We start from the raw sequence: 60,948 nt of genomic DNA, 5'->3' as shown, positions 1-60,948 counted from the left end.
GAAAATGTAGGAATTTTTGCTGACCGGACATTCAAAGAATAATTATTAGGTTTATTATATTTTGTCCAGAGACAACCTTCATATAGGAAAACTAATGAATTCCAGTGCCCGGGTTATACTGTTTTTAGGATACAAAAAATATTTTCATGATCTCTTCTTTTAAGCCACAATTAGAGATGAGCGAATTATTAAAAAATTCGATTCGGCTGATTCGCCGAATTCGCAGAATAAATTCGATTCGAGGCGAATATATTCGCTGCGAATTTAACTTATAAAAAGGGTGTTTCTAGGCTTCAGAGAGCCTTTATATTAGTGCAAAACACTGTACCTTTAATTTAAATGCCCTTGGAGTCTGCTGGGGAAGAGAAATAATACTGTCAGTCAGTATGACATGCAGATGAGTGCCGTCGATCTTAGAATCACCGCACACTTCACTCATTTGGGCAGTCACGGGGCCAAAACCAGAGTGTGGAGCCACAGTGTGGCGGTGGAGGCAGCAGCAATGGGAGGCCATACAGCACCCTATGACAAAATGGAACCCACCAGCAGTGTGAGGAGACCTGAAAGTGGCACATGGCAGAGTGTGGCGATGGAGACAGCAGCAATGGACCTGGCAGCAGCATGAGGAGGCGGTACAGGGGCCCATGACAGATTACGGGCCTGGCAGCAGCATGAGGAGTCGGTACGGGGGCCCATGGCAGATTACGGGCCTGGCAGCAGCATGAGGAGGCGGTACAGGGGCCCATGGCAGAGTGGCGGAGCGTAAGCAGCTAAAATTGAAGGCCATACAGAGGCCTAGGTTAAAAAGTCCCCCCAGCAGTAGCGTGGGGAGACGACTATCAAGAGTCCAATGGCAGAGTGGCGGAGCAGAAGCAGCTTCAATTGAAGGCCATACACAGGCCTAGGTTAAAAAGCGGAAGCCGTCAGCAGCGCGAGCAGACGACAGAGGCACATGGCGCAGGGTGGCGGTGGATGCAGCAGTATTCGGAAGCCAAACACAGGCCTCGGTTAAAAAGCGGAAGCCGTCAGCAGCGTGAGCAGACGACAGAGGCATATGGCGCAGGATGGCGGTGGAGGCAGCAGCAATGGAAGGCCATACAGCACCCTATCACAAAATGGAACCCACCAACAGTGTAAGGAGACCTGAAAGTGGCACATGGCGCAGGGTGGCGGTGGAGGCAGCAGTATTCGGAAGACATACACAGGACTAGTTTAAAGAGTGGAAGCCGTCAGCAGCGTGAGCAGACGACAGAGGCACATGGCGCAGGGTGGCGGTGGAGGCAGCAGTATTCGGAAGCCATACACAGGCCTAGGTTTAAAACTGGAACCCAGCAGCGTGAGCAGACGACAAAGACGCACATGGCAGAGGATGGATCTGGCAGCAGTATGAGAAGGCGGTACAGGGGCCCGTGGCACAGTGTGGTGATGGGGGCTACAGCAACTGGATGCCAGAAAGTGGCCGATAGGGCTATATACTGCATGGAATTATAAAGTTGTAAAGACAGCGGCCTATTTGTCCCTAATAACATGTTTGGGGCATGATTCATGGCGGATTTAGTCAGTTGTGTCAGGAACTGGTGGTTTGAAATCCAGACTAATCCACGCCTGATTCATTTTCACAAACGTGAGTCTCTCCACACTTTGGGTGGACAGTCGTGTCCTCCGCGGAGTTACAATACCTCCTGCCGCACTAAACACGCGCTCCGATGCCACGCTACTGGCCGGGCATGACAGCCTTTCAAGGGCAAATTCAGCTAGTTGGGGCCAAAGGTCAAGTTTTGTTGCCCAGTAGTCAAGGGGATTGTCTACCTCGGTTGGCAGGGTGCTGTCCAAGTAGGCCCATGCTTGTTGTTTGAGGTCCTGCTCCAGGTCCACCTGATGCTGCTGCTGCGGCTGGTTAGTAGTTTCCTCACTGCGCTGGTGAAGAAAGCTACTCATCATCGACTGCAGACTGAGGCAGCCGCTGCTGGTGGAGCTGCCACTGCTCCTACCACCCCACCCCTCCCCTGCTGCCATGGCAGCGGAACGCGAGCGCACAGGGCCCACAGTGTCTGAGGATGGACGTTGGCGCACAAAGGCAGAGACCAACTGACTACATAGGTGGTTTTTATAGTACTTTATTTTGGCCTCCCTCTCAGCAGGTGTGAAAAAGGCCACCATTTTTGAACGGTAGCGAGGGTCCAACAAGGTGGACAGTCAAAAGTCATCCCTCTGTCTGATGGTTATTATTCGGCTGTCGCTACGCAAGCAACCGAGCATGCTATGGGCCATTTGTGCCAAGGAATGCGAGGGACTCCCTGCCTCCATCTCCACAGCATACTGCCACGGTGCGTCTGGGTCCTCTGTCTCCTCCTCCTCCTCTACCAGATGCTCCTGCTCCTCCACTCCTGTCCGCTGAGTGGAAAAACCACCCATTTCACTCAATAATTCCTGAGCACCAATGTCCTCCTCTACCTCCTCCTCTTCTTCCTGTCCTGCCCCCACAGGGGTCATGTGGCGTTGAGATCTGTGCGCCACGTCTACCGCACCCTGACCAGCCATTGTTAACAGCATTTGTTCCAGGACGTGCAACAGAGGAATGACGTCGTTCATCCCATAGTCCTGCCGACTCACGAATAGCGTGGCCTCCTCAAAGGGCCTGAGCAAGCGGCAGGTGTCATGCATGAGCTGCCAATGGCTGACATCTAAGTTACACAGGGGAGTACCTTTATCCGCTTGTAACATCAGGAAATCGGTGATGGCCTTTCGCTGTTCGTAAAGGCGGTCTAACATATGTAGGGTTGAATTCCACCTTGTTGCAACGTCGCAGATCAGGCGATGCTGTGGAATTCCGTTCTGCCGCTGCAGCTCAAGGAGGGTGTGCTTTGCGGTGTAGGAATGGCTGAAATGCATGCAAAGTTTACGTGACATTTTAAGGATGTCTTGCAGTGGGATGGTGGATTTTAGGAACTTGACAACCAGATTGAACACGTGAGCCATGCATGGCGCATGGCACAACCTTCCTTGACGCAGAGCAGACACCATGTTCTTTCCGTTGTCGGTCAACATGGTTCCGATTTTCAGTTTGCGCGGAGACAGCCATCTGTCGATTTCTCTGTTACACTCAGAAGTTCCTCCCCTGTGTGACTACGTTCGCCAAGGCATACCAGGTGCAGCACAGCGTGACACCGTTGCGCCCTGCACATGTGATATGCCGGTCGGGTAATGGGACTTGGCACGGGGGTGGCGGCTGAGGACACGGCGGAAGAAGAGGTGGTAGAGGCGGACATCTTTGCTGGACCAAGGACGTGCAAACGTGGAGGCAAAAGCGGCGTGACCTGTCCAAGTTGCTGGTGCGGCTGTGCCGGCACCACGTTCACCCAGTGGGCCGTAAATGACATGTACTGTCCCTGACCGTAGTTACAGCTCCACATGTCGGCGCTGCCGTGCACTTTGGCAGAGACCGACATGCTCAAAGACTGGCCCACCATCTCTTCTACATGTGAATGCAGGGCTGGCACTACCTTTTTGGCGAAGAAATGCCGGCTTGGCACTCTCCACCGCGGCTCGGCACAAGCCATCATTTCTCGGAAAGGTGCTGAGTCCACCACTTGGAAAGGGAGGGACTGCAGCACCAGCATCTTGGACAGGAGGACGTTCAGCTTCTGCACCGTCGGGTGCGTGCTCGCAAACTGTTGTCTCTTGGAAACGGATTCCAAGAAAGACTGCTGCCGGAATCCGTGAAGAGGAGTAGCAGGAGAAGGAGCATCTGAACGAGCGGAAGATGCCAACGAGCGACAACTCCCCTCAGCAGAGGTGTTGGAGCCTTGACTGGCTGATAGAGGGCGATTGACGTCGGGTGACGGAGCAAGTAACGAAGCGGGTGATGGAGCGGGGGCTGGGGCAGGCAGAACCGCCGTATCTTTATCACGGTTTTCCCAGGCCACCGAATGGCGACGCTGCATATGCTGACACAACGCTGTAGTCCCAACATGGGCCCCCTGGCCACGCTTGACTTTCTGGCCACATAGTCGACATACGGCTACATTTACTTCCTCGGGCGGCTTGACGAAAAATTGCCACACCGCCGAGTAGGAAACTTTGCCCCCGCTACTCCTCACTGGCTGACTGCTACTTCCTCCGTGCACACCGGCACCACTACTGGCCGTGGTGGTAGGCTGCAGTGAAGCTGGTGCTCTACTCCGTGGCCGTTTGCCTCCACTGACACTGCTGCGACCCTGCTGCCTCCTGGGCAACCCACCGACTGTTTTGCTCGCTGGCAAGCTGGCACCCTCTTCTCCTGATGATGCGGAAGCAATAGCCTGATGACGACGAGGCTGCAAAGTGCGATCAGCCTCATCATCATCAATTAGGGTCTCCGCGTCACTACTAGCCCCCTCGGCTGCGTGTGGGTCAGGAGACAGACCTGTTTCTAGACCGGCTACCGAGCCACTCTCCTCGCCACTACTTCTTCGCCTGGCTGCTGAAGAGGCGGATGTCTCCCCCCGTTCCTGACCGCCCTCTGTTAGCTCTTCCTCACTGTACAGTGGGGCTGAGCCCACAGCATGCGATACTTCGCTTGGTGAGGGAACACCAAAGGACAGGGGCAGGTAGAGGACACGTGATTTCAGTGGGCTTGCTCCCGGGCCATGCCAACTAACGGTTGTGTCTGACGTACCCACCGACCGTTGGCTGTAGGTGTCAGAGGTGACCTGGGAAGAGGAAGACGACTGAGTCAACCAATCGATGACGGCAGGGTTGTCGGTGGAGACACGACCGCTGGATGACACCGGGAGCACTGGCCTCTGGCTGCGACTAGTGCTGCCTCGACCCCTTCCTCTGCTGCCACGTCTGCTCGCTCCTGAAACATTGCCTCCTCTGCCACTCCTCTGTGTGTTGTCTGACATACTCTTTAATTCAATAGTGGTTGTGAAGCAGAAAGTAACGATTCTGTGTCCCTGAGTAACAATTCTGTGTCCCTGAGTAACGATTCTGTGTCCCTGAGTAACGATTCTGTGTCCCTGAGTAACGATTCTGTGTCCCCGAGTAACAATTCTGTGTCCCTGAGTAACGATTCTGTGTCCCTCAGTAACAATTCTGTGTCCCCGAGTAACAATTCTGTGTCCCCGAGTAACGATTCTGTGTCCCTCAGTAACGATTCTGTGTCCCTGAGTAACGATTCTGTGTCCCTGAGTAACAATTCTGTGTCCCTGAGTAACAATTCTGTGTCCCTGAGTAACGATTCTGTGTCCCTGAGTAACGATTCTGTGTCCCTCAGTAACGATTCTGTGTCCCTGAGTAACAATTCTGTGTCCCTGAGTAACAATTATGTGTCTGTCCCTGAGTAACGATTCTGTGTCCCTGAGTAACAATTCTGTGTCCCTGAGTAACGATTCTGTGTCCCTGAGTAACAATTCTGTGTCCCTCAGTAACGATTCTGTGTCCCTCAGTAATGATTCTGTGTCCCTGAGTAACAATTCTGTGTCCCTGAGTAACAATTCTGTGTCCCTGAGTAATGATTCTGTGTCCCTGAGTAACGATTCTGTGTCCCTGAGTAACAATTCTGTGTCCCTGAGTAACAATTCTGTGTCCCTGAGTAACAATTCTGTGTCTGTCCCTGAGTAATGATTCTGTGTCCCTGAGTAACAATTCTGTGTCCCTGAGTAACGATTCTGTGTCCCTCAGTAACAATTCTGTGTCCCTGAGTAACAATTCTGTGTCCCTGAGTAACAATTCTGTTTCTTTCCCTGAGTAACAATTCTGTGTCCCTCAGTAACAATTCTGTGTCCCTGAGTAACGATACTGTGTCCCTCAGTAACGATTCTGTGTCCCTGAGTAACAATTCTGTGTCCCTGAGTAACAATTCTGTGTCCCTCAGTAACGATTCTGTGTCCCTGAGTAACAATTCTGTGTCCCTGTTATGATCCGCCAGGTGGTGCCTCAGGCTGCCAACTGACAGACCTACTCAGAGCGTGGGGTCTAAGCCCGGGCTGTGCTTTCACCAGAGCCCCTGATGGTGGGGATGGACTTGAAACAGTCCCGGGCCAGGTCACGACCTCCGAGCAGGCCTGCCAGTGGCTGAGGAGACCTTTGGGGACAGGTACCGGGAGAGCCAGATATGAAGAGGATGGCGGCCCCAGCAGGGTAGTAACGGATCGTGGGCCCGTGAGGGTAAGCGGGGTACAGAATCGGTAGGCGAGAGTAGTCGGGTCACACGCAGGGTCAGCAGGGAAGTCAATCCGTAGAATGGTCAGGGCAATCCGGGTCAAACGCAGGAGCAGGCAGAATAGTCAGGACAATCCGGGTCAAACGCAGGAGCAGGCAGAGTAGTCAGGACAATCCGGGTCAAACGCAGGAGCAGGCAGAATAGTCAGGGTCAATCAGGGTCACAAGATAGGTGCAGGAACTCAGGATCACAGGAAGACCTTGCGGCAATCTGTGACAGTGCAGGGCATCTTTAAATAGTGCGCCCTGCACTGTCATTGGCCGGCTAGGATGCGCCCCCAGCTGTCATTGGACGCCTGAGGCGCGCCCGCGGCTCCTACTGCGTATGCGCGGCGTCCTGTCAGCCGCGGGACCTAGTGCCTGTGTCCCGGCGTGAACCGCCGACACTGCGCATGCGCGAGGGACGGAGCCGCGATCGCGGACCATGGAGCCGCGGTCCCTGACAGTCCCTGAGTAACTATTCTGTGTCTGTCCCTGAGTAACGATTCTGTGTCCCTGAGTAACAATTCTGTGTCCCTGAGTAACGATTCTGTGTCCCTGAGTAACAATTCTGTGTCCCTGAGTAACGATTCTGTGTACCTCAGTAACAATTCTGTGTCCCTGAGTAACAATTCTGTGTCCCTGAGTAACGATTCTGTGTCCCTGAGTAATGATTCTGTGTCCCTCAGTAACGATTCTGTGTCCCTGAGTAACAATTCTGTGTCCCTGAGTAACAATTCTGTGTCCCTGAGTAACGATTCTGTGTCTGTCCCTGAGTAACGATTCTGTGTCCCTGAGTAACAATTCTGTGTCCCTGAGTAACGATTCTGTGTCCCTCAGTAACGATTCTGTGTCCCTGAGTAACGATTCTGTGTCCCTGAGTAACAATTCTGTGTCCCTCAGTAACGATTCTGTGTCCCTCAGTAACAATTCTGTGTCCCTCAGTAACGATTCTGTGTCCCTCAGTAACGATTCTGTGTCCCTGAGTAACGATTCTGTGTCCCTGAGTAACGATTCTGTGTCCCTGAGTAACGATTCTGTGTCCCTGAGTAACGATTCTGTGTCTGTCCCTGAGTAACGATTCTGTGTCCCTGAGTAACAATTCTGTGTCCCTCAGTAACAATTCTGTGTCCCTGAGTAATGATTCTGTGTCCCTGAGTAACGATTCTGTGTCCCTGAGTAACGATTCTGTGTCCCTGAGTAACAATTCTGTGTCCCTGAGTAACAATTCTGTGTCCCTGAGTAACGATTCTGTGTCCCTCAGTAACAATTCTGTGTCCCTCAGTAACGATTCTGTGTCCCTCAGTAACGATTCTGTGTCCCTGAGTAACAATTCTTTGTCCCTGAGTAACAATTCTGTGTCCCTGAGTAACGATTCTGTGTCCCTGAGTAACGATTCTGTGGCCCTAACTCTGTCCCTAAAACAGACAGGTCTGTCTCTCTTGAATGACCGGAGGCTAATGGAGAATTCTAAGATGGCCGCGATTTATAGCTCCACCATTACACAGTGCTGGCTGGCTGGCTGGCTGCTGATTGGCTAATGCGATCACATGTCATGAATGAATGCATTATGGGTCAGCGCGCCTTGTCTGCGCGCCTTCCCAGAGATCCCCGCTCCGTCGCCACACATGTCGCCGCCATTTTTGGGAAAATTTGATTCGTGCATCCGAAGTTTGCTAATTTTCGGATTCGGCGCGAATCGAATTTTTCCTAATCTTCTAAACGAATTCCACTTCGTCATGTTCGATTCGCTCATCTCTAGCCACAATACACAGATATGAACTAAAAAGAAAACAAATATTTAGACAAAGTACAAAGTGTGCTTTTCCAACGTGACCGCAAATACTCTGACATTTCAAGAGTACTGAACTTTCTTTCAATAGTACACTTAGCATGCCTGTAGCTTGCAGCCTAGAATAAGGGATACATGTAAAATCTAACGTATGCTACATAATATAACCGGACAAGACAAATAAATATGATGCATAATAATATTAGTGACTGCATAAATATTTTCTGCAATACAAATGATTACTCTAAGTTAGAAATGAGCTCATTGTTCGAATGTATATTCAGGTTCAGGATTCAGTTTAGCATCCAAACATTTTTGTTTGAACCCTGCTCAAACTGAACTCAGGGGAGTTCAGCTCATTGCTACTCTAAGTAACTGTAGAGATATTCTAAAAGTAATTAGATCTGTTACACGACGTTGCACAAAGTGTTTGTATTCTCTGAATGATGTACACTATCTCACAGAAGTAAGTACACCCCTCACATTTTTGTAAATATTTTATTCTATCTTTTCATGTGACAACACTGAAGAAATGACACTTTGCTAAAATGTACAGTAGTGAATGTACAGATTGTATAACAGTGCAAATTTGCTGTCCCCTCAAAATAACTCAACACACAGCCATTAATGTCTAAACCGCTGGCAATAAAAGTGAGTACACCCTAAGTGAAAATGTCCAAATTGAGCTCAATTAGCCATTTTCCCTCCTCGGGGTCATGTGACATGTTAGTGTTACAAGGTCTCAGGTGTTAATGGGAAGCAGGTGTGTTAAATTTGGTGTTATCGCTCTCACTCTCTCATACTGGTCACTGGAAGCTCAGCATGGCACCTCATAGCAAAGAACTCTCTGAGGATCTGGAAAAAAAGAATTGTTGCTCTACATAAAGATGGCCTAGGGGTGAGGGGTGTACTCACTTCTGTGAGATACTGTATGTATAACAGATAAAATGTATAACATGTAAAACTTACAAATTAAAACCATCATATACAGTATTTTCCATCAACATGGCTGGGTAATACCAAACATTACTGAAAACCATTATTAGAAAAGCACCACTTTTAAATGTTTTTGTAATAAAGAGGAACTGAACTCTGGAGGCTGTGCCCACAAAAGGCAGGACTAGTCACAGGTAATGTCTGTGGTCTCCCTTCAGCTGATCATTTCCCCATTACTGACTTACCATACCTTGTTTTACACTGTGTCTCTTTGTGGAGGGGGCCATCTTGGTAATAGAAGGGCTTTGATTCCTTATGTCTAAGCCTCCTATATAGCCAAGGGAGCTACCTTCATAGCCTCTGTGATATGCAGTTGCCATGTGATCAGTGATGACACCAGCAATTTGATAGCTTGACAGTTTGGTTAAGCGCAAGCAATAGTAACAATCATCATTCATGGCATGCTTTGAATTTGGCTGCTTTGGGAAACAGTTAACTAGCTGCCGACCGCAGATAGCCAAATGACGGCTGCACTGCGGCCGGCCAGTTCTGGGTGGATGTCATATGACGTCCTCCCAGAACGCACTCGGCGCGCACCCGGCGATCTCCGTGATCGCTGTGTCCTACAGACACAGCTGATCACGTGATGTGGTAAAAGGCCAATCACAGCGGCCTTTTACCACGTGATCAGCGGTGTCCAATGACACGCTGATCAGAGGGAAATGCAAGTGCCGGTTCTCGGCTGCACTTTCCTCACGCTGTCAGATCGTGAGGAAAGTACTGCCGAGAACCGGCAGTTGTCAGTGCGGGGATCGGCACCGATCATCAGGGCACTGATGATCAGTGCCCTGATGATCGGTGCCCAGCAGTGCCACCCGCAAGTTCCGCCCACCTGTGCCCAGCAGTGCGCCCACTAGCTCCGCCCACCTGTGCCCAGCAGATCACCCACCTGTGCCCAGCAGTGCACCCACCTGTGCCCAGCAGTGCACCCACCTGTGCCACTCTGCAGTGCCACCTACCTGGGCCCAGAAGTGCCACCCACCTGTGCCCAGCAGTGCCACCCACCTGTGCCCACCCACCTGTGCCCACCAGTGCCACCCACCTGTGCCCACCCACCAGTGATGCCCACCAGTGCCAACCACCAGTGCAGCCCAGCAGTGCTGCCAGTCAGGGCCCAGGGGTTGTGCCAGTCAGTGCCGCCAGTCAGTGCCCAGTAGTGATGCCAGTCAGTGCCGTCTATCAGTACCCATCATCAGTGTCACCTATCAGTGCCGCCTATCAGTGCTGCATATTAGTGCCGCCTATCCGTGACACCTCATTAGTGCTGTCTATCAGTGCCGCCTATCCGTGCCACCTCATTAGTGCTGCCTATCAGTGCCCTTTAGTGCTGCCTATCAGTGCCCATCAGTGCCGCCTATCAGTGCCCATAAGTGCTGCCTCATCAACGCACATCAGTGAAGGAGAAAAATTACCTGTTTGAAAAATTTTATAATAGAAACAAAGAAACTTTTTTTTTTTCAAATTTTTTGCATTTTTTTATTTATAGCGCAAAAAGTAAAGCACCCAGTGGCGATTCAATACCACCAAAAGAAATCTCTATTTGTGAGAAAAAAATGATCAAAATGTCATATGGGTACAATGTTGCATGACCGCGCAATTGTCAATCAAAGTGCGGCAGCGCTGAAAGCTGAAAATTGGCCTGGTAAATAAGGGGGTATAAGTGCCTGGTAGGCAAGTGGTTAAATCAGTTGGTATTCATTTCCCTTCATTCATATTGCCCTACATTTTTTTGGTTGTTTTTAAACATTTTATAAAACAAAGTTAAGTGATCATTCTTGAAGCTTTATTTCATCATGGTTGGTATTATGAGGGTGTGGCAGGGGTGTTTCCTTCTGCCTAAATATTTTGTGATAAGACATGTATCTCTGCACCCTTTTCAGGTACATGAACTATTCTGACAAAACATACCAAAAACAGGATATGATTCATAGACATTTTTCTTATTATTACAGGATGTCTTTTGGTCTATTAATTTGAGTAGGGATATATGAATGTATAATTGCCACCTAGCCTTATTATATTGTATCCACATTTTTTATTAGCTGTACAAAAACTACAATCCGGGATATGTCTGTACGAAGGATAGGCTCAACTTGTAGTGGTATTAATAAGCCATACAATAGATAGGGACATCCAGGAATAGCTCAAGCAAATATGTCCTGCACTCATATTCAACAAGGCAGTAAACAGCTCATTGCAGGAGGGATTTGTACAGCAAGTCCATGTCACAGAACAAAACTAAACACCTGCTCATCTAAGCAAATTACTAAACTTATAACAGTTCCTAAATAGCTCAGGACCTAGGGATGGAAGCTGTATTACACCCAAAACTCTACAAAACCTCCAGGCTCCAGGACCCAGACAGGAGCTTATTAAGATCTGGAAAAACAAAGATTTATTTTCTTCATAACATCTGTTATACATCTGTAGATACAAATGTATCTACAAATCCTGGAGCCCTTTCTCTGTATGTGAGAAACCTAGGAGCCATAGATATACCATTCACAATCCTGCCAGCCAGTACCTCGCAGTGTTTATTTCAAGAGATATAAGCATTGACCTATTTCAAGGTACAAAGTTCAAAACTATGTAGAATAATCGATATTCATGCAAATAAAATGAACAGCCACATCACACAGCTTTATAGAGCGGCTTTACTTCAGGACCACTTTGGTTAGGAGAAGATGCGGGTAAATTGAAAGCCAAGCTACTATAAATAATAATCAGGCAATTAAAATTCATGTAACATTTACATGTCCAGGAGTACAGTATTACAAGGAATTAAAGGTTTCTTACAGTAAGTACATATTTTGCTTTATATTTACAACATTTACCTGAGAGTAGTTTTGATGTGATGTTTTATCTTATAATTTTATTTGGTTGACATTCCAGACTTTGATTATTGTATCTTTTATGCACAAATGAATAGAAACTACTTTTAAAAGACATTTGTCTATTTCTTATTTCCAGTTGAGATTAACTCAGCCTTTGCCTATTGGTTCCAATCTGCTCAGGCTATTGACATACAGTAATGGTGCAGTACTGCTAAGCAGGAAAAACATCCCCCTCTACGTGACCAATGTACATTGCATGGATGTTAACAAACTTTGTTAGATTCCTACTTGTTTCTACTTTGAAGAAATGCTCTGTTTCACCAAGTTTTTTGGCTACGGATATGAAAGAATGATGACTGAATGAAAGTGACTAATTGATTTTAATTAGCTGGTGCACTTGGAGTGCTCTGATGTGAAAAGCTGCAGTGTCTGCACCTCTTTAAATGTGACAAAACCCATACGACGTATCTCACCAAAAAAAGACATTTGTTTTGCAGAGGATGGCTGAATCCTGACTTGTATCTTAGTGCAGAGTTCTTCACACAAGCAGAAAATGACATTTCTGGGGGTGTTCTGTGCACCTCTAGGAGCCGTGTTAAATTGAAATGATAGAAAATTACAGCAGCTGCATTTAAAAAAAGGATAAGTAATTTTTAATTACCTTTATTAAATTACAGTATGGTTTAAGTAGAAATTGTACTGTATATGCTATGCTATATTTATTTTTTACTCTCTATATTTTTCTCCATGAAAGGAGAGTTACTGAAATGTGTAAATAAATATGGATCACTTCAAGTAAGTTTTAAGCAATTACATTTATAGGACATCTTTATCTCATATTGTATATATGTGTGTGTATACCCTCACTGGCCACTTAAGTACACCTTGCTAGTGCCAAGAAAATATCCCCCACACCATTACACCACCACCTCCAGCCTGAACCATTGATACAAGGCAGGATGCATTTATCCTTTCATGTTGTTTACACCAAATTCTGACCCTACCATCTAAATGTTACAGCAACCAGTCTGCCCATTCTACTCTGACCACTGACATCAACAAGGCATTTTTTTGCACACATCTGCTATTAACTGGATATTTTATTTTTTTGGACCATTCTCTGTAAACCCTAGAAATGGTTGTGCGTGAAAATCCCAGTAGATCAGCAGTTTGTAAATACTCAGACCAGCCCATCTGGAACCATCAACCAAGCCGTGTTCAAAGTCACTTAAATCCCCTTTCTTCCCCAATCTGATGCTTGGGTTGAACTTTAGCAAGTCATCTTCACCAAGTTTAGATGCCTAAATGCATTGAGTTGCTGCCATGTGATTGGTTGATTCAATTTGTGTTGCCAAGCAATTGAACAGGTGAACCTAATACAGTGGCCATTGAGTGTGTGTGTGTGTGTGTGTGTGTGTATATGTATATAGGGATCAAAATTTAAAGTCCTGAACTATTAGCCAGGACTTAAGAGTTACTTGCCACCAGTTTCCCCCACCCAACCTCTACACTGCCCCGCCCCTAATTCCTCCCCTAAACACACACTCAAAAATTATCTCATGTAATGGCACTGTTAAACGTTTTATGCAGAATGAAGGAAAGAAAGGGAAGGGAAGAATGAAAATGGATGGAAGGGAGAAAGGGAGGGAGGGGTGGAAGGAAGGGAGAAAGGGAGGGGGGGGGGGATGAAAGTAAGAAAAGGGAGGGAGGGAGGGAGGGAGGGAGGGGTGGAAGGGACAAAGGAAGGCAGGGGTGGATGGAAGAAACAGAGGAAGGGAGGGGTGAAAGGAAGGGAGGAAGGGAGAAAGGGAGGGAAGGAAAGGAACAGTAGAAGGAAGGAATGAAGGGGTGGAAGGAAGGGGGGGGGTGGAAGGAAGGAATAGATGGGTGGAAGGAAGGAAGGAGGGGAGGGGTGGAATGAAGGGGTGAAAAGAAGGGAGGGAAAGAGCAGTAGAAGGAAGGAATGAAGGGGTGGAAGGAGGGGAGCGTAGGAAGGAATAGATGGGTGAAAGGAAGGAAGGAAGGAGGGGAGGGGTGGAATGAAGGGGTGAAAAGAAGGGAGGGAAAGAGGAATGGGAGGAAGGGGTGGAAGGAAGGGTAGAAGGAAGGGTGGGAAGGGAGGGAGAGTGGGGTGAAAGGAAGGGTGGGAGGGATGGAAGGAAGGGAGGGAGTGGTGGAAGGGAGGGAGAGAGTGGTGGAAGGAAGGAAGGAAGGAAGGAAGGAAGGAAGGAAGGAAGAAGGGGTGGAAGGAAGGGAGGGAGGGGTACAAGGAAGGGATGAAAAGAAGGAAAGGAGGGAAAGAGGGGTGTAAGGAAGAGTGGGAAGGGAGGGAGAGTGGGGTAGAAGGAAGGGTGGGAAGGAAGGGAGGGAGGAGTGGAAGGAAGGGAGGGAGGGAGGAGTGGAAGGAAGGGAGGGAGGGAGTGGTGGAAGGAAGGAAGGGAGGGGTGGAATGAAGGAAGGGAGAAGGGGTGGAAGGAAGGGAGGGGTGGAAGGGATGGTGGAAGAGGAGAGGGAGGGGAGAAAGGGAGGGCAGAATGGAAGGGTGGAAGGGAGGGGTGGAAGGAAGGGAGGGGTGGATGGGTGGAAAGAAGGAAGGTATGGGTGGAAGGAACAAAGGGAGGGGTGGAAGGAAGGGAGGGGTTAGTGGAAGGAAGGGGTGGGGTGGGCTGGAAGGAAGGAGTGTAGTGATGGGTGGAAGGAAGGTTGGGGTGGATGGAAGGAAGAGAGGGGTGGATGGAATGAAGGGGTGGGTGGAAGGAAGGGGTGGAAGGAAGGGAGGGGTGGGTGGGTGGAAGGAAAGAAGGGAGGAAGGAAGGGAGGGGTGGGTGAGTGCAAGGAAGGAAGGGAGGGATGGGTGGAAGGAAGGGAGGGGTGGGTGGGTGGAAGGAAGGGAGGTCAGACTCAGTCAGAAGCATCAAAGCTGTTGGCTGCTCTGTGTTCAATTTCCTGCCCACACATCCCCTGAAGCTGCAGGAACTGGAGTGTGGGCAGGCACAGGGTAGGGAGGATCGGGGAAGGGGCTGGGCACTGAAGAGCACAAAGTGGGTGGGGGGAGCATAAGGAAACAAATTGGCAATGATTGGTGCAGCGGAGGGGCAGTTATAAGGACTAATCTCCTGTATGTCTCTCAATGAAGCAGCTGGCATCCAATTCTCCTCCGCTCCTTCCTGCGGCTTTCAGTTGCTTCATTGAAAGCCATACAAGAGATCAGTCCTTGTAAATGCCCCCCACCGCTGCCCCTCCCACACACCCCTAGTCCTGGTGCTGCTCACCCCCACCTTAGTTCTACTCACCCAATGTAAGCGGGTGAGTGGAAATTTTAAGGGCTATATACAGTATCTCAAAGAAGTGAGTACACCCCTCACATTTTTGTAAATATTTTATTATATCTTTTCATGTGACAACACTGAAGAAATTACACTTTTCTACAATGTAAAGTAGTGAGTGCACAGCTTGTATAACAGTGTAAATTTGCTGCCCCCTCAAAATAACTCAACACACAGCCATTAATGTCTAAACCACTGGCAACAATAGTGAGTACACCCCCTAAGTAAAAATATCCAAATTGGGCCCAATTAATCATTTTCCCTCCCTGGTGTCATGTGACTTGTTAGTGTTACAAGGTCTCAGGTGTAAATGGGGGAGCAGGTGTGTTAAATTTGGTGTTATCGCTCTCATTCTGTCATACTAGTCACTAGAAGTTCAACATGGCACCACATGGCAAAGAACTCTCTGAGGATCTGAAAAAAAAGAACTGTTGCTCTACATAAATATGGCCTAGGCTATAAGAAGATTGCCAAGACCCTGAAACTGAGCTGCAGCACAGTGGCCAAGACCATACAACAGTTTAACAGGACAGGTTCCACTCAGAACAGACCTCTCCATGGTCGACCAAATAAGCTGAGTGTACGTACTCAGCGTTATATCCAGAGGTTGTCTTTGGGAAATAGACGTATGAGTGCTGCCAGCATTGCTGCAGAGGTTGAAGGGGTGGGGGGTCAGTCTGTCAGTGCTCAGACCATACGCCGCACACTGCATGAAATTGGTCTGCATGGCTGTCATTCCAGAAGGAAGCCTCTTCTAAAGATGATGGACAAGAAAGCCTGCAAACAGTTTGATGAAGACAAGCAGACTAAGGACATGGATTACTGGAACCATGTCCTGTGGTCTGATGAGACCAAGATAAACGGACTTCGTGAGATGGTGTCACGCGTGTGTGGCGGCAACCAGGTGAGGAGTACAAAGACAAGTGTGTCTTGCTTACAGTCAAGCATGGTGGTAAGAGTGTCATAGTCTGGGGCTGCATGAATGCTGCAGGCACTGGGGAGCTACAGTTCATTGAGGGAACCATGAATGCCAACATGTACTGTGACATAGTAAAGCAGAGCATGATCCCTTCCCTCCAGAGACTGGGCCGCAGGGCAGTATTCCAACTTGATAATGACCCCAAACACACCTCCAAGATGACCATTGTCTTGCTAAAGAAGCTGAGGGTAAAGGTGATGGACTGGCCAAGCATGTCTCCAGACCTAAATGCTATTGAGCAGCTGTGGGGCATCCTCAAATGGAATGAGGAAAGAACAAACAGAGGGTGCACAGGCCTAGTGCATTACCATAAAAAATGTTTAATACGTAAAGTAGGTGTGTACTCACAAACGACAATAAAGTCAAGGCACGTCATAAAAGAACAGCTGGGTCAACACCGCACTGAGTAACAGTCCGCAATAGGGAGTGTAGACATCCAATAGGCTGATGTGTTTCGAGGACTTGCCTCTGGCTCTGAGGAAGAGGCAAGTCCTCAAAACGCATCAGCCTATTGGATGTCTACACTCCCTATCACTGGCTCTGAGGAAGAAACAAGTCCTCGAAACACGTCAGCCTATTGGATGTCTACACTCCCTATTGCGGACTGTTACTCAGCACGGTGTTGACCAAGCTGTTCTTTTATGACGTGCCTTGACTTTATTGTCGTTTGTGAGTACACACCTACTTTATTTCTTATTAAACATTTTTTATGGTAATGCACTAGTCCTGTGCGCCTTCGGTTTGTTCTTTCCTCATTCAGTATATTTAGATTCCCCCAGTCTATTTGAGGGCAGCAAGGTGTGCTTGTTTCAGGACATTCTTAATGTGGTTGTAGCCTGTATCGAGTCCATCCCCAAGCGAAGGAGCATTTGTGTTCACTGGTTCTTTATCCTCAAATGGAAGGTGGAGGAGCGCTAGGTCTCTAACATCCAGCAGCTCCGTGATGTCGTCGTGGAGGAGGACTCCAGTGGCAACCTGTGAAGCTCTGGTGAACTCCATGCCCAAGAGGGTTAAGGCAGTGCTGGAAAATAATGGTAACCACACAAAATATTGACACTTTGGGCCCATTTTGGACATTTTCACTTAGTGGTGTACTCACTTTTGTTGCCAGCGGTTTAGACATTAATGGCTGTGTGTTGAGTTATTTTGATGGGACAGAAAATTTACACTGTTATACAAGCTGCACACTCAGAGAGAGAGAGAAAGAGAGAGTATATAATTATTTATAATGATTATATGGCTGCTAGATAGTAATAGAAATCAGGAGACAATTGCCCTCTACATTTCCTTCATATAGAGCTTCATAGCCTTTTACCCATAATAAGGTTGCCCTTCCAGTAAAATTGCAATCCTCTCTTTGTTTTCAATGACTGTTAACAGCTATCCATAATGAAACATATACTTTTATTTTATTCCAGGTTGAACAGTTGAATCATGAAACACCTTACAAAGTGTGTATGTATCCTAACTGTTGTAGCTGTGCTTTTTACTCTGAGTCATTCAGAAACTCCGGCCACATGTTCTGTTGTACAAGGTCTTCCAGGTTTAAATGGCAGAGATGGAAGAGATGGGGGTACTGGACCAAAGGGTGATCCAGGTGAGATCTGTTGTTTCATTCAACAAAGATATATTGGCAATTGTATTTCCAACATGGAATTCATATGCCCTTAACTTAATTTAAAGGGGAAGTTCAGGCAAAACCTAGCTAAGGTTAAACCTACCCACACCGCCATTCTAAGCCTATTCTATCTAACCTGTAAAGAAAAGATCTGTATAGTTACCTATCCTGTAGATGCTGTGTAGAGGAGAGATCACTGACATTGGCTGGAAATGCCTAGGAGATGCAGTTACCCATAGACTTACTTTGGGGCATCTGTTGTCAGCTGCTCCTCCTCTACACAGAAGCCGCTGCTTACAGCTCATAGCACTGGACCGGAGCTGCTTCAGAATAGGTAAGTATACAGATGTTTTCTCTACAGGCATAGATAGAATAGGTTTAGAAGGGAGTGGGAGTCGGTTTAGCCTTAGCTAGGTTTTGCATGAACCCCATTTTAATTTTCAGCTTTAATTAAATTACAAGATTTTAGTTGTAAACCACATAAAAGGTTGATTTTCTAGGGATAGCTGCTGCTGTCCACTTAACAAAGTGAATATTTATTTTCCAGACTGTATGTTCACTTAAGCTGGCCACATACATATAGATTTTTTCCATTCAGTATGCTACATGTGCAATTAAATGCTAATAGATGCGGACGGTGTCAGCCTATCATTGATTTTTACAGGCTTATAGTCCATGACTGATCAGAAACATATGGCCATACCCACTGCAGAAACACAGTGATCTAGGTGGTGTATGGCCCTAGTCATCGGTGTGCATGAATCCATATTGTGAAAATTATATTTATTACTACAACACATAAAAAATATCCAACTGCTAATATTATTTATGTTTTCTTGAGGTATGCGTGGGGAACCTGGAAATCCAGGTGAAAAAGGAAACCTGGGTCCTCCAGGGAAAGCAGGGCCAAAAGGCAATCCAGGGGAAAAGGGAAATACTGGAGTTGCAGGTAATTACATTCAATTACATTCATCTAATTGATATTTTGGGGATAGTGGCTTACAATCTGGAATTTTCCCTCTTTTTCCGACATATAGAACATGGAGCAGTTTCTATTGCTTATTGTGCCCCTTGCACTCTTCTGGCTCAATGAACAGTCTAGGGTTATTTTTGATGCTTTAATGTAAGTTGAATAGGATGCAGGGCAGCTTTGGGAACCTCATGGAGCACAATATAGAAACAAAAGGACACTTATCACTTCCTCAAAGCTTCTTAGTACAATTCCTTCAGAAGTCACTAAGGAACCGAGCAATGCTGAGACACCACAGAGAAAAGTTCTCAATTTGAGAACACTGGCACTGATGCAAAAAGGAAAAGGGATAGTAGCAGCACACAGTCACTAGGATCCTCCACAAAGGTTTGTACTCACAATGTCCCTGGATACTTGGATGCCCCCTTCTAATATCAGCCAGACATTACTCCATTTAACTTTTCAGACCAGATGCTGTGTGAAATCCCTTAAACAGTTCCAGCAAGTTTTAGTAGAATTGGCCCCCACTCTAGCATATCTGAGACTTTGATGAGCACATGTAGATCTGCTACTGGACTGCCCTAAAGGGCAGCAGCCCTTTAGGTTGGGAACCTCTCCTCCTGGACAGAAACAGGGCTGCCTCAGACTATTTATGCACCCTGGCCACCTACTGGTCACCATCCACAAGGGATTGGCTGGGTCCACAAAAATATTTAGGCTCTTCCAGCCCACTACATTCCATAATCCTCCAAAAGGCAGGGGGAAACAGTGGAACCTGCAGCCAGTGAAACTTAGATCAGCCCAAAGTAACCACTAACTACTTCACTGATTACAGGTGAGGCAAAAAGAACCACATTTACCTAGCCTAGCTAGCAGCCTACAGAAATGTTTCTAGTTGTATCAGTGCAGTACTTATTCAGGGGAATTCAGTAACGCATTAGAACTACTTTTTGACTGTATGGCCTGTTAAAAGGTTCTGCACCAGATACAAAAAAGTCCTGCCATCAGCCTGTACAGAAAAATGCACCAAATTCAAAAAGAAGTGCCTTCAGCTCATAGATAATGAAACTGGAGGTCATTAAGACCACCTCTAAGTAGCAGATGTCACATTTACTGATGCTACCTCCTTCCCTCAACACCTGTTAAGCTGAAACTGGGTGTAAGGGATTTCCGGCAAGACAAATCGCGCTAAGAGATGCGCATAGGAATTCTCGGAGAAGAATTACTGGTCGTGCGCATACGCGCAGAAATGAGCGATCGCACACGCACGGAGAAGATTGGCACCAGACGGCCTATTTAAAGAATGTCTCTGCCCATGTTGAGTGCTGACTGGTCTTGAGCTCCCCCGTGTCCTGCTTGTTCCTGTGCGATTCCTTTGTTACCGACCCAGCTTGTTCCTGACCTGACTCTGATTGCTCTCCTGATTGATACTGGTTCCTGACTTTGGCTCTGCTCCTGACCTTGGCTTTCCTTCTGATTTTGTACCATGCTGCCCGACTGTTGATGACCCTGGCTATTCTCATGACACTGCTTCTGTCTCTTGTCCTCATTATCTGCCTTGCTCTGGTGCACACCTGGCAAACTACAAGACCTGCTCTGCTTGCTACTACTGTGCCTGAATCAAAGGGTCATCAGCCTTCCAAGGTCATCATCTGCAAGAGCTGCAAACAACAACCACTGGTGCTCTTGTCCCCCTGGTCCCTAGACTCCCTTTGTGCCAACTCCAGCGGGGTCTGGGCTAGTGGCACATGTGAGGCCGACCTCGTCATTTCAGTCTCCCATCAAGGTATGTGACAGTACCAGTCAGCCAATGATGAAGTCTGAAAGGGAGGCCTCTACATTGGGGGACATTTGTCAATCAGTGTCTGCCTTGTTTTACTTGGTGCAAGATTTGCAGAGAAACTTTGAGCATCTGGAGAGTCAACTGCTACTCGAGTCTAATGACCCCACAGCCACGGATCTCACTGCAGCCTCAGATGTAACCACTCAAATAGAGTTCAGTATGATCCTTGGAACTCCTTCCCTACTGGAACCCTGGGCGCCTACGCCTGAGCTTTTCAAGGGAGTCCGCAGGAAGTTCAGAACTTTCCGTAACTCCTGCGAGCTATATTTTTCCCTGCTTCCAAGGACTTTTACATCACCAAGCACCAAAGTGGGGTTCATCATCACACTTCTTGGCAATGAACCACAATCCTGGGCAAACCACCTTCGTGAGCAACATGATCCGGCTCTAACGTCAGTGGACTCTTTTTTCACAGCAATAGCACAACTCTATGCTGATCCTTTCCTGCGTCAGACTGCTGAATCTATGTTCAGCAAGTTACAGCAGGGCCAAAGGCCTGTTGAGGAATATGCTACTGATTTCCGCAACTGGAGTTCTGATACTCAATGGAATGAGTCTGCTCTCCACTAAAAGTTCCGCCTTGGCCTTTCTGACATCCTGAAAGATGAGCTTGCCCGAGTGGGGGTACCAACCACGCTGGAGAACCTGATAGACCTGACTATCCACATTGACCATCGGATTCGGGAGAGACAGGATGAGAAAAATAATGGGGAGATTCTGATATGTTCAGAAATGGGGACCCCGTGCCCTCTACGACTGCTGTTCCATCAGAGTTACCTATTAATAAAAGAAAACATCTTAATCCATCTCGAAGGAACCTTTGGAGACCACAGTTGTCCTCTGCAGAATGTATTCGACGACAGAAGTTCAGTTCAATCTCTGTCTCTACTGTGGTGACGCAAGTCATTATGTAGTGACGTGTCCAGTAAGACCTCATAAGCCCTCTCCTAGCTGGTTCTATATGATGCATCCCCAAGGAGCAAGCCGAACACATCTCTCCTTCCACCTTCAACTACAACTGGCCAAAAGGACGATCACGGTCCCGGCCATTATAGACTCTGGTGCTTGTAGTTATTTTATGGATGCAAACTTCACTACCCAGAATAAGATTCCACTCCGTACCAAGGCACAAAGACTTTCGGTTCATCTAGTGGATGGTTCTGGTATCAGTTCTGGCCCTGTGACACAAGAGACCATGCCAATGTTATGCCACTCCTCCTTGGGACACCAGGAATTTCTTTGTCTGGATATTATTACTTCCACGATATTTCCAATTATTCTCGGCATGCCCTGGCTAAGAGCACACAACCCATTCATCAATTGGTTGTCTGGAGAGATCCTCTTTCCTTCAGAATACTGTATGAATCACTGCATTCCTAGAGAACCAAGCACAGCAACCCCTCTTCTTAGTATTCACTCTGAGACCATGAAACTGGTTCCTGTTGTTTACCATGATTATCTGGATATAATTAATAAAAAGAGTGCCAATACTCTTCCTCCACATAGCTCCTATGATTGTCCGATTGAGCTCCTGCCCGGCGCCAAAATTCTTTTCGGACGAATTAAGCCCCTATCCGAAGTAGAATTAGAGGTCCTTCGGGGTTATATTGATGAGAGTTTGGAAAAAAGGGCTTATTCGGCCTTCTACATCACCAGCAGGAGCTGGCATCTTCTTTGTTGAGAAGAAGGATCACACCCTCAGACCTTGTGTGGACTACCATGACCTGAATAAGATAACGGTCAAAAATCATTATCCCCTTCCTCTAATTCCTGAGTTATTCCAAAGGAACATGTTTCTTCTCAAAACTGGATCTGAGAGGTGCTTACAATCTAGTTAGAATTCGCTAAGGTGACGAAAGGAAGACGGCCTTTTCGGACTCGCTTCGGGCATTTTGAATACCTGGTGATGCCTTTTGGTCTCTGTTATGCCCCAGCAACCTTCCAACACCTTGTAAACGATATATTTCGGGACTATTTGGATCTATTAATTATCGTTTACGTGGATGACATCCTAGTTTTTTCCAGTTCAATTGAAAGACATCGGGATCATGTAAAAAAGACTCTGGATAGATTACGCCAACATCACCTTTACGCAAAGGCTGAAAAATGTGAATTCGAGAGACAGACTATTCAGTTCCTCTGACTTGTGATCACCCCCGAGGGCATTTCTATGGACCCCCAAAAGGTGTCCTCTGTATTAGAAAGGCCCCTTCCAAGAGACAGGAAAGCAGTGCAACGTTTTGTAGGATTCGCAAATTTCTACAGGAAATTCATCAAAAACTTTTCTGGGATCATTGTACCAGTAACACAGCTAACCAGGCAACATGTTACCTTCTGGTGGACTCCTGAGACCCAAGCAGCCTTTGAACAATTAAAGACCTTGTTCACCTCTGCACCTATCCTGAAGCACCCAGATCCTGCTCTAGCCTTTGTCCTCGAAGTGGACGCTTCTGAGAATGCTGTAGGAGCCATTTTGTCACAAAGACAGGGACTCAAATCCCTTCTGCACCCTGTTGCATTTTTCTCCAGGAAGTTAAATACCTCTGAAAGGAACTATGATGTGGGAGACAGAGAGCGGTTAGCCATCAAGGCAGCACTTGAGGAATGGCGCTACTTACTGGAGGGAGCATCCCATACTATTCTCATCTTCACGGACCACAAAAACCTTGACCACAAAACGTCTAAGGCCACGACAAGCAAGATGGGCACTATTCTTCTCCCGCTTTGTCTTTCATTTGACATACCGTCTTGGATCAAAGAAAGGTAAACCCGACGCACTCTCCCGTATGTTTCCCGACCCAATCGTACACTCTGAACCTGACACGATTTTGCCAGCCAAGACCTTTTTACTTCTGCAAACAGATCTTGTAACTCAAATAAGAGAAGTGGTGGACGGTCATCCACCCTCCATAGATATGCATCTTCAGCTAAAGGGTGGTCTGTATTTTCATAAGGAACAAATCTTTGTGCCCGAACAACTCAGGACTCTTATCCTCAAAAGGTGTCACGATCACCCCTTAGCACGTAACTTCGGGATCCACAAGACCTCAAATTTGGTCTCCCGTTCCTTCTGGTGGCCAAACTCAAAGAAAGATTGCCAGAACTATGTGAAATCTTGTGCAGTGTGTCTTAGAAACAAATCTGACAAAGCCAAGACCTGGGGCCTGTTGGAATCTTTGCCCGTACCGGAAAAACCTTGGAATATGATCTCCATGGATTTTATTGTGGAACTTCTTCCATCGGAGGGATTCACCACTATTTTTGTAGTGGTTGACCGCCTATCATAGATGGCTCACTTCATTCCCTTGAAAGGGACTCCTTCCGCCACGGAAACTGCTTCTGCCTTCATCAAAGACATAGTAAGACTGCATGGCGTTCCTATCAATATTGTATCCGATCAAGGAGTACAATTTACATCCAAGTTCTGGAAAGCTCTGTGTGAGGCATTAGAGATTGAATTACACTTCTCCTCTGCATATCACCCACAAACAAATGGACAGACGGACAGAGCGAACCAAACTCTGGAACAATACCTCCGATGCTTCTCCTCATATTCACAGGATGACTGGGTATCTCTCCTTCTGTTAGCGGAGTTTGCATATAATAATTCCATTCACTCGGCTACCAAGCAGTCCCCTTTTTACTCCAACTATGGATATCACCCCTCCTTCTTTCCGGAAATACCAGTGGAACCCCCTGTCCCGGCAGTACAAGAAAGGAAGGAGTTCCTCAGGAGGAACGGTGAAATATTGCAAAAAACTATTTCAGAAGGTGAGGCGAGTACCAAGAAATTTTTCCAGATCCAGATGACAAAAATCCAGATGACTAAATAAATATTAAAGTGATTCTGAAGGTTGTAATTTTGTTATCAACATACATGCTATACCTACATGCTCTATGTAATGGTTTTGCACAGATCAGTCCCAATCCTCTTCTTTCCTGGGTCCCACACCAGAGGTCCTTGCTCCTCTCTCCTGCCGAGTGCCCCAATAGCAAGCGTCTTGCTATGGGAGCACTTGAGCAGGTTCACTCCTCAATATGATTTACTCTGTCCCCTACAGCAGTGAGCTCAGTGCTAAACTTTTGCATACAAGCCATCATATCAGTGTGAATAGTGCTTCTGAGAGAAATCAGCATATCTTTTAGAGTAGTATCTAAAATTGGTTGATTAGAAGTGGGAAAAGCTGTAATGTATTCTGGTATTTCTCTGGTATCCTCCTGTGAGTCAGGGTTAGAACTCACCTCACATTGCTGCAAATTAGAGTAATCCATTGTGATCCTGGACTTCTCACTGAAGGAGTGGAGGCTTGTGATGCTTCAGCCGAGTCTGGATTGTTTCTATGGAAGTTATTCTGATCTCTGTGTGAAGATCAAGGAACCACTGGAGAGGAGGAATGTGAGCTGGTGCCACTGCTGCGACTGGGAGAAGTAGGCCGTCAATTTTGGGGGTTGGTGACCCTCTTTTCTTTTCCTGGGCATGTTGCCTGGGGATAGGGGAGTCAGACCGCTGGGTCGGGGTAAGATTATAAAGCCCCTGAAAGCTGTGAGTCGCTGAATTTCTCCGCCGGGTGCCAGAGCTCCGGTTCTAAGCTGCCATCTTGGCTGAAGTCAAGCCACGCCCCCAAGCAGGTTCACTCCTTAACCACACTTCTGCAAATAGACATTGTCCTTTACGCACAGAGCGTGGCTCACCCACATCCCTTGTTCTGTCCTCATTAGCTCACTGACTGTGATTGACAGCAGCAGGAGCCAATAGCCAATGGCTCCCGCTGCTGTGTGAGCCATTGAGGTGAGAGAGACCCAGGAGAGACTCTCATGCACATCGTTGGATTGAGATGGGGCTCAAGAATGGGCAAAAATTTCACTCTTTTGCTGTGAAAGCTGGTAGAGACTTGCAGCTGTAATTACAGCGAAAGGTGGTTCTATAAAGTATTGGCTCAGGGACACTGAACACAAATGCATGCCACATTTTTCACCTATTTATTTGTAAAAAAATTTGAAAACCATTTATAATTTTTCTTCAACTTCACAATTATGTGCCACTTTGTGATGGTCTATCACATAAAATCCCAATAAAATATATCTATGTTTTTGGTTGTAACGTGACAAAATGTGTAAAACTTCAAGGGGTATGAATAGTTTTTCAAGGCACTGTAAACAGTTTGGTTTCAATACTCACCTCCTGTTCAGCACTGTCCCCTACATTAACTTTTCTCCATCACAAGATGTACTCACCCTTCTGGTTTGAACAATGTGCTATAAAGTTTAACCAAACCATCATCTCCTTTTAGAGAAATGTAGCCCCAGACTTGCAGGGAACTTCCACTGTGCTTCATTGTTGCTTGCAGATAATCAGCCATGTTGCTCACCGAGGCTACCAATAGAAATCATGGGTCCCCATACAGCCATCTGACAAATAACATGGTGTGTAAACAAATTAAGGATAACAAAAATCTAAGTGTGTTTTCATGTGATATTTTATTTCTTTCTCCAGCATGTAGCAGATATTCTTAGTGTCTTTTTTCAATCAAACATTTTTACAGTATAAGGTCTTGAAAGTTCAACAGTCTTGAAAGTTCATGCTTGATGAGCAGAAGAGCCAGGCTATTCAGAATGGCTGATGATTGCTTATGAGCTTAACTGTACTGGGTTTGGTCTGAGTGAAATTTAAAGAACTTTTGATATGAATGGCAATTTTCTGGGCTTATAGACAAGGGAGTGTCAAAAAAATAAGGGGTGGCCACTACCCTGAAGAACATATGCCAAGACAAGATACATTTGAAAAAATCCATTCAGCCAGGAACAGTGATTTTTTAAATGCTTAAAGTGAAACATTAAAAATGTCCAATTCCTTTTAATAGCATGCCTGGGGGGGTCTCCTAATCCTGCCTGTGAAGAGATGCACATTTGAATTGCCAGCAAATGACATGTCATGGCACACAGTTCAATCCAAGGGTAATTTGGGGGACCTTAATAGAGGTCTGTGTGCTGTTTTTAAAGGGAAAAAATAAGCTTTCAAGGAATGCTATTTTCTGGCAATTTAAACTGTATCATATCTTTTATTTGTAAATGTCACTTTTTGTGTAGCACACCCTACAGCGAAAAGGAAAAAAAAAGTCTAGAGTCCCCCCCCAAAAATAAATGCAACATCCTTTGAGTCTGGTATGGGTTTTTAGGGGGTATCTCACCCAAAAATAAACAAAAAAAAGTGCATAAGGTCCCCCAGAAAATCAATTCCAGGCCCATATTTCAGTTATATAGCCTGTGTGGCCAAGAAAGAGGGAGAATGAGCATGTCCCTCCCCCCCCCCCCTTATGAACCATACCAGGCTACATGCCCTCAACATGGTGGGAGGTGTTTTTGGCTAGTGGTTGTGGGAGTCTGCGGGTGGAGAGATTATCAGAATCGGGAAGTTCCCAGATACCATTCGCCCCATATGAAATATGGGTTATATTATACATGATGGTGCTAGGTGGAGCTAGATCCCTGATGGCTAGAAAGGAGCTGATTAGCAGCTCAGGCAAGATAGTCAGAGGGGTAAAATTTTGGTCAAGACTTAGAGGCTCTGCAGGCAAGTCCTCTGGAATTTTCCCCTGCTATGAGGCTTTTGGAGGAGGGCCTTTGAGGCAGTGGGTGGATATGAGGAGTGGTTAGCCGCACATTTGAGGAACCTCAGCCAATCCCCAACAGGAGGCTTGGCAAGGGGCTGGACTCCCTTAAAAGGTGTTGGAGTCTGCTCAGTAAGAGGGAGTGGAGGAGTTGGAGTGAGGAAAATGTGAGGCTGGAGGAAGAAGGCTGCCAGGAGGTCTGCTGGGATGGGGCCTGCCTGTGAGCCTGGAGTCAGAGAGGAGGAAAGCTCAGGACTCGTCTGTCCCCTGAGAGAGGATCACCTGCATGGCAAGGAAGGAGCTGCCCAGCTGATAGGCCTGGTAGCAGCAGCTATTCCACAAGCTGTGCAGGAGAGGAGCTAAGTGAGGACATATGCACCCCCTGGGTTGATAGGGGAAGGAGCACCAGAGTGGCCCCCTTCTAGTGGCTGTGCACCTTAACTGAAGGAACAGGAGCCAGATTCCCTGTTCAGGATAGGAAAGTTACCAGACTATTGGTGAAGAAATAAATAAAAATAAAAAAGAGTAGTGCATCTGGGATTTGGGGTACTACACCTGGAGTTGCTGGCTAGCACTCCAACAGAGACTCTGTGTCTTAAAGGAGAAGCTGTGAATAGTTCAGGAAGTTTTTCCTCAAGATTTTGGTTCCCTTAGGCATCCCATACACCCCTTATCCCATCCAAGTTTAATCCCCTCAATTCAAAGAAAAAAAAAAAAAAACAACGCTCAAGGCCTCATTTCTGTCCATGGACGAACACGTGTGTGAAAAATGCTGATTGACTGGCTGTGCAGGACTAAAGGGGGGCCCAAACTCAACAGCAACCCCCAAGGGGGTAGTGCTACAACCTTTAATTCTTCCTGACACATTGGCTACATTATTGTACACTTGACCTCTACAGCTTTCAACATTGTTTTCATGTGCACCAATCTTGATCATCATTTTGGCAATTTCTTCCCCAGTCTTCTCAAAGAATTCAAAGAATTCCAGGAACCTCTTTTAAATGTATCATCTTCCTTTCATAAAATCACTGTGCACATATTCCATATGCGATATATCAGGTTTTGCACCAGAAATCCCAGAAAACTAAATTGATTCTTGCCTTTCAGAAAGCATGGCATCCAAAACATGTGTTCCACATTTATCAATGGATTTGTTTTGTTTGGACGATGATAAAAAATGTGCAGATAAAAGATTTCCTTTTTCTTGGCTGTGTTTTCACTTTACAAGTGTTCTCAGAGTATATTATTGTATTTTGGGAAATGTTTGAGGAATCCAAGAACGTTTCCAGTTCTTTGGGAACATCCTCTGAAAGCTAGATTCTCTGAAGCCAAATCTAAGGTGACATCAAGAAGCCCTTTCAACTTCTGTGCACCTCAAAGTCTACACTATGCCTACCTATGGACTTCGGTAGAGTTCCCCAGGTCCAGCAGCGCAGTTGGGATTAAACATAATGTTAATGCTCTGACAACCTTACACCCAATACTATTTGTATAACATATGTTTGGAATTGTTTAATCAAAGCCAGTCTCTTAAAATCCTACTATGTTCATGGATGCGCGCACACAAAGAGCCCTAAACCTGGAAGTATATGGTGGCATACCAGTACGTATGGGTAGGCGGCTGGAGGCAAGTGGTTAAAGCGACACTAAACACCATCCTAATGACGAGCAGGCATAACTGTGTCAATTATCAATAGCAAAGCAATCTGTGCATCTCTCTCAACTGCAGAATGATGATCCAGTTTCTATTTCACTGATAAATAAAAACTGCCACAGGATGCGCAAACAGACCTGAAACAGAATAAAAGAATCCTGGTTCTCCCCAACTGCAATATGAATCCCAGATTTGGATCACATCCTAAGTTACGTGAGAGTGCCTAGAGACACTGATGACTAAACCCTTAAAGTGACAGAGGTCTCTATTTCCTAAATCATATCAAATGCGGTATTTGGGCCATGTGACATATTATTCCCAAATTTTGCATGCAATATTGAACATGTCATTGCACTATCCCTTACGCTTGGTAAATATCACATTAAACAGCATTAAAGTCAATACACCAAAGGAAATAAATAAATAAAAGCATGAGTTAAAGGACTTGTTCACCTTTTATAACATGTAACATGTTATACCCATATTTAGGGTGTAACAGGTAACATGTTATGAAGGGACTGGCCGTCGCACCCCCCCTTGATCCCCCATTGTGACAGCTAGCTGGGAATCTTCTCCGCTCTGTAGCTGTCAAAATAGAAAAAAAATGTGGCTCCGCCTGCCTGTCCGCATCATTAATTCACAGTGTTCTCTGAATGAGAAGACTACAAGCCCCAGCAACCTTTTGTGGCTGTCGGCTTGTAGTTCTCAATGAACAACCATGGCATTGTGAGCACTGTGGTAGTTCACTGAGTTTTCCTGTCAGAAGGTATTGGCTTCCCTGTACGGGATGAATGAGCAAGCAGATACAGTGACTGCTGATCGCTGGTGCAATGCTTTACAGGCTCCCAAAACAAAAAATAATAAATACACATTTTTTTGTACCTACAAAAAGATGTGCATTTATTATTTTTTGCTGAAAGGTGAATTTATCTTTAAAATAAGTAACAGTCCAGGCAGTGGTGTATTTAGGTTTTGTGCTGCCCTAGGCAACACAGAAATCGAACGCCCCCCCCTCCCTGGCAGAAAGAGAGCCTCACACAGACCAAAACCAGACCCCCCCTCCCCTTCATGGAGAGAGCCTGACAATGACCAACAACCCCCCTGCCCCATCCCCCCACTCACCCAAGAGAGCCTTTCACTAACACCCACCCCCCCACGGCGACAGAGAGAGAGACACACACACTCACCTTTTCAGCTCTGGACATCCCTGGGAATGACAGTTGGACTCTACATACACCATCAAGCAGTCCACAGCCTCTCTTGGATCCCACCTGGTCCCCATGCCGCATATGTCCCTTCTTCTAGGGGGCAGTGCTGCCCCCCTAAAGAATGCCACCCTAGGACTTGTGGTAAATACGCCCCTGGGTCCAGGCATGCAATATTGAAGAAATGTAAAAATATAATAGCAAGTTTCGAAGAGTCTCTACCTTTTTGGATCAGTAGTCTCTCAACAGTAATGCATAGAAACCAGAATATAGATAAAAACATAATATGGTATGCGGAAACCTGTAGCTTGGTTTACACCTCATAGAGGAATGACTATTTGGCTCTAACCCTTCCATGAAAACCATTTCTGATAAATTTTTTCCAGATTTTAGATGTACCAAGGACCCAATTCTAAGCTAATAGATATGTTGGATAAAAGTTGGTTTTGGAGGGAAATACATTTGATTTATTTTGTTTTTTACCGGAACATGAACAAAGGGGAAATGTTCCAACAACTGTCAAAGATGCTGTGTCAGAGGGGGAAGAGTGAAGAAAGATCTCTTGTATGGAAAAGCAATGAAACCTTACAGTTCTTAGCCTTCCCCCCATTACCCAAAAAAATTAAAAAAGTTGTTGCTGAAGTCCTGTTCTAGAAAATGGACAGAAAAGTGTAAAATGATAAATGTTGTTGTTCATATTTTATTTATATTTAGTAACAATATTATGCAATTCATTCACAGACACAGACTGTGCCAAGAAAATTGCTGGTTTGGAAAGTGAAATCTCTTCCTTAGAAAAAAAAATTGAATGGCTAAAAAAAGGTAATTTTGAATACTGACATTTTTGATATCTTTCACTGGCCAAATTAAATTGTCCTAGTGATCACTGTGTAGGTAAGAATGATAGGAAGTGATGCCCAATTCCCATTTTATAGGACCTAAACTATAAACTTGGGTCTGCTTTAATCAGACAGACAATGAGGCATCAGTTTAGCCATTTACTTTGACTGAAGACTTTGGTGACATCCATTCATATTGCATTAAAGCAGATTACACATTAAAGTATAGGCGTTCTTTTTTCTAAGAATGTAAATTTTAAATTTAATTCTTTTTTTAAGCAGTTGTACAAGCATAATATAAATGTACTTACAGACACTGAAGCATGTACAGTATAGAAGTAGTACAAGTCTTAAATATGTCAGTTTTTATCACAAAACAGTGTGAAGGTTTGAGGCCATGAAGCGTAGAACAGAAAAACTTTTTTTTTAAACTTCAAAAAGAATAAAAGAATTAAAAATGCATAAAACACCAAATATACATAAGAAACACATTGCCTTGAACTGGACAAGTTAAGCATCAACTAGATCTCCATCTAGATACAGACAGTCCCCAAGTTAGAGCAGGTACATTTAAGTGTGACTCCACACAAAAAAAATATTTTTACATTTTGGATAGCATAGGGGAAGGTTAACCAACCATGCAATGGTGTGGGATTGCTGACAGGTCCGCTGGACAGTAGGTGGCAACATGTGGTGAGCAGCAAGATGGCCAACCGGCTGTTTTCAGGGTTCAGCATGATGTCACGTTCTCTCCATTCTTAAGTATGAGCCATATCTAAGTTGGATGTTGTTAACTCGGGGCCTGCCTGTACACATTCAGGGCCAGTGCCAAGGGATTTCTTAAACTAGAACTAAAAGCAAACCTTTTTTTTCCATTTTGGATAGAATAAGGAAGGTTTATAATCCCCTCGTTTGCCATTTGTGTCCCATTGGGGAGATTTCCCTTCACTTTCTGTCCCATAGACAAAACAGGAAGTGAGAGGAAACCCCTGCAAATTAAGAGAGTCCCTTGGGGCCTCTCAGGTCACTAGAAATAGTATCCCCATTGGAAGATTTCCCCTCTATTACCTTTCTGCGGACAACCCAAAATTGGGAATTTTCTTTTGCTTTCACTTTCAATGATAATGGTATAATGAACAAATAAAGAAGGTGAGTCTAATGGGGGGTTCAGACAGCAATAAACACTTGACAAGGGTTTTAACCCTTCTCCACTCTATCCAAATAAAAAAAAATTGTGGGTGTTTGAGGGTCTGGCTAGAGTGCATGTAATTTACCTAGAGTGCCCATGATTTCACCAAGGTATACCATGTTGTGTAGTGAAAGCGGGCCATGACATGTTTAGCTATTTTAAGTTCTCTTATGAGATAATCTTTTTGGTGTGGTCTAAATTGTCTTTAGTATTTAGTTTGTTATTAGCATATGCTGGGATTATATTTTTCTTAGGTCTGCTATCAATGGGAGCAGCCATTTAGACAGCATGGCCTTTTTTTACCCAATAAGCAGTAATCTTCCCATTTTGATGGCTTGGGTCTATCATATTTCTCCATAGGGATGGAATTATGGAAAATACAAAATACTGGGTGAAGAATTTTAGAATTCCCTGTGGTATTGTTCATGTACTGGACAGCTTGCTACCAAAACTGCTATATGTGTGGGGGCAAGACCACATATTGTGAACAAAGTTGGGAAGGGATGTGTTGCATTTCAGGCATGAGACCAATCAGTTTGAGGGAGAAGGGGGGAATTTAAGGAGGGTATTGAAGGCCTAATAAGCTCTATGAATCTGATTGAATTGAATTTCCCATGATTCTCCTAGCATTTGTTGGCTCCACCATTGCAGCATTTTTTGGCGCTCTCTGGTATTTGTTGGATCATCTTAGCCCATTTGTGTATATTAGAAATGGCTTTGTAACCCTTTCCAGACTGATACTTGTCAATTAATTTGTTGCTCATCTGCTCTTGAATTTCTTTAGATAGCAGCATGATGTGTTGCTTTTTGAGATCTTTTAGTGTGCTTCACTTTTTCCACTTTGTCAGACAGCTTCTATTTAGGTGATTTCTTGATTCAACAGGTCTGGCAGTAATCACAGTAATCAGGTCAGGGTGTCACAAGTGAAATTTAACTCAGCTTTCCAAAAAGTGTGGCTAATCACAGTTCATGCATGATTTAGCATGGGGGGGGGGGGGGGCAATTACATTTTCACACAGGGCCAGGCATGTTTGAACAGTTTTTTTTTCCTTAATAAATAAAATCATTTTAAAATTGCATTTTGTATGTACTCGGGTGAACTTTGTGTAATATAAAATTTGTTTGATGATCTGAATCATTGAAGTGAGACAAATATGCAAAAAAAAAAAAAATCTGGAAGGGGACAAATACTTTTCCACATCAATGTATACAGTTAGGTCCATATACTGTATATTTGGACACGTGCCCAATTTTCATACTTTTGGCTCTAAATGCCACCAGAATAAATTAAAATGAAACAATTCAAATGAATTTGAAGTGCAGACTTTCAGCTTTAATTCAAGGGGTTGAACATAAATATCAAGTACAAATTTTAGGAACTGCAACCATTTTTATACAGTCCCTCCATTTTCAGGGGCTCAAATGTAATTGGACAAATCAATATAATCATAAATAAAATGTTCATTTGTGATATTTTGTTGAGAATCCTTTACTGACAATGACTGCCTGAAGTCTGGAACCCAAGGACATTACCAAAGAATGGATTTCCTCCTTTCTGATGCTTTGACAGGCTCTAACTGCAGCTGTCTTTAGTTGTTCTTTGTTTGTGGGACTTTCTGCCTTTAGTTTTGCCTTCAGCAAGTAAAATGCATGCTCAATTGGTTTGAGATCAGGTGATTGACTCGGCCATTGCAGAATATTCCACTTCTTTTCCTTCAAAAGCTCCTGGGTTGCTTTTGCAGTGTTTTTTGGATGATTGTCCATCTGTACTGTGAAGCACCGTCCAATCAACTTTGCTGCATTTGGCTGAATGTGGGCTGACAGTATATCTCTAAACACTGCAGAATTCATCCGGCTGCTTCTGTCACATCATCAATAAACACCAATGACCCACTGCCACTGAAAGCCATGCATGCCCATGACATCACACTGCTTCCACCATGTTTTACAGATGACGTTGTGTGCTTTGGATCATGAGCTGTTCCAAGCCTTCTCCACACTTTTTTCTTCCCGTCATTCGGAACAGATTAACCACTTGCCTACTGGGCACTTTGTGCCCAGGCCAATTTTTAGCTTTCAGCGCTGTTGCACTTTGAACAACAATTGCCTTGTCATGCAACACTGTACCCATATGAAATTTTTATAATTTTTTTCACAAAAATAGAGATTTCTTTTGGTGTATTTAATCACCACTGGGTGTTTTCTTTTTTGCACTATAAAAAAAAAAAAAGAGCAAAAAATTTGAAAAAAAAAGTTTTTCTTTGTTTCTACAGTTGCAAGAAAAAGTATGTGAACCCCTTGGGATTATGTGGAGTGTTGCATGAATTGGGCATAAAATGTGCTCTGAACGTCATCTAAGTTACAACAATAGAAGAACACAGTCTGCAGAACATAATACTACACAAACATTAGATGTTGCCATGGTTTAATTGCATATAACATGTAAACATTCACAGTGCAGGGAGAAAAAGTATGTGAACCTTTGGACTTAATAACTGGTTGACCCTCCTTTGGCAGCAATAACCTCAACCAAACGTTTCCTGTAGTTGCAGATCAGACCGGCACAACGATCTGGAGTAATTTTGGACCCCTCCTCTTCACAAAACTGTTTCAGTGTAGCAATATTCTTGGGATGTCTGGTGTGAATTGCTCTCTTAAGGTCATGCCACAGCAATTCAAACGGGTTAAGGTCAGGACTCTGACTGGGCCACTCCAGAAGGCGTATTCTGTGCTGTTGCAGCCATTGTTTTGTTGAATTACTTGTATGCTTTAGGTCATTGTCCTGTTGCATCACCCATCCTCTGCGGAGCTTCAGTTGGCGGACAGATGGTCGTACGTTTTCCTGCAAAATGTCTTGATAAACTCTGGAATTCATTTTCCCATCAATGACAACAATCCATCCATGCCCTGAGACAGCAAAGCAGCCCCAAACCATGATGCTCCCTCCGCCATGTTTTACAGTGGGGATGAGGTTTTGACGTTGGTGTGCTGTGCCTTTTTTTCTCCACACATAGTGTTGTGTGTTCTTCCCAAACAACTCAATCTTGGTTTCATCTGTCCACAGTATATTTTGCCAGTAGTGCTGTGGAACATCCAGGTGCTCTTTTGCAAACTTCAAACGTGCTGCAATATTCTTTTTGGACAGCAATGGCTTCCTCCGTGGTGTCCTCCCATGTACTCCATTCTTGTTTAATGTTTTCCTTATTGTAGATGTGTCAACAAAAATGTTAGCATGTGCCAGAGATTTCTGTAGCTCTTTAGCTGACACTCTGGGATTCTTCTTTACCTCATGCAGCATTCTGCGCTGTGCTCTTGTAGTCATTTTTACAGGACGACCACGCCTAGGGAGAGTAGCAACAGTGCTAAACTTTCTCCATTTGTAGACAGTCTGTCTTACCATGGACACGTGAACATCAAGGCATTTGGAGATACTTTTGTAACCCTTTCCAGCTTCATGCAAGTCAACAATTCTTGATTGTAGGTCTTCTGAGGGCTCTTTTCTGCGAGGCATGGTTCACATCAGACAGTGCTTCTTGAAACCAGTAAACCCAAAACAGGTGTGTGTTAAGGGCAGGACAGCTGTCAGCAACACATCCAATATCATCACACTGATTGGAGTCAAGGTTGGCTCACTCCTGGCTCCAATTAGCTCTGGGAGAAGTCATTAAGCTAGGGCCTCACATACTTTTTCCTCCCTGCACTGTGAATGTTTACATGTTATGTGCAATTAAACCATGGCAACATCTAATGTTTGTGTAGTATTATGTTCAGCAGACTGTGTTCTTCTATTGTTGTAACTTAGATGACGTTCAGAGCACATTTTATGCCCAATTCATGCAAAACTCCACGTAATCCCAAGGGGTTCACATACTTTTTCTTGCAACTGTATTATAACATTTTGCAAACAGGTCATTTTTCTCCTTCACTGATGTGCGTTGATGAGGCTGCACTGATAGGCAGCACTGATAGGCAGCACTGATGAGGTGGCATGGATAGGCAGCACTGGTGGGCACTGATAGGCAGCACTGATAGGTGGCACTGATGAGGCGGCACTGATATGCAACAATGATGGGCACTGATAGGGGGAACTGATATGCAACAATATTGGGCACTGATAGGCAGCACTGATAGGTGGCACTGATGGGCAGCACTGATGGGTGGCACTGACTGGCCGCACTTCTGGGCACTGATGGATGGCACTGATGGGCACTGGTGGGTGGCACTGCTGGGCACAGGTGGGTGGCACTAAGACCCTGTTGGGCACATGTGGATGGCACTGCTGGGCACAGGTGGGCAGCACTGGTGGATGGCACTGCTGGGCACTGATCATCAGGGCACTGATCATCAGTGCCCTGATGATCAGAGCCAATCTGTCCTCTGACAATTGACAGTTATCGGCAGTGCTTTCCTCACGCTGTGACAGTCATTGGACACAGCTGATCACGTAGTAAAAAGCTGCTGTGATTGGCTTTTTACCACATCATGTGATCAGCTGTTTCCGTAGGACACAGCAATCACAGAGATCGCCAGGTGCGCACCCCCGGGGGTGCGCGGGAGGGCACGTTCTGGGAGCATGTCATATGACGCCCTCCCAGAACTGGACAACCGCATTATAGCAGTCATTCGGTTATAGCGCGGTTGGCAAGTGGTTCATCTTAGTTTCATCCATCCAAAAATGCTTTTCCATAACTGGTCTGGCTTTTTTAGATTTTTTTTGGCAAAGTCTAACCTGGCTTTTCTATTCTCCAGGCTTATGAATTTTTTGCACCTTGTGGTGAGCCATCTGAATTTGCTCTCATGAAGTCTTCTCCTGATTGTAGACTTTGACAATGACTTTTGACTTGTCTGGATGTTGTGAATGGGTTTCTCTTTACCATTATTATTATTATATAGTATTTATAAAGCGCCAATAGTTCGCTCAGCGCTGTACATTACAAAGGGGGACAGAACATGTGACAGAACAATACCAATACAATGCAAAACATGAGGGGATTGAGGGCCCTGCTCTTTCGAGCTTACAATCTAGAGAACCATAGAGACTATTCTGCGATCATCCACCACTGTCTGTGAACATCCATGCCTTTTTATGTTGCTGAGCTCACAAGTGCATTTTCTTTCCTCAGAATGTACTAAACTGTTGATTTGGCCATTCCTAATGTTGCTGCTATCTCTCTGATGGATTTGTTTTGTTTTTGAAACCTTACAATGGCCTGTTCCACTTGCATGGACAGCTCCTTTGAACACATGATGTAGGTTCACAGTAATAGATTCCAAATGCAAATACCACACTTAGAATCAACTCCAGACCTTTTACCTACTTAATTGATGAAGAAATGAAGGAGTAGCCCACACCTGGCCATGAAGCAGCTTTTGCTTCAATTGTCCAATTACTTTTTGTCCCTTGAAAAAGGGGGAATGTCTATTCTTAAGAGCTGTAATTCCTAAACCCTTCCTCCAATTTGGATGTACATACCCTCAAATTAAACCTGAGTGTGCACGTTCAGACCATATCCATTATATAACTATAGCTTGAGTATGTTTTGGTAAATACCTGAAAAAAACTAAAATTGTGCCTGTGTCCAAATATACAGTATATGGACCTAACTGTATGTCTAAGGATGGTAGAAACATTGTACAACTTGATAGTAGATAAATTGTCCCCAAGTTTGGGATTTACTGTATAATGTTTTTGCTTTTTGAAAACTATTCTGGGTATTGCCCCACTTTTCAGAGAAAGGTGAGGATAGCCTTATTTAATTTTAATATGCCTTTGCGTTTAATCAGCTTAGCTATTGTTTGCATAGGGTAGAAGCAGAATTTGCCATGTTTGCAATTCTTATGTTATTTTATTTGTGACTCGTGTGAAATAGAATGTATAAAGGTCTAGAGCATCCTAGGGATTGAAAATTCACAGGTAGAAGAGAAAGCTGGACTTCACCTGAAGTACATATTGTTTCAGTCAGTATAACATGAAGAATGGTGAGCAGAGAATCTGTGAAAATATGAACTTTTGGGGAAGAATAGAGTGTAGATAAAAAGTTCAGGAATAGGCCCTAAAACTCACATAAAGCATGAATTTGGTCAGAATCCTTCTCAGCGTCCAAGGCCAACAGTGACTTTGAGCACCAAGGAGGGCCCAACAGACGTATATGTTTTAGAATTGTCACAGTTTTCCTGACATTCATCACTTTTGAGTACCCAGATACAGATATGGCCTGTGAAAAAAACCTAGGGAGCACCCTGGGCAGTCTATCAGCCATTATTTGGACAACAGTTTTGCATTTTGATTTTGGCAAATATGTTGGGTGGTAGAAGCCTGTCAACAGCCAGTCTTTTTCTATTTTTTTCAGTACCTATCTTTATCATAGGCTTTATGAGCAGTTGGCAAATAAGCATTAGCTTGCAGAATATGATTGAAGAGAGAGATGAGTGTTGGGATGGCTTCCTCTGGCAAAAGTTTTCAGAATTCAGTGAACAGAGCATAAGGTCCTGGAACCTTTGCTCATGGAGAGGCTTTAATTACAGAACTTACCTCCTGCAAAGTGATATCAGCATTGGGCATGTCTAGTCCCTCTGCAGAGAAGGAGGAGATAAACATGTTCAGTTTGTTTTGCATTCAAACAAATTTTGAGTTATCTGGACATTCCAGTTATCTGGACATGTTTCCGAGTTTCCAAATGCCAAGGAATCCAAAATAACTAAACAAAATTCGGATGAAATTCAGACAAAATTCTAAGCTAATCTGACTTGAACTCTAAAAGAATATAATAGAACATGAAAGAATAGAACTGAAAAGAATAGAATCAAATAGAAAAAACTATAAAATAGAATAGAATAAAATAGAAAAAAAATAATCTTCCAAAATTCAAATTTTGAATAGAATAAATTATAATTCCAATATCAATTTGAATTCAAATGCTGATTTGAATTTTCTGACTTTGGTCAAATTGAGTTTGAATAGAATCAAATGGAATTCAAATTTGAATAGATTAGAATAGAAAAAAAATAGAATAGAAAATAATAGAATAGAAAAGACTAGACTAGAATAGAATAGAAAAAAACAATAACCTAGCATAGAATAAAATTGAAAAAATATAACCATCTTCCGAAATTCGAATAGAATAAATTATAATTCGAATACCAATTCGAATTCAAATGCTGATTTGAATTTCCCGAATTTTGTCAAATTGAATTTGAATAGAATTGAATGGAAATCGAAAACGAAACAAAATTATTTAAATTAATCAAAACTAAACACATTTTTTTTGTTCTGCACTTGTCTAGGATGAGACCTGTTGTTTTCAAAATATTATCTCCACCCTGGGGTTGAATGTGACAGTAAAGATGATTTTTATAACGATGCCCAAGATGTGGGAATCTTTGATTGGACAGTATGTTTCCCTCTGGGTGATGTGATGTGGGAAGCTGGATTCCTACATTTTGCCAGGCTGGCCAGGAGTTTGTCTGATTTACAGTATTTCCAAATTTAAAGAACTCCTCTGCCTTCAAGGATTTTATATTCTGGTCATATTGAGAGTGCCAAGCTGTGGAGCGGTGGAGCTGTTTTTCTGAGACTGTCCAGCTAGGTTCTTCCTCTTGGTGCCAAGGAACCAGTAAGAGCACATCTGCTGCATACTGACCAGACTCCTGAGAGACCAGATCAGCAGAGACACCCGGGCAGCACAGCATAGACCGCAGCAACTGCATCTGCACCGTTGCCACAGGGAGACCAGAGTATCCTCTCACTCTCTGCTTCCTACTCTGGAGGCATTTTGTGAAGAGACTGAGGGCCCCCCTTCCAGACCAAGAGTTCACAGCTACACTACAGGAACTGGTGAGAGGGCACTGCCCATCGTTGACATTGCTAGCAGGGGCTGAGGTACTGGAGGCCGGGCATCATATATACCGTACCTATACCACACCTATATTGCATCTTTACCGCACTTATACTGCATGCTGGTTACTAAAACCGTAGTTACGTGCACTAACACTTTTCAATCACATCAGTACCAGTCACTTCAACCCCCTTCATACACAGGCCAATTTTCACCTTTTAGCACTGTTGCACTTTGAATGACAATTGCGCGATCATGCAACACTGTACCCATATGAATTGTTCATCATTTTTTTTTCACACAAATAGAGTTTTCTTTTGGGGGTATTTAATAACCACTGGGTTTTTTTTTTTTGCTAAATAAATGAAAAAAAGACTCATTTGAAAAAAACCCTATGGTTTTCTTCATTTCTATTACTGTATAAAATGTTGCAAATAAATGTTTCTTCATAAATATAGACCAACATGTATTCTGCTACATTTCTATGGTGAAAATAACCCAAAACAGTGTTTATTATTTAGTCTGTCGAAAAGTTATAGAGTGCACAAACAATGGTTTATGTATCTGAAAACTTCGAATCGACTTATTCCTTGGACGTTTGCAAATTGGTTGCAGGCGTTTGCAATTCTGGCTAGCGTGATAGGGGAAAAGGCTCCGGAGCATTGTTTGCCCCTTTTTTGCTATCTGGATGCCATTAGTGAGGCTCACCAGGTTTATGGTGGGCTGGCTTGGCTCCGCTATGATGAGCAATTTTGTCAGTGTAAGGTCATTCGCCCTTCCATACACTGGGACCACAAGGATATCAGCTTATGGGTGAAGTTGATGACTTCTCCCAGGTCTGGGAGTAAGTTGTTTCCTGGAGGTGGCTCCTCCACCTCAGTACCGTCGGCCGCTAGAAAGAAGGGGTTTTGTTGGCAGTTCAATGACAGCACGTGTCGGTTTGGTAGCGCCTGCCACTTCAAACATGAATGCTCTGGTTGCGGAGGCAGCCATTCCCTTAGTCGGTGTTTCAAACAAGGAAAGGACGCGCAGGTGACGTCACTGGAAAAAGGGGAGCCAGTGCGTTTGGAAAGGATTCTTCCTTTCCTAAAAAGGTATCTGGATCAGGCGGCGGCCTGCGCCTTGGAAGTGGGGTTTAGGAAAGGTTTTCATATCCCAAGCCGGTTACGGGCAATTCCCCTGGTTTCCAGAAATTTGCGTTCCTTCATCTGGAGAGTGGCAGAGATGCTCTGCAAGGAAGTGGTTAGGATCGCATGAGTGGCCCGTTTTCATCTCCGCCTAATCCGGGACTGGTGGTATCCCCGTTAGGTGTGGTTCCGAAGAAGGAGGCGGGTAAGTTCAAGATGATTCATCATCTCTTGTATCTGGCTGGGAGTTCAGTGAATGATGGTATCAACCCTCTGAATTGTGCAGTTACCTATACATCATTCGGCGCCGTGATGTCCTGGGTCCACAAATGTGGCCAGGGCGCTCTCATGGCGAAAGCAGATGTTGAATCAGCGTTCTGTTTCCCTCCGGTCCATCCTCAAAGTTTCTATTTGTTGGCATGTCGTTGGCAAGGTTCTTACTTTGTTGATTGTTGCCTGCCAATGGGCTGTTCTGTCTCTTGTGCCTTATTTGAGAAGTTAAGTTCGTTGCTCGAATGGGCAGTCAGGGATGTTTCCGGTCTTCACTTTGTTATCCACTATTTGGATGATTTTTTGTGTGTTGACCCGTCTAGGACTAGGGCTTGTGCAATTCTTCTGGGTACGCTGTAGCATCTGGAGGCCTGTTTCGGCGTTCCTTTGGTCTCAGATAAAATGGAGGGCCCGACTACGAAAATTTTTTTTGGGTATTACCATTGCTTCCAGGAACATGGAATGCAGATTGCCCATGGATAAAGTGATGGCTCTTCGGATGCAAGTGGGATTTGTAGGTGGACGTCGGATGATTCGATTGCATCTCTGCTCGGTAAGTTTAACTTTGCCTGCAGGATTATTCCCATGGTCAGCATTTTCTGCAGGCGATTGGCGGCGGCCACGTCGGGGATCCAGGCCCCCGGCAATTACATCAGGTTGTCCGGTGAGTTTAGGGCTGATCTTCGTATTTGGGACAATTTTCTGGGTTCTTTCAATGGCCGTTCTCTGTGGATGGATGGTCCAGTCATCAATGCCAATATGATTCTGTTCACAGATGCGGGCGGTTCGGCTGGCTACGGCGTGTACTTTCAGGACCGGTGGAGTCCGGAGCCATTGCCAGCTGAATGGCGAGACGCTGTTTTTTTGAGGAACCTGGTCTTCTTGAATTATTTTCCATAGTCTTGGCAGTGGAGAGTTGGGGGGAGGCTTTCCGGAACAAGCAGGTTCGCTTCCACTGTGACAACATGGGGGTGGTATTGGCGATTAATAACATATCGGCTTCTTCTCCACCTGTGATTCGGTTATTGCATTACTTGGTGTTGGGTTGCTTGCAACTTAATACTTTTCTTTCTTCTGTACACATCCTGGGAGCTTCCAACAGAGTGGCAGATGTTTTGTCTCGTTTTCAGTGGGACGAGTTTCGCGCGTTGCACCGGAGGTGGAGAAACACGGGGTGCCTTGTCCTCGCTGGCTCTGGAAAGTTGCATTGGAATCGCTGCTGGACTGATTTGGGAATCACTCAGCACCACTATGTGGTTGTCCTACTCCAAGGTGTGAGAAGAGTAGTTTTTATGGCAAAGGTAGGCAGGGTGGGTTCTGGTGTTGACATGTCTTCCTTGGTTTTGTATTTTGTGTGTGTTTACAGGGTGTCTCAGTGTCGGCAGTGGATTGGAAGCTGGCAGGACTCACCTTCTTATTTAAGTTGCTGGGGTCTGCTGATTTCACCAAGTCTTTTGTGGTGCATCAGACCCTGCGGGGTTACTGTAGGAGGGGTCATACTTGAGATTCCAGATGACCTGTTTTCGTCTCGGTTCCGGGCTTGGTGTTGGACCATTTGGATTTGGTTTGTCTGTCTACTAAGGAAGTGATTCTGTTCCATGCTGTCTTTGGTGGCTTTTTTTGGTGCTTTCCGCATTAGTGAGCTGGTGAGCCCGTCCTGTTAGGTTTATGGGATTTTGCAGGTGGAGGATGTTTTATGTTCTGCCTTGGCCTTGAGGATTTGGATAATTAGATCCAAGATGGATCAGGGTGGCAAGGAGGCGGCGGTTGACTTGTTATGGGGGAATGGTCCGGGGTTTAGTCCCGTGTTCGCGGTGGAGCAGTTCTTTCGGGTACGTCCACGGATGGGGGGGGGCCTTTTTCCTACACTCGGATGGGTCTTTGTTGTCTAAGTTTCAGTTTGTGGCTGCTTTCCATAGATATTTGTCTGCAGCGGGGTTGAATAGTGGGGATTATTCTTCCCATTCCTTCTGCATAGGGGCAGCCACTGAGGCATCCAGGTGGGGACTGGCCAAGGGGGTGGTTAAGAGAATCGGCAGGTGGGAGTCCAAGCGATATAGATTATACATCAGACTCCACCTTTTGCAGTAACTGGGGTGTGTTGTGTTTCTGTTTGTATGCTTTCTGTTCTCTTTATGTAGTGGGTTGCCGGCTTTTCCGGTCCAGTTAGTGCATGGATGTACCGTTTTTCTTTACAGGTCCACCCCAATGTCTCATCTGGATTCTAGGGCATTCTTATGTATTTTGGGGGGCTAGGAGGGCGGACATCAGGCCCAATGGCCGGCAGCTGGGTGTCCCCGTAGCCCAGGGCAGGGTCACATGGATTGGGGTGCTGGGTATGCTTTGGCAGTGGGTGGTGCCTGAGGTGCATCATTTTGTCTGTCTGGATAGTCCTCCAGACGTTCTGGTCTTACATTCTTACATGCAGGGGGAAATGATTTGGATTTGCGTTCCATGTGAGAGCTTATTAGGGACATTAAATTTAATATCCTGCAACTAAGATCGTCCTTTCTGGGCATGACTATTGTGTGGCCGGATATCATGGCTCACACTTCATGGCATGGCACCAGATGTGTGGAGCTGTTTAATAAGGCCTGTATAAAAGTGAATAAGGAGGTGGGCAGATTCGTGACTAGGAATGGTGGCCTGGTGGTTCTGCATGTGGAGTTAAAGAATTTGGAGCTGTACCTTAGAGGGGATGGGGTGCATCTTACCATTGTGGGCACTGATTTGTGGTACTTGGGATTTTAAGATTGTATCCAGTGAGCATTTAGGGTTTGGCAGCGGGCACAAGTGTAAGCTGTCCTTGGCGGGGGTCAAGTAAAAAAAATAAAAGCTTTTTTTTATTGTAAAAAAGTAAAGTCATACCCAAGCACATAAATCCCCCCCCCCAAAAAAAAATAAAACGTTTTTGAGGCCCCCCCACCCCAACATATACTCATGTACAAATGTAACCATGGGGGTGCCTATGCATGAAAATGTTGATTGCAACAGACATCTTACATATCGATGTGCATGCTGAAGTGAGAGCAATACTTCTAGCACCAGACCTCCTCTATAACACTAAACTGATGACCTATAGGGTGCTTTTAAAGTGTTGCCTATAGAAAATATAGGGTACTGCAGGTTGTCACCATTTCACAGGCACACGCAAATTTAAGGTTTGACATGTTGAGTATATTTTTACTCAGTGCAACCTCATCTTTTATATGTTACCAAAACATTAGTAATTTATTGAGTTTGGATGCCCTAAAATCAACTTTAATGTATTTTTTACTAAAATGTTGTGTTTCCTAGACATTTGTGGTAATATCATGTGACATAAAAAGTTGGAAGTGCCACTATTTTTTTCTCCACAGTGTCTGCTTTCAGAAAACATATAATGTTTTAGGGATTTTATGCAATCTTCAGGCCTAAAAAAATGAACACAAAAACAGCTCTGGCAGCAAAAGGGTTAATACTATGAATGCATTAAAGGGTTAGTTCACCTTTACAAAATAAATGCAGATAAGGGGTGTCTGCAGATAAAAACAAGCTGTGCAGCTCTGACTAAAGTTGAATAATGCCCTTGCTTTAGGTGTAGGTCATTCACTTACCTCATGAAGCCTGGCCTGAAAACTCCCAGGACATTGCCAAGTGGGGCCCAGCTATAACTGTTAACCTTCACTAACAGTGAGTGAGTGAGTTCTCACACTCTAAGCTTAGAGCTAAAGCATCAGAGGTGAGAAAGGACATGTGTGTGAATCAGAGGGAGAATTGACTCCAGTGATGGTGAAGGTGAACAGCAATAGCTGGCCCTTGCTTAGCAAACGCCTAGCATTGTTCTTGGAGCTTTCTGGTCAGGCGTAATGAGGTACGTAAATAGCCTACACCTATAGCAAGGGTATTATTCAATTTTGGTCAAAGTTGCACAGATTGTTTGTATCTACAAACACCGTCATGTGCATAGGTAATTTATTTGTAAATCTGAACTAACACTTTAGAGTAAAAATCACTAAGCCTTTAGTACAACTTTATTGGCTATTCAGCTACCATGTACTGTTTGAGACACAGCAGTTATTAAATAGTATGTAAGCCCTGAATTATCTACTTCTATATCCACTTGAAGACCCGCTAACGTATATACACTATATTGCCAAAAGTATTGGGATGCCTGCCTTTACACGTATATGAACTTTAATTGCATCCCAGTCTTAGTCCGTAGGGTTCACTATTGAGTTGGCCCACTCTTTGCAGATATAACAGCTTTAACTCTTCTGGGAAGGCTGTCCACAAGGTTTAGGAGTGTGTCTGTGGGATTGACTATTCTCCCAGAAGCGCATTTGTGAGGTCAGGCACTGATGTCTGACGAGATGGCCTGGCTCGCAGTCTCTGCCCTAATTCATCCCAAAGGTGTTCTTTCGAGTTGCAGTCAGGGGCCAAGCCCAACCCCTGAAAAACAATTCCACACCATAATCCCCCCTCCACCACACTTTACTCTTGGCACAATGCAGTTCTCCTGGCAACCACCAAACCCAGATACACCCATCAGATTGCCAGACAGAAAAGTGTGATTTGTCACTCCAGAGAACATGTCTCCACTGCTGTAGAGTCCAGCGGTGGTGTGCTTTACACCACTGCACCCAACGCTTTGCACTGCATTTGGTGATGTAAGGCTTGGATGCAACTTCTCGGCCATGGAAACCCATTCCATGAAGCTCTCTATCAACTGTTGTTGCCCTAATCTGAAGGCCACACAAAGTTTGGAGGTCTTTAGCTATTGATTCTGCAGACAGTTGGTGACTGACCCCGCTCTGTCATTTTTCGTTCCTGAGTTGCTGTTGTTCCCAGTTGCTTCCACTTTGTTATAATACCACTAGCAGTTGACCATGGAATATTTAGTAGCAAGGAAATTTCATGGATGGACTTATTGCACAAATGGCAACCTATTATGGTACCATGAATTCACTGAGCTGCTGAGATACGCCCGTTCCTAACCTTGGAAACCACTAAGCAACTTATTCACTCCCTTGTTATATCTCGCCTTGACTATTGTAACTCCATCCTCATTGGCCAACCTCATCGCAGGCTATCCCTTCTTCAGTCTATCATGAATGCTGCTGCCAGACTCATCCACCTTACTAACCATTCTGTATCTGCCACCCCTCTCTGCCAATCCCTCCACTGGCGTCCCGTTGCCCAACAGATAAAATTCAAAACACTAACAATAACGTATAAAGCCATTTATAACTCTGCCCCAAATTACATCAACGATCTTGTCTCTAAATATCACCCAAACCGTACTCTCCGCTCCTCGCAAGACCTCCTACTCTATAGCTTCCTTGTCTCCTCCTCCTATGCTCATCTCTAGGACTTCGCCAGAGCTTAACCCATCCTCTGGAAATCTCTACCCCAATTTATCAGACCATCGCCTACTCTGCTCACTTTTAGGCGATCTCTAAAAAGCTATCTCTTCAGGGAAGCCTATCCTGCCCTCAACTAATACTGGAATCTTCTACTCTTCCAACCAGTCCATCCCCCACAGTTACTACCTTTTGTACCACTAGCCCCTCCCTCCTAGATTGTAACCTCCAAAGGAGCAGGGCCCTCCTTTCCCTCTTGTAGTGAACTGTATTGTTGCTGTATTGTATCCCGTTATATTGTAAAGCGCTGAGCAAACTGTTGGCACTATATAAATCCTTTATAATAATAATAATTTTATACACCTGTGGCTATGGAGGTGATTGGAACACCTGAATCCAATGATTTGGAGGGGTTTTCCAATACATTTGGCAATATAGTGTATGTTACGAGCTGCAAGTGGTTATACCAGGATGATGCCTCTAGCTGCAGACACCATCCCGGCATTTGGGGCTTTTTGGCCAGTGGCTGGCTTTTTTTGTAAAAGCCATTCAGCTGCTAATTAGCTGATGGATGGCTTTTATAGGCTGTGGAAGGGGTCACTCCGCCACCCACCGATGCCTCTCCGAGATCTCTGTCCCACCAGAAATCCCTAAACTGAGGCCGGTGGTTTTTCTGGCTTATCATAGGGCCATCGAAGTACCAGAAAAGTGCCTGATGACCTCTATGACAAAAGAAACTGGAAGCTGTGAGTACTTTTGTCACTTTCAGTTTCCCAGATGTAAACAGCGCCATTTTTAAAATGGGAAAGCATCTGATCACACCGATCTTGGTGTGATCAGGTGCTTTTAGAGTAGAGGAGAGGTCTAGGGTCTAATAGACCCCAGATCTCTTCATAAAGAGTACCTGTCACTGCCATATATTGCATTTGTATGCATTAGAATTCATAAAAGTGTATTTTTTCCCAAAAAACTGCATTGAAAATAATGCACAAATATCATGTGACATAAAAAAAATTGCAATTTATTCTCTAGACCTCTGCTAAAAAAAAATATATAGTTTTTGGGGGCTCTAAGTAATATTCTAGAAAAAAACCTTGATTTGAAACCTTGAAAAAGCCAGATCTTCAAGTGGATATTTTTGCATATTTTGATGTTTTTGGTGTATGCTAGAATAACTTTGCACTCTTAATATTTTTTTCTACAGTGCTAATATTCCCACATTCTCAAGCAAGATCTGGAAACAAAGTTTATATATCTCTTGATAGGATTGAAGACTTTTCCACATCTCTGGCTATTTGTAAAATGTATGGAGGAATATTGCCTTCTCCAGAAAATAGCGCAGAAGATTCAATGATTTTCAAATTATCCAAACAAACAGGTAAACATGGATTTCTTGGGATTAGTGACAGGCATGCAGAAGGGAATTTTATGCATCTTGATGGACGCTCAGCTGTTTACAAGAACTGGAGAGAGACTGAGCCAAATGGCGGAAGAGCAGAGAATTGTTTAGAGCAGGATCCCAAACGGCAGAAATGGAATGACATTCCATGTGAATGGACTAGACCGGTTACATGTGAATTCAAAATGATTTGATGTAAGATGAAGAGAGAAAAGTTAAAAAGTGGTTAAGCTTTAATCAGTTTACTTATCAAATGATAAAGTATCATGTAATAGAACACAAATTGTACAGTATGTTCAGACATTTTTGATAATTATGTGCAGAACCATTGCTCCTGTCTATATACAGAGATTTTGTATGTATAGCCCAAACTGTTTCTTTAATTTAATTTTTTAAATTTTTTTATTAATAAAATGCAGAGGTTACATACCTAGCATGTGGACAAAGCCGCCGTGGGTATAATATGACAAAAGCATGAATCAAAGTGTAGAACAGTACATTGGTCATTATTGTAAATAAACATAACATCATGTACTGTATATAGGCATAAAGCATCAAAATGTCAATACAAGGTACCAGTCACATCAGAAGGAAAAAGAAGAGAAAAAGGAGGAAGGGAGCAGATAAAGGGATTTACATACATGGTATGAAATAGAATGATAATATAGGTCAATTATGCTGATGTAAGAAAGTTATCCATCAAGTATAATGCTCAATACCATCAGGTGTTATACCATGTAAGCCAAGGTTTCCGGGCTCTCTCAAATCCTGGTAATGTGTCAGCTTGGATAGCTATTAATCTTTAATATGAGTAATGTTGTTGAGTATATAAACAACCTCTGATGGACTGGGTGCCAATTCCTTTTTCCAATGTCTTGTAATGGTTAATTTAGCGGATAACAGGAGGTTAGTAATAATTTTGCGGTAAGGAAAAGAAGTTATCTATTCCCAGGTTCAATATAGCCAGACCTGGATCAGGGAGAGTAACTATAACTGATATATCTGACAAGATTTGGAATATTCTTCGCCAGAAGCTGCGAATACTTTTACATTTCCACAATATATGAAACAGATTGCCCGTAGAGCCACAACCTCTCCAGCAAAGGGGTGTACACTCAGGATATATGCGAGCCAAACTTATAAGGTGTAAGATACCATCTTGTATTTCATTTTAAGACCAATTCCCAGTGGTTTACACAGTGGGTAATATTATATATGTATTTTATGGCATATTGCCTTTGAGATATGGTGAAGGACACATTTAGATCCTTTTCCCATTTTAGCATGGGGCTATTTTTTGCAAATTCAGATTTGGCTTGACGAAATTGTATATTAGAGATATTCCTCTTAGTGATTTCTCTGGGCATGTTAGAAAACACCACAACTTAGGGTGTATAGACATCTTAGGTAGAGGATGAGAGAACAAAAAATATCTAATACGTAATAGTGTAAAATATGTTGTACCTGGTAATTTAAATTTGGTTATTATAGTTTCAGGGGTATCAGGGATTCCCTCTGTGAGCAATTCCTCAACCCAGGTAACACCAGATTTCTCCCAGTTACGTATTCATATGTCCGGGATTAAAATTTCCAGTATATGAATGGGAAATCGTACAGTGTCAGCATGTAATGGAGAATAGGTGGATTTGATTAATGTTCTCCAAGCCAGAATAGATGCTTGAGTGGTACTGGTTAAGTTATTTATGGGGATAGGTCTCCAGAGGTCTGCTAAGAGCAAGTGGTCTAATGAAGCAGTTTTCATGAAATGTTTTTCGATATCAACCCAAAGTGGAGTCTCGGTGGTGGAAAACCAATATTTCAATTGGTCCGAATGATTTACTGTGTGATAATCGAAGATATCAACCATCCCCATATCTCCTACCTTCCTGTGTTTTGAGAGCAGAATATGTGAGCATCTGGGTTTTTTTTCCCTGCCATATAAACCTTTTATGCATAGTGGAAAATAGGGATAAGTACAAACATGGGAATATGTAAGGTTCTAAATAAATAAAGAATTTGGGGGAGAGTAATTTACCAGTCCATGAAAGTTCAGCTCGGATAAGGACGTTTAATTCTTTCTCCAATTTGGAGATAACAGTTTTATAATTGATATCAACAGTAAGGACATAGGAGGGAGCTATTTGTAGTTCAAGATAGGTGATGCTTGTTCTTCCCCTGAATATGGTTGATGTTGTTGTAAGGAAAAGAACGGAAGAATGGGGGACAGTGAGGTTCAAAATTAATGATTTACTGAAATTGACTTTATAGTAAGATATCAGACTAAACTCCAACAGGATAGCATGGGCTTGATAGAGTGATATTTCCGGATTAGTTAGCATAACATTGTCTGAGAAAAAGTTAATACTATAAGATTGATCTTTAACTAGAAAACTCATTATGAGGGAGTGGGATCGTATACACTCTGCTAAAGGCTCAATCATCAAATTGAAAATTGAGGGGGATAGTGGGCATCCTTGGCGGGTGCCATTTGTAATAGAAAATGGCTTAGAGAGAAAGCTAGAGGTGTAAACCTGGGCCGAAGGAGACAAAGAGCTAGTATGGCAGATAAAATTAGACCACGGAAACAAAATTTACTTAATACTTGTGACATATAACCCCAATGGACACAGTTAAACACCTTCTCCACATCTATAGACAAGAGAAGAAAAGGCATCTGACCCATCCCTGCAAAGTGAATAATATTCATGAGTCTTCTAGTGGTATCTGAGGTTTGTCTACCAGCTATAAACCCCATTTGGTCATATTTAACCACTTGCTGACCACAGATAGCCGAATAACGGTTTCACCGCGGCCAGCTAGTTCTGGGAAGGGGTCATATGACATCCTCCCGTGATCAAGCTTCCCGTGCACCCCCGGCGGCACACATCGGGAACTGTAAGTGATGGCTGTGTCCCTCGGACACAGTACATCATGAAGAGGGGGGTGAACGGCTAATTACAGCGGCTGTTTACATTTATGATTGCTTGTCATTTTACAGAGCGATCACAAATGTAAACACAGCAGGGTCATGACTGGGTTTTCTCTCTCCTTTCCTCACGCCAATACCGAGTGTGAGGAAAGGAGAGAGAATTGGTTCCTAAACTGTGAGTGTGATCATCAGTGCCCTATCTGTGCTCATCAGTGTCGGTCAGTGAATGCATATCAGTGCTCATCGGTGCCTGTCAGTGCCCATCGGTGTCCACCAGTGAGTGCCAATCTGTGCTCATCTGTGCCCATCAGTGCCTGCCAGCGAGTGCATATAAGTGCCCATCAGTGCGAAGTGGTGCCAGTCAGTGCCCATCTGTGTTCATCGCTGCCCATCTGTGCTCATCAGTGCTCACCAGTGAGTGCCCATCTGTGCCCACCAGTGAGTGCATATCAGTGCCCATTAGTGAGGGCTCATCAGTCTCCACCAGTGCTGCCTTATCACTGCAGCTTATCAGTGCTCATCAGTGCTGCTTCATCACTGCAGCTTATCAGTGCCCATCAGTGCTGCCTCATCACTGCACCTTATCGGTGCACATCAGTGCTCAGCAGTTACCATCAGTGCTATCTAATTACTGCAGCTTTTCAGTGTACACAAGTGCCATTTATTCATACACATCAGTTCCACCCGATCAGTGGATCTTCATTAGCACCCATCAGTACACATCAGTGGCAGTTTATCAGTGCAACCTCATCAGAGGCCATCAGTGCACCCTCATCAGCACCAATCAGTGCACCCTCATCAGCACCAATCAGTGCCCCCCCATCAGCACCAATCAGTGCACCCTCAACAGCACCCATCAGTGCACCCTCAACAGCACCCGTCAGTGCATTTTATGTAAAAAAAATATGTGAAGAGCAAGAAAGAGAAAACTCAATATGGATCTGTGGGGTAAAAAATATAATTTTGTCAAATTTGCTGAAGACTGGTTTGTGCTGAAAGAAGTAAAATCAGCAAATATCAGTGTTTGAGGATAAATGGACGTATGAGTGCTGCGGACCTTTTATAATCTAAATTGCTAAACCAGTGAATCTGGTGAGTGCTCTATATGAAAATAATAAGGCATGGGTTATCACATTAATGCAGAGTAGTTCACAGCACTGAAGGAGTGATAAGATACATGAAGACAATTATAGTTGTTTTGATTCTTGGAAAAAAAAAATCACATAGGTACGGTTACAATTTGAAGAACATTTTGTAATGCATAGATGATTATATTTTGTTTCACTCTGATGGCACACAATATTATTTTGATTTCACGTGTTCAAGCAGTTGGAATAATAATATATGGAAAATTGTTAATTAATTGAACATTTAGGGTGGATGTTTTTTGACACTTATAATAAAGCAACACTTCTTGGTGGATAGTGAGAAATCATCCACATGTAAAGCTACTCCTGTAGAAGTCACTACAATATTGTCCAGGCTTCCCCACTATCTTTGCCAGGCACACAGCATATTTGCTTGTTTCCTTCAATGAACAGTCTAGGGATGCTATTTTTGTTGAGGAACTTGGATAGGGATTAGGGAGATGAGTAGATACGTCAGAATTTAGGAACCATGTACACTTGAAGACCTTATCTACGGTAATCTTCAGGGCAATAGTAGTGAAGTAGTAGCAAGTTGAGCAGAGTCATTTGCAGTAAAAAGGGATAAATAGAGAAAGCTCATAGGGACACCAGCCAGTGATCCTTTTAGCCTAGACCCACAGCTGACTTCCTAACACCCGGAGAGGTTAAGTAGCACACAGTCTCTAGGATCCTTAGGATGTCTGTACTCACAAGGCCCAAGAGCAGATGGCAGCCTTCCTCCATGGTACCAGACCAGATATCCAGTAGACATCCACTCTGTCAGCTTCTGTAGAATATGGGTTGCAGCATTCAGGCCCTAAGGTCGCTCACCTTAGGCTTAAAGCAGCAGATACTTGGGAGGGCAACATGCCCTCTCCCAAGCTGGAAAAATCCTAGGCGGGAAAGACCCAGAGCCCAGTGTGCTCTTTGAATGTATACAGTACAGTTGCCCAGCATGCATCAGAGCCGACTCCCTGAAATTGACTGGGGCTGTCTCAATATTCATGTTGGCATCCACATAGCTCCACACCTACCATCCACCATCCAGAAACCTCTCAAGCCTTCTGGATGCAGAGAGATCTATACCAGCCTGCCAGCATCGGAGCACACAGAGCAGACCTAAGTAAATGATCACAGCTCACCCAATACAGTAAGCCAACTATGCTTTTACCTATCAAAACAAAGCTATAACTATTCTACCCAACCTAGCACCTATCTAGGAGGGTGCTACACACATAAGTAAACTTGGCTCATGCTTACAGCAGAGCTACACATTTTCCAGATTAAAATTACATGTGTAACCAGGTGCAGGCTACTAAGAATTGAAGAACAGGAGACAACACCAAAAAAAAAAAATAGACTGTTTATTTCCCCCTTATGCTCAGGAACAAGGTCATTGCATCATCGCCTGCCTCTAGAGCGAGACTGCGTTTCCTGTTTTAAAGCAGAGTATTTTGGGGCCTGTAGTCCCATAGCTAACATTTACTGAACCTTGAAGCCACATTCGAACTACAAATCTCAGTGATCTGAAACAATAGGGAATTCTAGAATAGTCTTTAAATTTAACTGTAACTGGAGGGCTTGCTCTCTTGGCCAGGGGACATCTTAGAGATCGGTCAGGTGCTGTTGTTCTGCTCACAACTGCACTGAAATCCAGCCTCACACCAGCAGCAGCTCACAGATCTATCTGCCCCAGCACCAGAGGTTCAGTGACCTTGCGCATCCCTGTGCCAGACACCAAGCTACACAGCAGTCCTCAGTGGCCGAGGCATAGAGCCATCCACACTGATCGCCATCCGCTGTTCCTCGCCAGCACTACTGCAGCCTGCTGTGCAATCCACTCAAACCTACCGCTGATCCAAAGATTGCTCATCCAACCTTCTTGCAGCACAGTCCTATCTGCAATTGGGATTAGTGAGAGGGCATTTCGCCCAGCCTTTACTCAGTTATTTTCCACACAAGGATACTGCTAGCAGACATCTTCACCCCCAAATTCAGTTAAGGAGATTTTTCTACCTTACTCTCACTGTATGCAGCTATGATTCAATCACCAGCACCTATAATTCAAGTATTAAAGTGCCCCAGGGCTGAGCAGAAGACTCAGTCTCAAATATGAACAGACTTTTCTCTATACATATACAGATATCTATCACCCATCTAGGGGTGCCTCTCCTCTAGCCATATACAGTAGAACTACTATCCTCCCAGTACTGCACCGGTGGCTGTACAGAGCCTGACTGCATTGGTGGCAGGCCTTCTTTCTACAGTCGGTGCTGCACTCTTAGAGAGCACAGCAATAATCCATACTGCTTCACCCAGTGGTTCATTATTATTTGTTTTAATCTGCGTATGCATTATTACCTGTGTGAAATCTGCTCACTGTCTAAAATAATCTGTGTATCCTGTGTGAGAGATCCTAGAGACTTTGGGCTGCCGCTACCCCCGTGGTGCTAGAAAGTCAGCTGTGTGTGAAGGAAAAAGGGGATACCAGTCAGTTACCTGAAGAGTTCAGGCCATGTTGTCAATTTTGCCATGAAAGGCAAAATTATGTTTTTTAAATTCCCTTGCTTGTAGGTGGATATTCAAAAGAAAATATAGCTAACCTTTATTCACTCACTTAAAGCTGAAGTTTAGTGGTTTATTTTTTATTTTTTCAAATCAGCACCAGGGACAGTACTTACATGAATGATGTTGTTTGCTGGTGGCTGCTGTCTTCCTTGAAATCATCCCCCTGAATACTCTTCTGGTGTTGCAATGAAAAGTGCTCTGTGAATGAAGGAGGCAGATCTTTAATTTATCCACCTGTCCTTCATAGATCACCACTAAGTTCAGACTGACTCAAAACTTTGCATTTTCTACATGGCTGACATTTATTCCCCACAATTGTTGATCAGGGTGATTGATTGCAATAAAATATAGATGGTCACAAGAGTAAGAATTTACAAAACTGCATATGTGACACAATAATGTAAATCTGATGTAGCAAGCAAAAACAAGTAAAATGAGACATGTACAAACATCTATACTACTTGCATTGCACTCTCTTAAATAACTTCAGGCCAGGCAGAAGGCAAAATTTCAACGTCTCACTTATATTAAAGTGCCAAAACATTACAGAGTCCAGTAGACAAGAACAACCCTTTTCCCATGTCAGTAATCGCTGATCCTTACTCAGCCTATGTGCTTTCCCGGTATATGTGCAAAGGTAGAGTCCATGTACAAAAAGGTCCATCAGTAGCATTCCACAGTGGCTGGTGCCTTCTGGGTGAACCCCAGCTCCCAATGACCTCCTACATCATGACAGCCTCCTAGAAATTAGCTTCAGGTTTCATATCCACACCATGCAGGCTCGGGGCTCAAAGATTGGCTCCGCTCAATGTCCTTGCCCCAGTCCACTGTCGCTCCTATATACCACAGGACCAGTGGGTTGAATCCAAGGAAGCCCTCCAAGCCAAAGACCCAGGAAAAATAATCCTAACCCTCCCATCTGGGGCAGCACCTAACTAGCTAAGCTGCAACCTGCCTACATCCTGTACCTAAAACCTACATATATAAAACGTGTGGGTGCGAAATGTCAGTTTGTTTTAGTGACGAGTATTATTCAGACCAACCATATGCTTTAATGTTTGTTAATTTGCTGGCTTCTTCATCAGCTTGAGTGAGTGCATAACAACAGTCAACTGCTATGAGAAAACTGGGGTTCCTGTAAGTCATGAGTGTTCAGCATGTGCATTCAAGCCCCAATCCCTCCTGGTTATTCATGTATGTTCATGTGGCAATAAATGAGCCAAGCTCTCCTTCTGTGCAAAACCTACTATGGTAAGAACTTTCAGACCAGAAACACCCATCCACCATTGGGATGAATATTAGATGGCCTCTCCATAGAAACAAATGAGATTTTTTTAGCCTTTTTCAGGAAACTTTCTAGCAAGAGGATGTGGGGATTTGTGGGGAGCACTTGTAGGAATCTGGAATTCCCTTCCAAATAAAGGATCCCCAGATATCCTGACTCCATGCCAGGGTAATGAGTACCAGGCTATATTAATATGCCATACCCATTCCCACAAAGAGTTAAAAGTAAATAAATACACACCGTGATAAATCCCTTAATTACAAAAAAAAAGGTAAACATTGTCAATGTGAATCACGTTGTAAATCCAGCATCAATTACATTGATGTTTTACTGCCGACAAAATGCCTTTGCTCAACCAAATATGGTTCAGAAAGGGGGCACTGCATGCTCACTGCGCTCCTTTCCCCATCCAGGCTGCATGCGCGGATAAGGGCCTAGTTGGAGTTCTAAGGGGAAGTTCAAACTGTTTTTTTTTTTTTTGCCACCCGAGTCTTGAAAATGGTCATGCGCCCCACCGCCAGGGTCTGGAAGCTGACTAGTTACCCCACTTCTGGGGTCCGAAAGCTGTCTAGGCTCCCCACAGGCAAAATTACTGAGGATGCACAAAATTTGAAACTAACATATCACCAGAATCCCTAGTCCATTCAATTACCCTAATGCCAGGGTGTCTTATCACAACTGGATCTTCCACATCTGGGTAGCCAGAAACTGATCCACACTCTAACAGCCACATAGGTCTATGCAAGGCATTGGTCACTCACCAAGGGTCCCCTAATGCACTTGGGAATGTAGAGATACCACCTAGGTCAGGGAAAGGCTCAGATGGAACTCTGCCCTTTCTCAGAAGACTTCTGGGGCTGAACTGGGGAATGCAGCTCTCACTTTCAAAGTGGGTAGCTCAACTACTAGGCATTGGCGCAACAGAAACAAATGGCTGCAAGAGGGACTCAAGAGGAGCAGCAACAGGGAAATTTAACCAAATGGGTAACCCATGCCAAGCATGCAACAAATATGGAGGTGCAACAATATTAGACCCAATAGCTGATGAGGCCCAAACCCTTGCACCAAAGACTAGCACACACAAAATCATCAGAGGTGAGCTGGGCATCATGTAGAGGAGCATCAGTGGCAAGCTGGGCATCAGGCAGAGGAGCATCAGTGGCAAGCTGGGCATCGAACTGAGGAGCGTTAGAGCATCCTTCCGAGAAGCACCAGAGGCAAGCTGGCCATTGGACACCAGACCATCAGAGGCAGGCTCAGCATAGGCACTGGACCATCAAAGGCAGGCTAGTCATCAAGCAGCAACCCACCAAAGGCAGGCAGGTTGTCAGGCTTAGGGCTGTCATAGGTAGGCAGGCTGTCGGGCACAGGACCACCAGAGGCAGTCAAACAGGACCACCAGGCTGGGCATCATGAACACGACCGCTAGGAACATGACCCTCTGGCTGGGCATCAGACAGCAGGTCACCAGAGGCAGGTTTGGCAGTGGACAGCAGGTCACAAGCAATAGGCTGAACCCCATGGGCAAGCATAGAGACAGGCTGAACCCCACTGGCAAGCATAGAGGCAGGCTGAAGCCCATCGGCAAGCAGCATGAAGACTAAACCCCATCAGTAGACAGTATGCCATCAGGCTAAGCAATGGTCAGGGGATCAGCAAGGTCCGGTTGATTAGCAAGCAAAGAGTCTATGGAGCCAAACTTAACAGTGGACAGAGAACCAATAACACCAGGCTGGATAGCAGGTGACATATCACTGGAGTTAAGCTGGGTCGCTGGAACACAGGCTGGATGCAGTGTGCCTTGGAGAAAAGGACAAAGGCCCTACCTAGCCGAATAAAGGAGCCTGTTCAAAGGATGGATGGAACTTCTAAGACAGGCTTAGGCAGATGTAATTGCAATAGGGTGAAGCATGGTTACTGAGAATCCCAAATATGAAAAGGCAGGAGGCAGAACTGAGAATAAGTCAGGGGAAGACTGGCCCATAGTTGAAGTAGTTATAGGTAGATCTGAAGCAGAAGGCTCAATTAGCATGGGCTGGACCAGAGCGACAGGTAGGGTGACAGGCTTGATCAAAGCAACTGGCATGGTGGCAGGCTGGACCAGAGCAACTGGCATGGTGGCAGGCTGGACCAGAGTGAGTGGTGTCATGGCAGGCGGAACCAAAGCAGTTGGCACGGAGGCAGACTAAAGACTAAAGAGTGTACTGCATTGACACTATCCAGCAGAGCCTCTCGTGAATATACCAAATAATGTTAAAAAAAGTAGGGCTTCTCATCTTCAAGCAGTCACACCAGAGATTCTGAGACACACAAAAAGGAAGAGAATATTTATCACCTTATCACCCTTAGGCTACGTTCACACTAGCCTTGCTAGTAAGCGGCAGACAGGCGTTTTGGAAGCGTTTTTACCATTTTCCAAACGCCTCGGAAAATTCTGCACATTGCAGCACATAGTGCTGTTCAAACGGGAGAATTAGCATCGCTGCAAAACGGACGCCTCTGGTCGAGTCAGGAGGAGTTGAAGCCTCCTATTCAAGTCTATGGTGCTGCTCTGCAAACGCCCGGCAGTGCGGTTGCGAGGCGTTTGCGGAGCGTTAACACAATTCAAACTTCATTATAGGCATTTGTGGGGTGTTTAAAACATTAAAAACATAAAAACATTAAAAACGCTCCGCAAACGCCGGACCAACGCTTGTCAAACGCTATAGGGGCGTTTGGCAAGAGTTGGAAAAAAAGTCAAGTGTGAACGAGCCCTTAGGGATACTAAACAAAGCCAACTCTGTGCAAACCTAAATCAACAGCTGAACTTCACCAAACAGAACGCTGCCTTGATCCACAAAAGAATGATCCAGAGGGATACATTCCAACAACTGTTCCCTAGTCTGCTCCTTCAGTATTTGGTGGCAATATTCCCTGTCCTCTGTTACAAGCAGTGCATAAAATAAAAACTCCGCTAATGCAGGCCATAGATGGGGAGAAAACCGTCCGATTTTTCTTTAAAAAACCGAAAAATCGGTCATTCAATCGGCCGACGTAACCAGGAACGGTAAAAAAAAAAAAATTGGCCAAGTTTCATCCCATCTACAGCCGGCAAAAAGTGTCTCTGCAGAGAGCTCTGCTATTTCTTTGACAGTTCTTTGACATTTATAGCGGCTGCAACATTGTATCTATTTGTATCCATTTCGGATACAGATGTTTTTATTCGGAAACAGATACATTGTTGCAGCCGCTATAAATGTCAAGGAACTGTCAAAGCAATAGCGGAGCTCTCTGCAGGAACACTTTTTGCCGTACTTGGGAGTAAGGCTAGTGGCGGCATATAAAAATTTGTATAAACTAAATTATATTTCATTATTAAACAAAGTAAAGGAGGAACTAAAAACCTTAGAAAGAGGAATTCCATCATGGATAGGGCGTATAAACTTGGTAAAAATGATAATCGTACCTAAAATCTTATATAGATTTCAAATGATCCCAATTAAAATCCCAGAAGTTTTTTTTAAGGTAATAAAGAGAATGATAACAAGATACATATGGAGGAATAAAAAACCGAGGGTGTCCTTCAAAATATTAAGTAGAGACAAAAGGAAGGGCGGCCTGGGAGTTCCAGATATTAAAAGATATTATAAAGCAGTAATATTAGGGAGAGTTTTTGATTGGATGTTTAATTTAGAAGGGAAAAGTTGGGTAAAGATTGAAAATGCACTGAGTGGAACTAATTTGAATAGAATTATATGGTTGCCGGCAAAATATAGAGGATTGAAAGAGGATTTAAGTATATACACCGTAAATGTATTAAGGGAATGGGATAAAGTTCACAAATATATGAAGTGGGAATTTAACTCTATATTAATGCCACTAAGAAATACAGAATTATTTCCCCCAGGTAGAGAGGAGATAACAGGTAGATGGTTTAAAAAGGAAGATATCCAACTGAGAGATATAATGGGGGAGGGGAAACTGAAGCCCTTTAAAGAGTTGGTAAAGGATAAGGGAAAGATTTTTATTAGGTTAGACGAGTGGGGTTATCATCAACTAAAATGTTTTTGGGGAAAGCTCCCAAAACCATTGAGAATGAAAAAAGATTGGAATTTGTTTGAAAGGTTGTTGGATTCACGGGGAGATGGGAAACACAGTACAGCAAAAATATATAGAATCACAGAACTAGATGCCATCACCTAAGACAGTACAACAGGCCATGTAAAAGGAAGTTTAAAATCAACAGGATGGTAATAATACTGCTGTGGGAGGGGTATATGATAATGGAACAATTTACTACAATTTCCCTAGCTGCCATGATGGCCAGCTGGTGCTTTGGGGGGTTCCAATTTCCCCTGGATATTTAAGGTGGGTTACTAGTGATTTTTTTACCAAAACCACATTGGAATGATAATTATGTGAAGATATCATGCCAAATGTGATATCCTATATGTTTAACATGCAGGGCAAAGTTCTAGTTATTTATGCTGCAATACATTCTACCAATGGATCGAATGTTTTGTGTGCATGAAATGGCCCTGAGTGACATCTAGCGTTGAACATCAAGTGGTGCACATCTAAAACAACCAACTGGCCCCTTATGTGAATAATGTATATAGGAGGTAGGAATTTATATACGCACGTCTTTTTCAACATTCATTGGTTTATATACCTGTATTTATTTACAGCTAAACAATGGATTAATTATTAAAGCAGTAGTAAATGGCAACCTTTTTTAAAAAAAAAAAACGTACCTTAAAACGAAGCCCTCCAGCGGTGCGCTGCTGACGGGGCTTCCATCTTCGCTTGGTCCTTCTTCCTAGTTTGTGGGCTTTGGCGACTTGAATTGCCGAGTCTTGATGACATCACTCCCAAACATGCACACGGGAGTCCCTTTTTACAGCAAATAGCTCTGAAGGAATGGCACAGGCATGCCGTTCCTTCAGATCACATGCAATGGAGCTCCTTTACAATATCTCCTAAATGGTGCATTGCCACTTTAAGTTAAAACAAGTCTTCGGAGACCCCCATAAATAGTGGAACCCTTTAGA

General features: G+C 44.4%; 1 protein-coding gene across 1 annotated transcript; it reads left to right on the top strand.

Moving 5' to 3' along the window:
- The first annotated feature begins 11,629 nt into the window (after positions 1-11,629).
- On the top strand, positions 11,630-48,442 carry LOC149458200 (pulmonary surfactant-associated protein D-like). Its single transcript, XM_089682490.1, has 5 exons — positions 11,630-11,768; positions 17,529-17,707; positions 18,570-18,677; positions 30,750-30,830; positions 47,815-48,442. Exons 2-5 carry the CDS (start codon positions 17,545-17,547, stop codon positions 48,201-48,203), a joined length of 741 nt encoding a protein of 246 aa, XP_089538616.1. The 5' UTR covers positions 11,630-11,768; positions 17,529-17,544; the 3' UTR covers positions 48,204-48,442.
- Positions 48,443-60,948: the final 12,506 nt, after the last annotated feature.

This window comes from Staurois parvus, unplaced genomic scaffold (genome assembly GCF_062004578.1).
Source record: "Staurois parvus isolate SC_StPar_1 unplaced genomic scaffold, SC_StPar_1.0 ptg000291l, whole genome shotgun sequence".
In the NCBI taxonomy this organism is placed as follows: Eukaryota; Metazoa; Chordata; class Amphibia; order Anura; family Ranidae; genus Staurois; species Staurois parvus.
This window is presented reverse-complemented; position numbering and strand designations above follow the sequence as displayed.

Bases quoted from the DNA above. Each gene is read 5' to 3' on its own strand.
- LOC149458200 (XM_089682490.1), top strand. From the start codon at position 17,545: ATGAAACACCTTACAAAGTGTGTATGTATCCTAACTGTTGTAGCTGTG. The intron at 17,708-18,569 runs GTGAGATCTGTT...TGTTTTCTTGAG, and splicing joins TGGACCAAAGGGTGATCCAG to GTATGCGTGGGGAACCTGGA. The intron at 30,831-47,814 runs GTAATTTTGAAT...TTTTTTCTACAG, and splicing joins AATTGAATGGCTAAAAAAAG to TGCTAATATTCCCACATTCT.